Source organism: Pistacia vera, unplaced genomic scaffold (genome assembly GCF_008641045.1).
Source record: "Pistacia vera cultivar Batoury unplaced genomic scaffold, PisVer_v2 Contig468, whole genome shotgun sequence".
Lineage (NCBI taxonomy): Eukaryota > Viridiplantae > Streptophyta > Magnoliopsida > Sapindales > Anacardiaceae > Pistacia > Pistacia vera.
Window position 1 is genome coordinate 251,604 of NW_022196299.1, and position 72,089 is coordinate 323,692.

General features: G+C 34.9%; 5 protein-coding genes across 5 annotated transcripts in view; 2 read left to right on the forward strand and 3 right to left on the reverse strand.

The window, feature by feature from the left end:
* The first annotated feature begins 10,149 nt into the window (after window positions 1-10,149).
* LOC116145832 lies at window positions 10,150-10,975 on the forward strand. The gene has a single exon (XM_031431263.1). The coding sequence runs from the start codon at window positions 10,150-10,152 to the stop codon at window positions 10,774-10,776; it is 627 nt and encodes a 208-aa protein (XP_031287123.1). The 3' UTR covers window positions 10,777-10,975.
* Window positions 10,976-18,340: 7,365 nt separating this feature from the next.
* On the forward strand, window positions 18,341-22,702 carry LOC116145841 (calcium-transporting ATPase 12, plasma membrane-type-like). Its single transcript, XM_031431270.1, has 2 exons — window positions 18,341-21,677; window positions 22,362-22,702. Exon 1 carries the CDS (start codon window positions 18,456-18,458, stop codon window positions 21,621-21,623), a length of 3,168 nt encoding a protein of 1,055 aa, XP_031287130.1. The 5' UTR covers window positions 18,341-18,455; the 3' UTR covers window positions 21,624-21,677; window positions 22,362-22,702.
* A 10,846-nt stretch (window positions 22,703-33,548) lies between these two features.
* On the reverse strand, window positions 33,549-37,072 carry LOC116145853 (pentatricopeptide repeat-containing protein At3g63370, chloroplastic). The gene has a single exon (XM_031431288.1). It carries the CDS (start codon window positions 37,066-37,068, stop codon window positions 34,198-34,200), a length of 2,871 nt encoding a protein of 956 aa, XP_031287148.1. The 5' UTR covers window positions 37,069-37,072; the 3' UTR covers window positions 33,549-34,197.
* A 2,693-nt stretch (window positions 37,073-39,765) lies between these two features.
* LOC116145849 (protein SPIRRIG) lies at window positions 39,766-59,678 on the reverse strand. The gene is made up of 19 exons (XM_031431279.1): window positions 59,506-59,678; window positions 58,198-58,270; window positions 58,003-58,088; window positions 57,361-57,496; window positions 56,328-56,384; window positions 55,931-56,104; window positions 54,422-54,613; window positions 54,186-54,251; window positions 52,755-52,869; window positions 51,019-52,199; window positions 50,056-50,755; window positions 49,867-49,969; window positions 48,649-49,763; window positions 46,870-48,517; window positions 43,714-46,728; window positions 42,636-42,944; window positions 42,168-42,474; window positions 41,891-42,037; window positions 39,766-41,499 (listed from the first exon to the last, which is right to left on the reverse strand). Exons 1-19 carry the CDS (start codon window positions 59,667-59,669, stop codon window positions 40,315-40,317), a joined length of 10,773 nt encoding a protein of 3,590 aa, XP_031287139.1. The 5' UTR covers window positions 59,670-59,678; the 3' UTR covers window positions 39,766-40,314.
* A 10,402-nt stretch (window positions 59,679-70,080) lies between these two features.
* LOC116145833 (transmembrane emp24 domain-containing protein p24beta3-like) overlaps window positions 70,081-72,089 on the reverse strand; it is a 2,664-nt gene continuing 655 nt past the window's right edge. The window contains exon 4 of the mRNA XM_031431264.1: window positions 70,081-70,211. Coding sequence (XP_031287124.1) covers window positions 70,081-70,211 — 131 coding nt within the window. The remainder of the gene's footprint in view (window positions 70,212-72,089) is intronic.

Genomic DNA, 72,089 nt, shown 5'->3' on the forward strand with positions numbered 1-72,089 from the left:
AATAAACTCATTAATAATTGTATTTCATTCAATACAATCATTAATAATATTGACCAATTAATAGATCGATCTTTTGAGGAGAATAGAGAAGCCAAGTGCTCCATTCAAACCCTTATAATCATTGTTAAAAATTATCCCATTCAAGCCACTATAGTCCAATCATCTTTCCCTCAAGCCACTGCAGTCCAATCTTCTTCTCGCCTTATAAGCCACCATTGTCCAATATTATTTTGTTCAAGCCACCGCAACCCAATCTTCCTCAAGCCATTGCAATCCAATCTTCTAAAGTCACTGCGATATGATAAGTATAAGGAATTCATCTGAACTAAGTTTACCAACAACTCATATTAAGTTGTAGTTGCCTGTTGCTTGGAGTTATCTGTTTTACCAAAATAGAATCCTTGAGGACAATTAATGATTGTTTCAACTTTCAACGGGAGATGAATGTTACGGTATTATTTTGATCATGGATAAAAAGATAATTTCAAGATTGTTAGGGATTTATTTCTTATTATTGGGTTTATCTCAATAATTTAAATAAATTATATTCGGTTATTGATAAGTTAAATCTTAGCTAATTTTTATTAGGGTTTATTTAATCTGCGGGTATCTTTGTTTTATCCTTTTAATTATTTTTTTATTATAAATATATGTTTTAAAATAAAAGAAAGGGGTAAATTAATTATCAAAGGAAATGACTATGTTGAAGTGGAAATGATTTCAATATCCTGTAATTGAAATGAAAGAACTCCATTACTAGCTCCGATTGACAACTGCTAGTATTTGCAAACCAGCTGTTTCAGGATCTTTACCTGAATTTTCTGGTAGTCCAAGTGAAAAAGCAATTATTTCCTAGACTATTCTGGAATTCGGTATGAACATGGAAATAGTAAATCCCGAGGGGTTGGCTTAACAGTCAAGAAGGTTTACTCCCTTCTTTGAGTTCCTTCGTTTAAAGTTTGAAGCTACCTACCATAATAATATTGTGGTTTATCTAGTCTTTTGGGTTTGTAAGGTATTCAATAGACTTGAGAATTAGTTAAGATACAAGCAAGTTGGCCCAAAGCCTTGGACACCCCGGTTACCAAAAAAAAAAAAAAAAAAATGGAAATAGCAACATCATCCAGTTTGAAACTTTCAACTCTGAGAAAAAACGAAGTAGGGTTTCATTTAGGAAAAAAAACATGTAACACAATTTATGTACGGAGCTACTGAGTTAATTCTAGCGATGTGTTCTCATTATTATGAGAATAATGGTGTCATTAAGACGACATATGAAGATGAAAGGAGCAAAATGAAGATCACTGGGGACAATATATTTGCACAGAAAAAGCTATATCCACAGAATGTGGATTACTAAGGTGGAATCACCAAGTGAAAAGTGGAGGAATGGTAGAAGGAATAAAATTTCATAACTAGACAGATGAAGATAGAATGGCAAGGTCTTTCCGTTCGACAAACTTTAAGTGTTTGAAACAGAAACGTCGTGTGGTTGTAGTCACTGAAGATGGCATAAATGATGCCCCAGCATTAAAAGAAGCTAATATAGGACTTTCCACGAGCACTGAGGTAGCAAGTTTCAATAGCAGCCTTCACATGGCCAATTGGCGGGTTGGTGGAGCTAATACCTGTTGCAGACCAACCGTTCTTTCTTAACTCTGGATGGTGAAATCGATCCCATATGTTTTAGATCACTCATCCAGTTATTCTGGTCTGTTATAGTTGCTTGGAGCTTGGTGCCTCCTTTATTATATACGTAACATTTCCCAATTTGTAATTGTTTTGAGTTGTTTGGCTATTGTTAGAGTGAAGCACACAAAAACGCTGCCGTTGTACCTTTAGTGCAACACTGTCGTTTTATTCTTGTCATCACAAAGACAAAATCCAAACCATTGAAGGACATTAACATCTGACGGCCAGGATCTACTCTCCCCAAAACTGAATGAAAAAACAACTTCACCTTGCTGCTGCATTTTAGTCTACTCGCTGGAGTTTATTTTTCAGTTCGTGTATTTTGTGTAAAAAAGGTTCTGCTCTGTATCGTTTCTTGCTTGACTGTAATCTTTGTGTGGTTGGTTGTAATCACTTGTAAGGGCTGCGTGTCCCTTTGAGTCTTGAGGATCTGTTTTAGAGTTCTCATAGGAAAGATTCCAGGTTATTGTGAGAGAGAGATACGATGTTTAAGAGTGAGTTTGGGGTGTAGAATCTGTTTGTAATACTTTGTATCAAGTTGTATTAATCTTTAGTGCAGCGAGCTCCTGAGTTTCTTAAGCTCAACGTGGATGTAGTTTATCCTATATAGGATAAGCGAACCACGGTAAAAATCCGTGTCTCTGTTCTTGATTTCTTTACATTTTTCGTTTGTGTGTGTTGAGTATGAAATTGGTGGATGTTTTTTGAGTGTTAGAAGTGCAGATTAACTCTACAATGGTATCAGAGTTATCAATTTAGGGTTCGTCAATTTTAGGGTTTACTGTTGAAATTAGGGTTTGAAAAATTTTGGGGGTTTCTTGATTTCAAGATTCAGTGAGGTCTAGAGTTAGGAAATCTTCGAAACTTAGTCCTTAATTTCTTGTGATAACCACAAATTCGAGTGAAACCCTGTTCTTCAAATCTGTCTGTCAAAATTACCAAAGTTACACATAATGAGTACCACATGGGTTGAAATCACACACTATGAAGGCAAAGTTGATTTCAACACATGGAAGAAGAAAATGAAGGCACTTTTGTCACATAACAAAGTGGTAGTCGCACTGGAGAAGGACCAGACCAAATGGCCCGAGGAAAAACTAAAAAAGAAAGTCGAAATTGACGAGGAGGCGTACAATCTCATCGTCATGAATCTGGCCGACAACGTACTGCGAAAGGTAGATGGTGCTGAGACACCGTTAACTCTCTGGGGTAAGCTAGAATCACTCTATGTAGTTCAATCTGCCCCTAATCTTGCTTATTTGAAAGGTATACTGTTTTCATATAAGATGTATAGTGCTAGGACCATAGAAGAGAACCTAGATGAGTTCTTGGAAATGACCCTTGTACTCAAGGGCACTGATCAAGAACTTAGTTAGTCTAGTTTATCCATGATTCTTTTAAATTCTATTACTGAAGAATATCAGATTGTCAAGAATGCCCTGTTGTACACTGGAACTGTCCCTAGTATAGACCTAATTACATAAGGTTTGAAGGCTAGAGAACTAGAGCTTAGGGTCCAGAAGAAAAATAACAGTAGTTTGTTTGTGAAAGGAAAGGGAGATTCTAGGCAGTCTGGGGGTAATTCTCAGTTTGATAATGGTTCTAGAAATAAAAAGAAAAACAAGAATACTCATAAAGGAAAATGAGAAACAAGGAAATTTTTCTTCTGTAACAAGACTAGTCACTTGAAGAAAAACTGTTATGAGTGGATCAGGAAACAAAAACAGAATAGTACAAAGAGCAATTTGGCCTCTAGTAAAACTGGTATCCAAGAATCTGAAGTCTTGACTGTATCTAGGTCTAAAAATGTAGAAGAATGGGTATTAGACTCTGGGTGTTCATTTCATATGAGCCCCAATAGGGAGTGGTTTCAGGAGTTTGAAGCTGGTGAGTTAGAGACTGTTTACATGGAAAATAATAATGCTTGCAAGGTTCAAGGGATTGGGAGTATAGTTCTAAGTCTTGATAATGGCAAATCTATCAAATTAACTAGGGTGAGATATATACCAGAACTGAAAAGAAACTTGATTTCCCTAGGTACATTAGATGAATTAGGTTGCTGTTATAAGGCTGAAGATGGTTGCTTAAATGTGTATAAAAATAAGAACTTAGTTTTGAAAGGTGTCAAACGAAATGGCCTCTACATCTTGTGTGGTAATTACTGTTCAAATTATGTTAATTCTGCTTTGTTCACTATTAATCTTACTGTTACAGAAAAGTGGCACCTCAAAATGGGCCACATGAGTCAGAAAAGACTTAACATTCTGAGCCAGCAAGGTATGTTTGGTAAGGATTCTATCGATACTTTAAATTTTTGTGAGACTTGCATATTAGGTAAACAACATAGGGTGAGCTTCCAAAAAGGAACTCACCTGGCCACCAATAACCTAGAATATCTTCATGCTGATTTATGGGGGCCTGAAAAAACCAAAACACATGGGGGAAGTAGTTACTTTCAGTCTATGGTTGATGACTATAGCAGAAAAGTTTGGGTTTATCTGCTTAAGACCAAAGATGAGGCTATTGCTAGGTTTAAGAGTTGGAAAGCATTAGTAGAGAACCAAACTGATAAGAGAGTTAGAGCTCTCAGAACTGACAACGGCCTAGAATTCTGTAATAGTGAGTTTGACCAATTCTGTAGTGATCAAGGGATACTTAGACATAGGACTGTGAGGAAGACTCCACAACAGAATGTAGTCGCTGAGAGGATGAACAGGACTCTGTTAGAAAAGATTAGATGTCTACTATTCACTTCAGGTTTACCAAAATCCTTCTGGGGTGAGGCCCTTAATACTGCAGCTTATTTGGTTAATATGAGTCCCTCTAGTGCCATTAATTTCACATGCCCACAAGAAAAATGGACTAATAGGAAGCCCAACCTAGGTCACCTTAGAGCTTTTGGATGTGCTGTTTATGCACACACCAGTGAGGGAAAATTAGAACCTATGTCTTTGAGATGCATATTCTTAGATTACCAAGAGGGGACTAAAGGGTACAGGTTGTGGGAAAGAGAGGCAACAGAGGTAAAAGTTATTATAAGTAGAGATGTTATTTTTAACGAAAATCTTTTTCCTTGTAGAATCTTTAATAATCCTGCAGGTACCTCTACCACTGAGGAAATTAGTCAAGATCAGTATAATGGGACACAAATTGAGGTGGAGTAGGTCAGAGTTCAAACTGAACTGGAAAACCAAGAGCAAACACCTGCAACTTCAGATCTGGAACATGAATTAGAGGATGATCAAACTGAAATTTCAGATCAGCCCCAATAGGAGTCACTGGCATAATACCAACTCACTAGAGACAGAACCAGGAGAGAAATCAGACCTCCTGCAAGATACTCATATGCTGACTTAGTGTTTACAGCGTTGATTGTAGGTGCTGAAATTCAGAGAACTGAACCAGACAGCTATGATGAAGCAATAAGGTCCAAAGACAGGGAGAAATGGCAAGCTGCCATGGAATAGGAGATGCACTCCTTGAAGGTAAATGGAACTTGGTCCTTAGTACCCTATCCTAAAAATCAGAAGCTTATTGACTGCAGATGGCTGTATAAGGTAAAGGAATGTATGATTTCTACTGATCCTCCTAGATTTAAAGCTAGGCTTGTAGCAAAAGGCTACACCCAAAGGGAAGGGATTGATTTCAATGAAATCTTCTCCCCTGTAGTCAAATATAAAACCATTAGGATCATGCTATCTATAGTTGCACATCTAGATCTAGAACTAGAACAGTTAGATGTAAAAACTGCTTTCTTGCATGGTAATCTAGATGAAAAAATCTTCATGAAACAGCCTATGGGTTTTATTGATAAAAACTGTCCTAAACATGTTTGCATGTTACACAAATCCTTGTATGGGCTTAAACAAGCCCCTAGACAGTGGTATAAAAGGTTTGACACCTTTATTACCAGTATAGGATTCAAAAGAAGTGAGTATGACAGTTGTTTTTACTATGATTTAAATTCTGGTATGCCTGTGTATTTACTGCTTTATGTAGATGACATGTTGCTAATTAGTAAATCAAAAACCAGAATAAATGACTTGAAGTCTAGGTTGAATTCTGAGTTTGACATGAAGAACTTAGGTAGTGCTAAAAAGATCCTAGGGATAGTCATTGATAGGAAAAGAGAGGACTGTGAACTAAAACTTCAGTAGTCCTCATACTTACTGAAACTGATATCCAGATTTGGAGTGTCAGATTCAAAGCCAATATCCATGCCTTTAGCTAGCCATTTTACATTGAGTAAGACACAAAGTCCCAAGACTGAATCTGAATTCATTAAGATGGAAAAAATACCTTATGCCAATGTGATAGGATCAATCATGTACGCCATGATTAGCACCAGACCTGACGTATCTTATTCCATTTCACTTCTTAGTCGTTTTATGTCCAATCTAGGTATAGAACACTGGTTAGCATTGAAATGGTTAATGAAATATATTAATAGTACAATATATGTTGGGTTGGAATATTAGAAAAGAGGAAACTCACTTGATCTTGTGGGATATGTAGACTCTGATTTTGCAGGAGACAGGGACACAAGGAAGTCTACCACCTCATACTACTTCACATTGGGAGGAAATTGCATAAGCTGGAAGTCCCAGCTTCAACCCATTGTTACACTCTCCTCCGCTGAAGTAGAATACATTGCTGTAGCAGATGTATTCAAAGAAGGATTATGGCTTAAGGGAATTCTATCTAAGGTGGAGCTGATTGATGAGAAGACAGTAGTGTTTTCGGATAGCCAAAGTGCAATTCACTTGAGTAGAAGTCCAGTCTACCACGAAAGGACGAAGCACATGGATGTTAGATATCATTTCGTGAGGGATTTAGTGGCTAAAGGAATCATAGACCTGAAGAAGATATCAACTGAGGACAATCCAGCTGACATGGGCACAAAGGTAGTAACTGTTACAAAATTCAAACATTGTTTGAACATGTTGTTTATAAAATAAGCAGCAAATAACAGAGTTGAGAAGGATTCTTGGGAGGTAGCTGCACTAGAGAGAATTAGACTTAGCAGTTTGGTTGTGTTTGTGTTTTTTGGAGCTTCAAGGTGGAGAATGTTAGAGTGAAGCACACAAAAACGCTGCCATTGTACCTTTAGTGCAACGCTGTCATTTTATTCTTGTCATCACAAAGACAAAATCCAGACCATTGAAGGACATTAACATCTAACGGCCAGGATCTACTCTTCCCAAAACTGAATGAAAAAACAACTTCACCTTGCTGCTGCGTTTTAGTCTACTCGCTAGAGTTTATTTTTCAGTTCGTGTATTCTGTGTAAAAAAGGTTCTACTCTGTATCATTTCTTGCTTGACTGTAATCTTTGTGTGGTTGGTTGTAATCACTTGTAAGGGCTGCGTTTCCCTTTGAGTCTTGAGGATCTATTTTAGAGTTCTCATAGGAAAGATTCCAGGTTATTGTGAGAGAGAGATACGCTGTTTAAGAGTGAGTTTGGGGTGTAGAATCTGTTTGTATCAGGTTATATTAATCTTTAGTGCAGCGAGCTCCTGAGTTTCTTGAGCTCAATGTGGATGTAGTTTATCCTATATAGGATAAGCGAACCATGGTAAAAATCCGTGTCTCTATTCTTGATTTCTTTACATTTTTCGTTTGTGTGTGTTGAGTGTGAAATTGGTGGATGTTTTTTGAGTGTTAGAAGTGCAGATTAACTCTACAGCTATAATAAGAAATTCGTGGCTCTTGAAATAAGATTGTTTATTGCGGCTCCCAAGTCATTACTGATTTATGGTGGCAACGGCATGAAAGCATTGACGCAGTCTGAAAAATAGTCAAGACTTAAAAAGATTTTCAGAAAGGGAATGCATGAAAGCGATATGGCCTGAGGGAGGCGGTTTCTAAACTTATGACCATTAAATTTGTCTCCGAAAAAAGCCAAAGCCATTTGGTGTTGAATCTGGAATAAATTCTAAGTTATATCATAAATCTTAGCCATTAAGTATCGTAAAGTCACGTCTCAATATAAATATGGGTTTTATATTTCAATTGTTAGAAATTTTGGGTGTTTTTTTTTTTGCGTTTTTTATTATTAAAAATGATTAAAAATATGAAAATAAAACCACTCCTAATATGTGTGTTTAAAAACAATATATATAACTGTTAAATTATTTAAAATCTTGGAGGCAAATTTTATGGAGAATGGTCAAGGCATTTTCTATATAAGCACCAATTTGGAAATAAAAAAGGTCTTTATTCAGGACTTTAATAAATTTTAAAATGAATCTTAATGGGTAAGATAAATGAGAGAGAAATAGATCAATGAGTCAATGACCATGAAGTTGCTTGTAATAGAAGTTTTCAAAATTACGTTGTTTAATCAAATTAGTATCTTATCTTGCATTATCTGTTTTTAAATTTTGATGTCCTTGTTAACAGAATTGTACAACCACTAGCCTTATAGTCAAGGGTATGCAAAAAAATCCGATATCCGATCTGAAAATCTGGATCAAGGTTGCTAAAGAATCGGATATCTGAATCCGATCCGGATTTTACTAAAACGACACCGTTTTAATTTTGTGCACACCTTTAATTAGATGAGTTATCAAGATGTTTTGTGTTCAAATCTCACAAAGTTGATTGACTACCACATATGTGACTGACTTGGACTTTGGGGATTAGTTTATCCAAAAAAAAAAAATTATACAAGCCCCTCTTCTACCATTAGTTTTTCTCTTTAAAAGCTAAAATTTGATTTATGCAATGATCATATAAACCTTTAAAAAAAAGATTTTATAAAATTAAGAAAAAAAACTTTAAGATTTCGATTCTTTTAAATTAACACCAAAAATACAAATAAAACACATATGATATTAAAAAAAAAAAAAATGTAATTTTAATTTTTCTTTTGAATTTGGTAGGTTTTTAGTTAATTTTTTTCTGATATTTGTTATGATTTTTGCTTCTTTAATTTTTTGTAGGAATTTTACCGTAAATTTTTTATATTTTGTTTTTCTTGAAAATGTTTTTTGAAAATTTTGAGCACAATAATTGTCATTTATTGGTGGGGCTAATGACATCAATCCCCTTAAGCATGATAAATTAACAAAAAAACCCCTAAGATTTCAGAAATAATAAAAATTTCCCTGCCATTAAGTTTTAGTTGTAAAAATAAATGGTAAGAGAACAATTTGGTAATATTTACGAACTCTTGACAGCTTAAATTTTAATGACTTGCTAACAGTTCTTTAACCCCCAAAGTCATGTTTGGTTTTTGGATTAGGAATCAAGTGATTAACAAGCATCACACATGACATCTTTGTGACGGTTATCGAAGGCCATAATTTGCCCAGTTGGACAGATCGACAGCCTCGATTCATCATGCGCCAATTGTGACGCCAACAGCGTGGTGGAAATTCATCAATTGGCAATGACAACACCACCAACAACGGTGATGGTAATGGCAATACTACCGGTGTCAACGACAAGGGATAAATAATGAAATTTAATTCTTATCATTTTAATAAAATATTTTAAATATAAATATATTGAATTAGGGGTAAATGGGAAATTACAATTTAAAAAGGGGTAAATTTCCAAATTTGGAAGTAATACGACTACAGCCCTTTTTATGGAACCTCATTTCTATTTTTTAAGCCTTTACTATGAACTAAATGACAGATTGCTAATAAAATTCTCATTCCTTAGTCCATTCATCCTGACTTTATTGGTCAGAAACTTATCTTAACCCAAAGGAACTAACCGAATGAGGAGGTTGGTTATGTAATTTCCATATCATTGGGATTGGATGCAATTTGTAATGATTCCGGGTTAACAAATGGAATAAGCCCTAATTTCCAAAACAGAGTGACATTTTCAATTATGATAAACATCAAGGACTTCACTAAAATTAGCAAAAGAATCAAAATAATAAGAAATAAAAGCGCGGAGATCAAATCTATAGATTCTACTAGAGGTGTGCAAAAGAACCAGTTGGAACCGGAATCGACAGGTGCCTAAGGTTCTGGTTCCTACCCAGAACTAACTCTCACAGAGTAGGTTCCGATTCTAGAAATCAAGAACCAATCAATTCTGATTTTGGTTCCACCCTTGTAGGAACCAGGAATGAAAATCAAAATCGAGATTTGGGTACCTGGATAAGAATCAAGATTGAATTGTAATTTTTGTAAATTATTAAGAATATATTTGTAATTTTTTGAGAGTTTATTTGCATTTTAAAAAAAGTAGAGAATAATTGAAATTAACCTGACCATTGTGAACCAAAACCTATGTTTTAGATTCCAATCCAAGAACCCAAACCAGCTAATTTCGGTTCTGTTTCCGGTTTCAAATCCAAGGAAACGGTTGGCTCTAACTCCGTTAAACTAGGGACCCGCCCACCCCTAAATTCTACGCGGCTAGTGCCACCATGGAAGATTCTATCCATTTTGCTTATTTAAAGCCCAAAAAAATACCCCGATAAGTATCAAATAAATGGCCTCTACATCGCCTCAACCAAACTTAGAGGAGTACTCCGCTTCATCAACGACCGTCAAATTCGATCAACCTATACCCATACTCCGCGGGCCCATCCCCGCCGCCCCACGCGACGATCCTTCTCACGGCCCCTACCTCCTCGCATTCAGGAGTCCCAAATCCTGGGCCGCCGCCTACCGGTCCTGCGAATCCAAAATTCTCTCGCAATGCGAAGAGGGCGCGAGGATCGGGTGCGCCATCAACGCCTCCAACAAGTGCAAGCCTCCGTGGTGGCGGAATCTGATAGGCGGTGCGAAACCCGCGGATTTGAAAGGGAGAGAAGAGTGTGAGGTCCATGAAATGGAGGCTTGTTTGGTTGTTGCTAAGGAGAAGTGTGTGGGGCTTGCTAAGGAGAAGTTGTTGAAGCCGTTTGGGGAGGCGAGAATCGCAGGGAGAGTGAGTGCCAAGGAGGTTGAGAAGTTGGTTTGTTTGGCGTCGTTGCCGGAGAGGTGTACGTGGCGAGAGTTGATTGGGCTAGACCGGTTGGGTTCACGGTTTTTGGGTGATTTTGAATCTGGAGTGACGTGTTACCGGGCAAGTGAGTTACTCGGCTCTGATGCTAATTACGAACGCTTCTTAACGTAATGCTAAGGTATGATTAATTTAACGTGTCAATTTTTGGAGAATTTTATTGTTAGATAATGATGATAGAGCTTATTGAATGAGATTTACATGCGTTTAGAGTAGATAGATGCTTGAATTATGAAATCTTAACGACTAAGAATTGATTATGTAGAGGCTTTTAGTCCCGGGTGAAACTACAGTTCAAGTTTTTTTTAGTGCATAGTGTTCTGCACGTTGATTTTATGTCAGTGTTTGTTTTTCTGTTTTGAGGTTAGCTTGAATGTGCTTGTCTCATAGTTTTTTAGTGGTTTTGTTTTTTGCTGTTCTTGGTTTAATTGAGCTGGTTACAAATTAACAGTGTGTTTTTTAATGATAAGAGAATACTAACAAGGTGCTAGAGTAAAGCACATCGAATTATAGGAATTTGTTTTGCATGATCACGACTTATCTTCTTTATGAAGTGACATCTTACATAATCGCTAGAATCACAATATTTAACACTACTATTCCTTCTAGATTTTTGTTTATTTATTTGTAATTGTTATTATCAGTATTCTTAATTTGATGGTTAATAATAGTTGCAGCTTATGGTAATCAGTATGCTTCTTTAATCTTTCAAACCCATCATGGTTACACATCCTTTTCCGTGGTCATTCTATGAGTACCACCACCATTATCATGGTGATAACCCCCTTCACTCATGATACATGTGCTGCCTATCTCCAACAACTTGTCAATGTTGATTGTGATGGCCTTTCACTAATTTCTTTTAACTTCCATAAGTGTTATAGTATTTTGTTTTACGTGATCCCATATTATCATCTTTATGGAGTGACATCTTACATATATGCTAGAATCACAATGTACTTGCATTTAACACTTTTATTCTTTCTGGATTTTTTGTATTATTGTTATTGTTAATATTCCTAATTTGATAGTTAATAGTAGTTGCAGCTAATAGGAATCAGTATGCTTCTTTAATCTTTCAAACCCATCAAGGTTACACATCCTTTGCCATGGCCATTGTATGAGTACCACAACCATTATCATGGTGATAATTCCTGCTGTCTTCACCTCCAACAACTTGTCAATGTTGATTGTGATGGCCTTTGGCACCAATTTCTTTTAACTGCCATAAGTGTTACTGCCTGCACCCAACACCACAAATTTTGTTGCCAAGACAACACTTCTTCATCATCTTACCAGTGTCCTCTTCATTCATTCTTCAGCATTGCCACTGTACCAAAACTACAATGTGTAGAATTCTCTTCATATCCTTGTTTTGTGCCTTTGGAGAATTTTCTACCAATTGATCAAGGAACCACTTTGTTCTGAGTTCCTTTTTATATAGAGGATTGTGTTATAATATTGTCATTTTATTGACTTGGTATATCTTGTAAGATAATCTTTTGCAATCATGAATTAGAATTATACCTTTACCATGTGAATGACAACTCTAGTTTTTCTTCTCATGTGTCTTTTCTTGCTAAATAATTGCCATATTTAGCAAAACAATACCTTTAATGAGATTGACCATTTATTGAACTGGCAAATGTTTGGACTGTCTATTTATTGGCTGGAAAGTCTAATCATTTTTATTCCTAATATGATAGTTAATAATAGTTGGAGCGTATAGGAATCAGTGTGCTTCTTTTATCTTTCAAACCCATCAAGGTTATACATCCTTTGCCATGGTCATTCTATGAGTACCACCTCCATTATCAAGGCAATGGCCACTGTTGTCTTCATTTATCACAAATGTGCTACCTATCTCCAACTACTTGTCAATGTTTGGCCTCCAGCACTAATTTATTGTGACTGCCATAAATGCCACCACCTGCACCCAACACCAGAAATTATGGTCGAGACAGCACTTCTTATCCTAATGGTATCTTCTTCATTTGATCTTCAGTTTCAGCATGCCAAAACTATGACTTATTGGATTCTCTTCATATTATTGTCCTGAGTCTTTCCAGAAATTTCTACCAATTGATCAAAGAATCACTGTGTTATGAGTTAATTGTGTATTGATATTGTTGTTCTAATTGCTTGGTAAGATAATCAAGTCTACCGATGTGTTTTTTTGGTTTGTCCCTGTCTTTTCTTGCCATAATTGGCATGACAATAACCTTTACTGGGATTGACCATAATTTGGAATTGGCAAATAGTCAAATCATTGGCTGGACAGGGCTCTACTTTGGGCTTCAATAGTATTTCAGTGGGCCTAACCTAAATGCAAGTTCCATAGTGCTTTAGCAGTAGTTTGAATTTGAAAGTTGCCTGCATATGCATAATCTTTTGCTATACATTTTTTTACCTCACTATTATCATAGCAGAAGATATAGAACTGGAAACTAACTCTGTCACTCAGTAATTGCTGTGGCAATTTCATGCTCGCTTAGGTTCAACCATTCAAGTTCACTTAATTCTTTATCCTGGTGAGAGTCATGGTTTTTTGCTCTTGATTTTACTGCTTGCTCTGAAAAGTCTTTATTGGGGTTGACAGTTGACTTCAATTTGTTGTAATTAGCATGGTAAAATCCAGCCTTAAGAGGAACTATCACCTTAGCATAAATTAGTTTTGGTTGTTATTATTTGTTTATTATCATCATCATCATCGACAATATTTGAGGGGTCATTAGGTTGTGTGTTACAGGGGCAAAACGGCCTTCGGATTCTCAAAGGGCTTCAGAATTTTTTAAATTTTTATATATATTAGGATCTCCTCTGTTTGAGGTTGAACTAACAATCTCCATTAGATTATGCTCTGGGCTAGTAAAATTGGGCTTAGGTTCAAGATGAATTCACTTGCTAATTGCATATAATTTTGGGCTGTAATGTAGCCCAATAGAACTATTTACTAAGGAGTTGGTTTTTTTACTCAATTGACACTTGTTAGAATACATTTAATGTTATCTTATAGAATTTATAATTTATTATTGACTAAGAGTATTTTAGGTAAACAATCAATCAAAAATGTTAATCTATTTAATATTGTGAATGGGCCGCACTTGAGCTTGCATGTAATTGGCTATATTAATAGTATCAATAATGCTACAGATACCAACGTTTTGCACCGAAATGTTAAACCGAACAACATGTCACGTGAGTCAAACGAGTCACGTAGCACGTTAAAAAATATTTCGCGAATAAACGGTTGTCCATCAAATATGGACGGCTATCCATTTTTATTGGACGATCATTCATTTGAAATGGACTCTGGTCCATATTATATAGATGAGAGTCAATTTACTATAGACGGGAGTCCACCTATAAGGACGTTCGTCCATAGTTTAAATTAAGAAAATTTAATAACAAAAATGATAGACGCCTGTCCATATATTATGGATGGGCGTCCCTACTTAATGGACAGGTGTCCCTACTAGATGGACGCTCGTTCATTGTTTAAATTAAAAACAAAAGTAATGGACGGGCGTTGCTCTTAGATGGATGCCCGTCCATTTCCGTCCATTAAATAGGGAAACGTTAAGTGGCCAATCATGGACTTTCCAATTTTTGCCTGAAGACCAGCTTTTCAACCATTGAATTCACAAGCACCTATTTCACAAGTTAAGGTGTCAACTTGAGCTGGAGTCTGATGAGACTGCTCATTATTAGCAGTTGATTTCTCAACATAGGTTACAAGACCGTGATCTTCTCCATCAGTTGTCTCATTCTTCTGGCCAAAGTCTGTGGAACTTTCTATGGCAGATTCCTCAGCCATGAAGGCTTGCTCAATCTCTTCACCATCTCTTTCAGCAACTTGCACACAAGATTCTGAGGGGCTCTGGTGTCCATTCTCATCAAAAGGCTCCAAATGTGAAATTGGACTCTTCTCTCCAACAGAATCTCCTTTTTCCCGCAATGTTCTCAATATAAGTGTCTTAAGGAAGTTCATCACTTGAACTGCATTCATCAATGCAGTCAAGTGGTTCGCCATCTGCAATAAAAAATAAAGTAAAGAAACAGGTATCATAGAAGGTTCCACAGACTTTGGCTAGAAAAATGAGATTACTTTGTTTTTAATTTTTTTTAATTTAAACAATGGACATGCGTCTATCTAAAAGGGACGACTGTCCATGATATGGATGGGCGTCCATGATTTTTGTTATCAATTTTTTTTAATTTAAACTATGGACGGGCGTCCTTATAGGTGGATTCCCGTTCATATAATATAGACGAGAGTCTATTTCAAATGAATGGTTGTCCAATAAAAATGGACGGCCATCCATATTTGATGGACAACTGTTCATTCGGGAAATATTTCTTAACGTGTTACGTGATTTGTTTGACTCATATGACACGTCGTTCGGTTTAACATTTCGGTGCAGAGCGTCAATATTCGTAGTATTATTGTAGTAGTATTCCTTAGCACAACATTTGAAAAATAATGCCAAATTTTTTTATTATATTATTTCCATTGCTTTCTAAAATTGAAATCTCATGAACTATTTGCAAATATCTTAAAATTTGTGTACTTTTCGGTTACCTAATTCACAAACTTCATATATATAAACCCAGCCTAGTAATAAAAAAGATTTGTTCATTTTGTTGATTTTCTTAGTTTAAACCACCTGGGATTCATGGTCAGCATGTTAGATCTATATCTGGTATAAAAATTTCGCCGCCATCTAAAGTATTTGTCTGTGTTGTTTCTCATGTAATAATAATATTATTTTAGCGAAATTAGATAGGAATTTGTGCTTTTGCTAGTAATTTTTTAATTTGTATTAAATTTGACCCAACGTCATTTGGTAAGAAAAAAGGGTGAGTTTGAGCTTATCATTTAATTACATTGCCACCATTGAAGTTTGGTGTAAGATAGTTTTATTTCCGCAATTCTAGGAAACTAAGTGGACATTTCTAAATAGGGGTTTTGTCAGTTGAATGTAACTGTGTAAGGGATAGAAAATATATTTAAAATAAACTATTGGTGTTTTTATTCCCTTGAATGACTATTTTTACATTCAAGAATTGTAGAAATATTGCATTGGTCAACCATTTGGTTGAAATATTCATCCATTTATCCAAAACATTTAGTGTTTGGTAAAAAATGTGAGTTGTTAATTCAAAATATTTAAATACCCTTTGAATCGTTACATTTAACTGTTAAAAACATCATTTAAGAGTGGCAGTCAAAATTGGATTTCGTGTCAAATCTTGAAGGCGAACTGTAATAAACCCGAATTCCAACTTCTAGTATCATTTCGAATTTTATATCTTGGGTTGATTTTCCAAGATTGAATTACTTTTACATTAGACATCACGAAACATGTTTATGAATTACAATGTAATATTGTTGATGTTCCACGCTACAAAATACAAGGCAATATTTCTTGAAGAACACGAGGTCCAAGTTGTTAAATGGATTGAAGGATGAGGATGGAATTGAAAATCCAAACCCTTATCACTGACAACTGGAAAGACTTACAAAATTGCTGACGCTTTAGATGGACCTGAGCACACGTTTTTGGAAAAAGAAAATTCGGTGGAGTGTAAACGTGGTCGCCATTGTTTCTCACGTCTGTGTATGTGTCAGCATTGTTTTGGTCTTCGTATTTTTTCTTTAGTCCATAAAACACCCCTTCAATAATGGGCATCTTCAAAGGGCTTATCCAATCGGAAACCAAAATGGTGTCATAGCGTAGAAAGTAATTCCAATAATTAATTCCTCAAAAAGAAGCTGCTTAGAAATTGCAGTGACAGCCACTGAAATGAAACTTTGTGTATTTTTTTTCCCACATCATGCTTTTTTCCATTGAAGAACTTACATGGTTCTTTCCTTTCCTCTTGACTTTCCAACACGAGAAAAACACATTAAAGTTGACATCGATAATGGCGGAAAGAAAATTGATTTTCAATTGCTTTTTCTGGGTTCCTCGAAATTTCCCTCTCTATAATTTAAAAGACGGATTTTTTAATGTCTTTTTTAGTCAAATATAATTAATTCTAGAAAATTGTATATTTTTCCACTCACAAATCACAATTAATGTAGTATGATATATCAATACTTTCATTTACTATCCTGTACTTATATATACTTAGCATTATATTGATATATTTTATTTATAGAAGTAAAGATATGTTTATATAATTTTATAGATTGATGTCATTAATATTTTATATTTATTATGATTTTGATATACTTATATATACCTCTAAAAGATGTGACATTGAATTTATTTTTATTAGAAATTTTCCTTGTTAGGAAGGTAACAACGACCTTAATTCTGTCCTTACACGTAGATATTTTAAGTTAGTTTTGATATTGTTTAATTTGTTATTTTGAAATAAAAAATTTGGGTTCTCACAAATTCTATTGACTAGTTTTCAATACTATTTGAGATTATCAAAATCCTTTTGGACAAAGATTTGTGCGGCTCATGGTTTGGTGCCATATCATGTGCTTTAATTCACCTTTCCCATTTTTGTGTTTTAATACTTTGTCGGGTCAAACTGAAAGAATAAAATTATGTGCACTAATCAATTTGTACTAATCTAAGTATTAACATTGAAAATTTGAAATTCTCTAAATAAAAAGAAAAATTTAAATTTTCAATGTTAGTACTTCGATTAGTACAAATTGATTAATGCACATAGCATTACTCCAAACTGAAATGAGAGAAAATGAATTTTATTTTTTTGTTTATTTTTTCTTACTCAATTTTTTTAATAATTATGGAGGGAGTTTTCTATGATCTTCAAAAAAAACGTTTGAGTTTATTAAAATAAACGATAGTGAGTAAAATATAATATACCCAACAAACAAAATAATATTCTACATAGATGCAATCACCAAGCTGACGCCAGGGAGAAATTTGAATTTTCTGTCTGGCAATTTTCAGGGGAAACTTCATTGAAAGTTTCCCGTACGTATCAACTAGGACAATTGTCCAACTTGTACAAAATGGATTCAAAAAAAAAAAAAAAAAAAAAGGAAAAATTCAAATATTTGTACTTATACTCCATGGATTAACTCTTAAACCTTTACTTATTTGGTTGCTTCTTCTAAGTCATATTTAAATAATAAATGCTTCATGTTGTTGTCAAGTTTCGGCTCCTCCTTTTCCCTTTTTTCCTGTGGCCTCAGTCCGGCCAGGCGGCACAGACACTAGTCTTTGATAAAGTGACCGAATATAAGCAGACAAAACAGTAGTTCGGCCGCCGACCAAACTGTTTCAACATTGTACCAATTAACTTAACAACCGTTGAACTTAATAATTTCAGCAAAGGTGGTTAAGGAAACGATGCATTGTATGAATTTACAAGTAATGTGCGAATTTTGGGTACAGAAATTTTAAAAAATCTTTGCTTGGTGAACATGAGACTGAAAAGGATTATAGAAATTGTGACAACTCGAATGAGAACAGAACAGTCCCCAAATTGTTGGAAGCATAAGTTAAACATTAGTAAAATCTTTGACGGTTTCATGCCGACAGGGCAACAATTATAAAAGTTAGACAACCGTGTTTCTGGCGTTTTAATTCCACTAAGTAAATCAGACGGCTGGCAACTTCAATTATGTTCATTGGATGTTGAAGTTTCTTTTCTTTTTACACGTTTTTTCAGCGCTTAGCTTTGTGTATATATAGACAAGTAGGGTGAGAACCACAGAAAAGTTTTACAAAACAGAAAGCAGCATTTGGCTCCGTGTGCTTCCTATTGCTGATAGTCTCCAGTTTCTTCATTCTAAAGAAATCATGTCTGACAGTAAAATCCCGCACTATGATTGCGGCACATTACTGTTTAACATTACCACCTCCACGCTCAGCAAAGCGCAGAAGCGATGGCGTCTCGCTTACTGGACTATCTATTCTTTCCGGGCTATGCTTTCTCTAATACCCAAAATTCAAAATGATTTGGAGATATTGCAGAATCCTCGTTACATTTCTCTTGATATGCAGCCTAGCAGTTCCCACGATGAGGTTAAGGAAGTTGTGTCCTACTCCATTGACCCCAATGTTGATGACAAGAAGCTGACGGAGATGGTGAAGAATAAAGATTTGCTTTCTCTTCGCCTTCTTGGAGGAGTTGAAGGTGTGGCCACGGCTCTTGGGACAAATCCCGAAAAGGGAATCAACGGTGACAATGAAGATATTAGTAAGAGGTCTCAACTTTTTGGCAGTAATACTTATCATAAGCCACCTCCAAAAGGCTTTATATATTTTGTTATGGATGCTTTTAAAGATACCACCATTCTTATCCTTCTGGTGTGTGCTGCTCTGGCTCTTGGTTTCGGCATTAAAGAGCACGGGGTGGAAGAAGGTTGGTATGAAGGTGGAAGTATATTTGTAGCTGTGTTTCTGGTTGTTGTTGTATCAGCTCTCAGCAACTACAGACAAGAAACTCAATTTGATAAGCTATCAAAAATAAGTAAAAATATCAAAGTTGAAGTTGTTAGAGACGCTCGCCGTCAACAAATCTCCATATTTGAGCTTGTGGTTGGAGATGTTGTGTTCCTGAAGATTGGTGATCAGATTCCTGCAGATGGCTTGTTCTTGGATGGATATTCTTTGCAAGTAGACGAGTCGAGTATGACAGGGGAGAGTGATCATGTTGAAGTTGATTCCGAACATAATCCTTTCTTGTTCTCCGGATCAAAAGTAGCAGATGGATGTGCTCAAATGCTGGTCGTGTCTGTCGGGATGAACACGCAATGGGGTGAAATGATGAGCTCAATATCCGGTGATTCAAATGAAAGAACTCCATTACAAGCTCGGCTTGACAAGCTAACCTCCTCAATTGGAAAGGTAGGCCTCACAGTCGCTTTCCTAGTTCTTGTAGTTCTATTAGCTCGTTATTTCACTGGGAATACAAAAGATGATAATGGGAATAAAGAGTATACTGGCAGTAGTACAGATTTAGATGATGTTTTCAATTCAGTTGTACGTATTGTTGCGGTTGCAGTCACCATTGTTGTTGTGGCAATCCCAGAAGGCCTACCGTTGGCTGTAACTCTCACACTTGCTTATTCAATGAAGAGAATGATGGCGGATCAGGCAATGGTAAGAAAACTTTCGGCTTGCGAAACAATGGGCTCAGCCACTGTTATTTGTACTGACAAAACAGGCACACTGACATTAAATCAGATGAAAGTTACAAAATTTTGGCTTGGCCAAGAACCCATTGAAGAAGAATCTTATAATGTAGTTGCTTCAAATGTTCGCGAACTATTTTACCAAGCAGTTGGTTTGAACACAACCGGTAGTGTTTCCAAACCTGTTTCAGGATCCGTACCTGAATTTTCTGGTAGTCCAACCGAGAAAGCGATTCTTTCATGGGCTGTTCAGGAATTGGGTATGGACATGGAAAAGGTGAAGCAAAGATACACCATTCTCCAGTTTGAAACCTTCAACTCTACGAAGAAACGAAGCGGGGTTTCAATTAAGAAAAAAGCTGATAACACAATTCATGTACACTGGAAAGGAGCTGCTGAGATGATCCTAGCTATGTGTTCACATTATTATGAGAGCAATGGGATCATAAAGACTATGGATGAAGATGAGAGGAGCAAAATGGAAAATATAATCCATGGAATGGCAGCAAGTAGCCTGAGATGCATTGCCTTTGCTCACAAACAAATTTCAGAAGAAGAATTGGAGTACAATGAAGACGGGAAGATCCATCAAAAGCTGAAAGAAGATGGCTTGACCTTCCTGGGAATCATTGGTCTCAAGGATCCATGTCGACCAGGGGTCAAGAAAGCCGTGAATATTTGCAAATCAGCTGGAGTTGACATCAAAATGATCACTGGGGATAATGTCTTCACAGCAAAAGCTATAGCCACGGAATGCGGAATTCTAAATTTGAATCACCAAGTGGAAAGTGGAGAGGTGGTAGAAGGCATAGAATTTCGAAACTACACAAATGAAGAGAGAATGGAGAAGGTCGAAAAGATACGAGTAATGGCAAGGTCTTCTCCGTTTGACAAACTTTTAATGGTACAATGCTTGAAACAGAATGGTCATGTAGTTGCAGTCACTGGAGATGGCACGAACGACGCCCCTGCACTAAAAGAAGCTGATATAGGACTTTCTATGGGCATTCAAGGCACTGAGGTGGCGAAAGAAAGCTCAGATATCGTCATATTAGATGATGACTTCATTTCTGTGGCCACCGTTCTAAGGTGGGGACGATGTGTTTATAACAACATCCAAAAATTCATCCAATTCCAACTGACTGTCAATGTTGCAGCACTAGTGATTAATTTCATTGCAGCTGTTTCTGCTGGTGAAGTTCCTCTAACTGCAGTACAATTGCTGTGGGTGAACCTCATCATGGACACACTAGGAGCTCTGGCGCTGGCTACCGACAGGCCAACTGATGAACTAATGAAGAAGTCCCCCGTGGGTCGTACTGAGCCCCTTATAACAAACATTATGTGGAGGAATCTTCTATTTCAATCCTTATACCAGATAGCAATCCTATTGACTTTACAGTTTAAGGGCGAGTCCATCTTCAATGTGATTGCTGAAGTAAATGATACACTGATTTTCAACACCTTTGTTCTTTGCCAAGTTTTCAATGAGTTCAATGCAAGGAAGTTGGAGAAACAGAATGTATTTGAAGGCATTCACAAGAACCGATTGTTCCTCGGAATCGTGGGAATAACTATAGTTCTTCAGGTTGTGATGGTTGAGTTCCTGAAGAAGTTTGCTGATACAGAGAGGTTGACTTGGAAGCAATGGTTAATTTGTATTGCAATAGCAGCCGCCACATGGCCAATTGGTTGGGTTGTGAAGTTGATACCAGTTACAGAGAAACCATTCTTCAGTTATCTCAACAAGTCAAAACTGGTTTTCATATGGTTAAAGAAGACTCTCTACCACAAAAAGAAGGCATCTTCCTCCATGCTTGCAATGGCATGAAAGATATGGCAATATTTTATTCAACCACAATTTTGTGCTCTGCATTACTTAACGGTACACTCTATTCTAATTGAATTTGATGTAGGCTTCCATGAGAAGATTTTTGTTTTTTTATTTTTTTTTTCTATGATCGAATGTGTCCAAACCAATTTGTGCGCACCTCAATTAATCTCCCGAGACCCTAGAATTACCTATCAGGTAAGAGTTTCAGTAGCCACCTCTATTGGTAGTCATGGGGACTCGAACTCAGAAGATCATGTTAGATCCTCCTCTTGTTTTTTTATCATCAAGGAGACTCGAATTTTGGAGACCTAAAAACTATCAGTTGAATAAGAACTCCAGTTACCACCCTTATTAGCAATCGTGTGGACTCGAACTGAAGAGACCATATTAGATCTTCATCTTGCTCTTTTACCATCAATGAAACTCAAATTTGGAAGATCATGTTAGATCCTCATTTGCTCTTTTACCGATAGGTCACCCAATGGTTGTTCATGAAAAGAATTTCATTCTCAAAGAAAACAAAATGGGCTCCATCCAGAATGGATGAATTAATGCCCAAGTATGCCCTTTTGTTTCAGGACATTGCCATTTCTTTGAGAATGAAATTCTTCTCATGTAAGCCTACATCAAATTTATCAGAATAGAGTGTATCGTTAAGTAATGCAGGGCATAGAATTGTGGTTGAATAACATATATTTGTGTTGAGATTGATAACTTTACTGGTGTTTTATCCAGGATGTCAAACAATCTTGGGCGTTTGGGCTTGAAGAAAGCATATTGAATAATTAGAGGCATAGTAGAGTGAACTATTCTTTCCCAAATCCGATTGTGGATTGGATATTATCTTCTAAAATCGCATACTGTTGTTAACTGTTTGGAATTAGCGTTGTTTTATGTAAATCCTCTTTATATAAAAGAAGTGCTACGTTGTTTGACTGCTGTGGATTTGGTGGTCTGGCTCATGGTTAGGTTACACCCACCTCACCATGGATACTTCCTAGTAAATTTTGGATTGCCTTAATTGAATTTTGTTGTTTGATATGTTTTCTCAATGTTATATAGAAAAGTTTCTCAAAGCTTTTGTAGCCTATACACAAACCTCTCGTCATTTCTGCGATAAATAATACATATACAAATTAATGTGTTTTAATATAATTGAATGGTTTAAAACTAAAAATAATTAGAACAAATTAAAAAGGATGATGTGACAACTGACAAATATATAAAATTATCACATCGGTTTATAAATTAATTGATTATAGAATAATAAGTTATATCAAATAATATTTTTATGTGTAGCATTATTGAAAATATAATACCAATTTAATTATAAGAAAGTGTGTAATATTGTCACCTCAATTTATATATATTGTATTAGTCTTTCATAATCCGGGATAAAATGTAATGCGAAATTACTCATATCATTGGCAAATATAAAATGGGAAGTTGATTTTTAGTTCCGCTATTTTTTTCTTTAACCCACAATTATGGATTAATTTGTTTAAGGAACTAAAATTTTAAAACTCTTACAACCAACTAATCACTTATAAATCCAGTTTAACAGAAAAAAAATCTTGTTTCATTCCCATTGAAAACAAAGCATTCGATATCGCAAATTTCCCAAACATCAAAACACTTACAATCAAAAATCTGGTTTCATGCTCATAATTTTGATAACTGTAATTATAAAGCTTTGAAGCCAAAGTAGTGAAAAATAAGAAGAATTTATTTTTTAGAGTGGAGCCACTTATACCCACTAATAGACTAAAAAGGCCTCATTTTTTTAAATACTTCATTTCAAAGTTTTAAATTTAATTTTTTTTTCTTGAAATAACTACTTATTTAACCCTATTTTAAGAGTTAAATTAAAAAATAACCCATCTCTATTTGTAATTTTTTTTTTTTTTTTTTTTGGGTATTTGAGGATGTCCGGATCAATTTGTGCATATTTCTATTTGTCTTTGTAAGTAAGACCTTAGATGCAAAATTTGGACAATTTTACCCTTCTTTAATTCTCTTCTTTCTTCTCCTTATTGTTTTTAGATTTATGTTTTTTTTGTATTGTTTGTTTATGTTTACGAGTGTAGATTATGTTCACATGTGTTTAATATAAGTGAAATAATGCATATTTAGAAAAAAAAAAAAAAAAAAAAAACCGAATCAGAAGAAATTTCCAAAAAAATTGCAGATTCTAGAGTCGCAAAAGTCTAGTCTTGCATGAGTCTTATCTCGCACGGGTCACGTCTTGCACGAGTAAGATATAATGATATTAATCTTGTTCAAGTGGGGTCTTTTTGACATTTTATAGAGGTTATAATGATATTTTATATAATAGATTATATGTAATATATCAATTTGACCCATATAAAATATTAAAAAAATCTACTCGAGGGAGGCTAATGTCATTATATCAAACTTGTGCATTGCAAGAGTCTAATGGCTGGAAGTTATTCATCAGTTTTCCGAAAATGCCATTTTTTAACCAAGTTTTAGTTTACACTTAACACTAAATAAGTTTTGCATTTTATATACACTAAATATATTCTCGTCATTTATTATATCTATTAACACTATATTCTTTAGAAAAAAATTAGCCAAAAAATTGCAATATCTACATTTCAATCTTAAATAAATAATATATATATATATATATTTTTTTTTTTTTTTTGCCATTTTCATGGAAGCAATGGTATTAATGTAATTAAGTGTAGAAGACAAGGGTGGATATCTCCAAAAATCTTATGAGAGGTCTTCCTTGCAAATTCATCTAAAAGTTGGCTATTTTTTTTTTTTTAAAAAAAAAAAGGTTAACTAAGTTGGTTATTTTTTAATTTGACTTTTTAAAAGAAGGTTAACTAAGTAAAATTTTCTTTTCTTTTTCTTATGGCATCCCATAAATTCCATAAATGCCCTTAATTCCATTTTTTTTTTCTTTTATATTAAAAAGAGTTAACATTTTATTCCCTTGACTTATGCTATATACCCATAGGTTTATTCTAAAAATAAAATTTTAGATAATTAAATTGAAAGTTAAAAAAAAAAATATTAAAGCTAAAAAAATTCTTATAAATAATCTCAAAAACATAAAACTATTAAACAACAAAAAAAAAAAATATAGATTTAAAATAACTACAAAATTTTGAGGGAAAAATAAAAATAAATTATATGTGAAGTAATTAAAAAATTAAAATTTTATATTGCTTGTAACCTAAATCTTCTTCCTCCATTAAACTTTCTTTTTGTTCTAAGAATGATTTGAACAGCGTAAAAAAAAAAAAAAAAAAAAAAATTATGAGATAATAGAAGGGTATCAAAAGTATTTGTAAAGAATATAAAATTAAAGTTAATTTTAATAATGTAATATATAAATTATTAAAAAGTAGGGTTTCTTTTAGTCCATCAGTAAAATGCCAATAAGTCTATTCTTTTTTTTTTTTATTATTATTATAATTATATTTCCATTTAAACTTGAAGATAAGACTAAAGACAAAATAATAGGGACTAAAAAAACATCCCAATAATGGAGAAAATCCGAAAGTGGCATGAAACATTTAGCCCAGCCCATTGAGCAAACACTGATGTTCATGGTTGATGAAGACGTGCATGAAAAATTTCGAAGGGAATGGAATCAATTCAGTTGAGTTATTTTTGTAATATAATACAAATTTGGTAAGTTAGATGCTGAGAGTATCAGAAAAGATAAATGGGTTCTCTTTCTCTACCCAAATTGAGCTTCCCAACAAGGAGGAAAGGTGTCGATTTCTGAGATCCTCAGTAGGAGAATAAAAAGCTTTCTGTCATCAAATTCCATTTCATTTTACAGGAAATTTACTATTTTACAAAGATAAATTTGTACGCCTTCCAATCAGACACTCACAGATTTTGTTCCTCAATCATAAAAATAAAGCACCTGATACTCTAAGAATATTGATCTAGTTGACAAATTAAAGTTTCATTTAAACAATAACAATCTATATTAGCTCATTTTGTGTTGGAATTTTTAGGACACTGATTAATTAGCATGAGACGTCCAGAAGCATAAAATATCATCGAGATAGGTAGAACAGTTTAAGTTGATATTGAGTTTAACATCAAGTATTTGAAAGGACTTTTTCATATTTCTTTTAATTAAACATTGCCAAAGAATTTCTCAAATAGTTTAGTCTTTTAACCTCCTTATGTAATATGATTTATATACAGAAGCCAGCTTGGAGAATTTTTCCGAGAAATGCAGGATAATTAAGCATTTGGAGTACGTTCAAGAACACCTTTTTTTTTTTTCCATTTATGTATCCATAATTAATATAATTATAACATATTTTCAGAGTTATTCGGTTAAAACTCTCAAATAATTGAATTACTCTAAAGTCATTCGTCTCAAAAACGAATCAACTTCACTAAAAAAGTGAAAGTATTTTGGAATTATTCTAAAGTTATATATATATGCAAAGATTTACACTAACCAGAGATACGTGATTGACTATGTTAAAATCACGTATGATGTATGTGTGTGATCGTACAATAAAATAATATAATGATGAATATGCTAGAACAATTAATGTAGAACACAAAGAATAAGAAAAGATTTTTTAAAGTGATTCAACGACTCGTAATGCAAGGCATATATACACTATTATATTATTGAATATATTGAAACAGTAGTTCAATTTTCAAAGAGTTAGCAGTTTTGCTTTCTGCGACTTGTTTTTCATCCGTAGAAGCATATTACAATTAGGTTTATATAGTATTAGTTACATGGTTGAGTTGAGGATAAACTCAAATTCGTTTAAACGGTAAATTACATGATCATCGGCCTTGATTTTGAGATCCATATTACGAGATATTTATACGCCAACTAGGGATGTATCCGCTCCAAATTTCCTGCACAACAATATATATGTGTGTGTGTGCTTGTGTCTCAATCATAAAATTTCTTTATTAAATCCGTTTCATTTCAAAGAGAATCCTTATAAAGAAATAATCAGAAAAAGGAATGAAATTAAAAAAAACATCCAAGACATGTTCCTCTCAACTCAAATATTTAGAATCTTATAGCTCTCCATTATTCTTAACAGCCTCAAAATTTAAAACAAAAAAGTCATATTTAAATTTATGAAATATTTCCCCAATTATTTTTCTCATTTTATTTATTTTTTGCAACAATTCGGCGCTTTTATATTAACTAAGAATTATGAATAAACAAAATTATCCTGAGACTTAATTACAAATAAATCAATATATTAAAAGCTAGGGTTCAAAGATGCAAGTGCTTTTTCCCTTTTCCTTTTCTCCTTTTTCTAGTTTAATATTCGTATATGACAGATGCCATGATTAAATTAATATTCATCATTAAAACCGATATGTCAGATAAAAATACAAATAAACTACAGATTTATATATGATTAATTAGCTAATCAATTTTAGTAAACTATACAAAATTAAATAATTAATTATGTGTAAAGGCTCTGTGCATGAGGGGATAAGATGGGATCTTAAAAGCACCAACCATGTTTAGACTGGGGAAATTTTGTCACTAAAAACCCTGGCAGTAATATCTTCCCACTGTTAAGTTTAAGATTCCCCAGCATAATTCGACATCAAAAAGTCAATTTGTATATATATAAATAGATGTATACGCCAGTTGTTACCATATATTTTTATATATATAATTTGTGTATTGCAAGGCTCAAGAACCTAATTCAAGACGTAATAAAATAAGTGAACCAACTAGAAGAGAGTAGGAAATCCAATAATTAATAAAGAAATTCACCCAAAAAAAAAAAAAAAAAAAATTCAATATCAAATAAACATAACCATAGAGATTCCATCATGATCAAGAAAGAAAGAAATCTTTGCTACCCAGATGAGTAAAAATCTAGACAAAAGAAAGAAAGATAACTTACTCGAAAGGATACGATAATGGAATTTGGTTTCTACAATGAGAAAAAAACAAATAGATGACCAAAAAAGATTGATGAATAAAAAGAGAATTAAGGTTTTTCGTGATCCCAGCAACAGGTGAAGCTACCACATGATCCGATCTATCCTTGACGGAGAAGGAAGTTTAGATCATGCTGGCAGCTTCAACTGCTAGTGGTGCACGATCGACAATGTCTCCAAAGAGGAAGAGATAGAGAGAAGGAGAGAGAGAAAGAGAGAGAGAGAGAGAGAGAGAGAGAGATTAATCATTTAATTGTTCTCTGGGGATGCTATGGAGAAGAGAAGAGAAGAGAGAGATATATATAGAGATTAATTTGTGTTGTTAGTTGGTGATATGAGAAAAAAGTTTAAAGAGTGTAATGGCTAAAAATATAGGGCTGGCGTAGGCTTACATCAGTACGGATCAATCAGAATTCAGGAAGATATTATACCGTCCAAGTACTATCACGTTATCCAAGGACAGGAAGAGTAAGGCTATCATTCGCTTGACAGGTAAAGGCCTGGCAAGTAAGTGGCTGGGAGCCGCTCACTTGCCAAGGACCTACGCGATTTAAGGATATCTTTCATGCAACTGACCAATGAAGAGCAGGATAGGAACTACATGGCATCTGCTTGCTGACAGACCTATAATCATTACCTAAAACCTCTTACTATAAATAGAGAGCTCCCCTATATTTTTCGGGAACCTAATTCTGATAACAAAAATACTATCTCTCCCTGACTGTATTTCTGTTCTCTTATATCGTTGCATGCAACCTAATTGTACTCATTTATAAATAAAAAGACAGTAGACGTAGGATTCGCTTTGAGCATCCGAACCACTTCAAAAATCGTCTCCCTTATAATTGATTCATTTTCCAGCTCACCTGTAAATTCTAAGTCTACTTAACACTTTGTATGTGCGAATAGTTGGTACCAAAATCAAGCATCACCGGAGAGAATAATTAATTAATTAAAATTATGAAGTAAACAAACACAAACAGATGGCAGTGGTCCAAAGCCAAAGACAAATTGAATATTATATTGCCCACGCCACACCATGCAGCCAAAAAACTAGTGAGAAGTTACAAATTTTACATTGATCACCCCTTTATCCAACTTTATGTGGGTCTCTTATTTATCAAATAATTTATTGAAACAAAGGAAAAAACAAAAACAAAAAAGCTTTAGGTTCTTCTCAATCTCTCTCTCTCTCTCTCTTTTTCTTTACATCTCTTTCTTTGTTCACAAATTATAAACCCAGAAAAGAGAATTCTGGGGACCATATCTGCGTTATTTTTTTCCTAATAAGATACAGTAGAAATGACTGTTCATTCTTCATTATTTTACATTACTATATGAGCCATTTGTCAGAAGCCGTGTGCTTTTGCATCTTATTGGTGTCAGTTACTTATCAAAAGTTGGATTATATAAAGACAATACAAATATACAATGGATTAAGTAAACATTAGAGAGTCCAGATATTTATATATTTATATATTCTGATAAAGTTTACTGTGATCTTGACATTATGTTTCTTTCAACTTGTTTTGTTCCCTTTGGTAGGTTTGAGGAATATATATATGGAACCAATGGATGCATGAAAAGTATCAAAAGGTGGGAAACATTAATTATATTCTTATGAAAGATCAAAGTTCCTAACACTTCGGCTGCCATCCAGAAATCTTGATTCATTACCCACCTTAATTTTCATCATAAAATATAATAGAATATTCCTACTTAATCTTTCCAATTAATTTTTATAAATTCCCATTAGTTCATTTGTTAGATTGCCATTGACACTCTAAATAGTTAAAGATTCCACTGGCTGCTGAAGAGGACTTTTCATGGGCTCCATCTGATTTAATGTTTCCTTTGCTTTTTTCTTCTGTTCTATGATTATCAGTTATATAATAATTATATTTAAATTCATGACTTAATCTTCAATCAAGTTTAATAAATTATCTCTAATTCTTTTTATGTCTGCTGTCTTTAAAAACTTAACAGCGTTATAAAATTGTTCTCAACTCAGGTGATTTAAAATGATCATTTCTGTATTATTATTTAATTAAAAACTAACAAGGATATTGGTTTCTATAAAAATGTATTAATTCTTCTGTTGCCATTCTCTTTGTTTATTTTCTCACGGGTTTCCTGTTCTATATACATATATAACTTAATTTTTCAGGATCAGAGAGTACAAGAAACCAGAAAATATTGTATTAATTTTACAGTAACTGAACATTAAATCAGCTGATCGAATAGACAAAAACTTCTCAACCCATCGACACATAAAACCCTAACACTTAAGTCTCAAAGCAATTTGAAATAAACAATCTCGAACTGCAGTTATATATACATACATATTTCACAACTTCTATATATCTTTTTATATATGGGTTCTCCAAATGCATGCAACTGGTATATAACCCTTTTAGAAAACGTCTCAAATTCCTGCAACGTACAAAGGACGCGTAACCGATGACCACAGTTGACATCATATTTATAAAAAGATGACCATAATGATGCATGATGCTGATACATGTATGATAAAAGAGACAAAATGATGATAAACAGATTAACTGGGGGTGTTTTCTTAATCTGGCCCCTTGTGAATTGGTTTTATCAGTTGTGTTGTGTGTAAAAGCTGAGAGATTAGAGGAGTTAGTGGCCGACAGGCGAATTTGATGTCAATTTCTAGCTCTAACTCAAGAACTACAAGCCAACCCCTTTCTTATTCCTTCAAGAATGGCAAATAAATCACATTCCAAACATTAAACAAACTAAATTTAACCAATTAATCTCTCACAACTCACTGATTATATACCATTTTAATCCCTGAGTGGTGATGTTTAATCTTTACCCGTTTCAATTTAAAAGAATGAAACGGACAAGTATCTTGATTACACGCAAGCATTTGCCCGTATGGACGTATGTAATCTTACATCTAATAATAGCAGTCAAAAGTCTTTTCTCAGTCAAGGTTAAGTAATAAGAGAGACGCCATTGTTGTTGCAGCTTGGAGAAATAAAGTTAGCATCACTACTCATGAGAAAAACTGAGAAAGGTAGCTTACTTGAGAATTTCAATTATTAAATGACCATTTCCTTAATTAATGAAGTAATTACAATCGACAGAAAAAATATTGAAACTTTCTATTACTCCTCTGAGAAACCCCCAAGATTCCATCAAGATTTCAATGCATATCACATCTGCTTAAAAATCAAACAAAAGAGATATTATATACATTACATATGATAACTAGTAACTGATACTTTCCCTGCACTGCGACACATGATGCAAAAGTAAACTCGATCAGCAACAAAAAAAACAGAAGCATAAATAATCAATAAAACAAAAAGCAATAAGGCAAAAGAAAAAGCTAGAACGCATGCGGGACATTACGAGAACGAGCAAGGAATATACTTACGGTGATGATAACTTATCCTCTTTTTTGCTTTAGGGGTTCAGATTTGAAGGATAAATGAAACTAAATGGGTCCCCAAATAGGAAGGAGTGAGGCTGTCAGAGCATGACCTAGCTAGGGTTAGTTCAATCTCTACTAGCCAAAGCTAGATCATGCTGGCAGCTTCACTTTTTCCCTTGCAGACTTTCTCATCATAACTTTACGGAAGTAGGAACTCGCCAACTCCATGTACAAATAATTCTAGTGATTCAGGAAAACAAAATGGCAGTGCTTCAAGGGTTTCTATCTCATCACGACTTGGATAACTTATCCAAAAGTGTCTACTCAAGAGATCGAAGAACATGCATGCATTCTCAGTATTTATGGCTGCAAAATATTTTGTCAATCTCTGAAAGAAGAAAATACCAGAAAAAGTCTGCAAAAAAGATGGTGAAACAGAAAAAAAAATGCTACAACTGGTTAAGGTTTGGGAGCTGATAATGCATGAAAGAAGGAGGAAGAAAGGGAAAACAAAAAATTTGAATAATAAATATAAGTAGGAAAAGAAAGAAGAAGAACCCTAAAACCCTGAGACGAAGATGGATGAGAAAAAAGCAGCAAAAACTGAACTTAGAAAAGAAAGAAACAAAGACGTCAAGAACCCTGAAACCTGAGATGAAGAAGGGAATAGAGAAGATAACAAGTTAAAGCAAATATTTATAATGGGGTTTGAGATCAATTGAGAGAGGTGTTAAAGAGGATCACAAAGATGAAACAGCCAATTAAAAAGAAGGAAGGTATATCATCACCATGTGGACAGCTAAGAAAGAGAGAATAGGCCTGGTATTAGGGTCACAGCTGGTGCAAATATAGGACGGCATGAAGAGAGCTGGGTGGGGGCGGCTCTGAGGGACTGAGCTCTCTGCTGCACAACCACTGTTGTAAGTCTAGACTTTTCTACTACAGGAAGATAGGGGGAGTAGCTTAGTTTACCACTGACCACTGTTCCTGTTTCTCCTCTGCAATTATTGTGTTCTAAAATATATTTATATTTAAAATTTCAATGCGGTTTTTTTCTCTTTAGTGTAACTAGCTTTGTTCAATTTTCAGTAGTCAATTCATTTGGTTGGTGATTTTAATGCTACTTCCCATTCCGTCCATCGAGAAAGACTAACCAAGCAAGCAAAGTATCTCTATGTATCTTTTGAAGTCACAGGCAAAATCATGATGGTCAGGTTTTGAGTAAGTAAAAGCAATTAAGTTAATAGATATCAATAACAATTTTTCTTTACATCAATTAGAGGCTGCTGTTACAGCTGTTACATTACAGTATTACACTAAAGCTCGCTCGTGAGAGAGAGAAAGATAACCTAACTGATCAAAAATTGATAAAGAAAGAGAGTATCAGAGTATTCAGGTTGAGAGTGGAGACAAAGAGTAAAAGATAGAGCTTTTGCCATGTGGTAAAATTGCACTGGTTGTTTCTTTCCATTGACCTTGGCATGCTCCAGTCGATTCTTTTTTTTTTTTTTTCTTTCTTTCTTTTATTTAAACACCTAACCTGATACTATTTTCACACTCTTTCTGCATTCAATCGGTAGGCTAATAGCACATGGACACTTCAAATTTTATAATAAATTCTTTCTGATTGATTCACTTTCATATCCCAACGTACAGAAAAACCAAAAGCATAAACTAAGATTTGATCTAATGATAACATAGAAAAGAAAATTTACTACTGCAAAATAAAATATTGGGGTGGATCTGGAGCCACCCTATTGGAGGCAGAATCAGAAACCCAGTTGATTTTAGGTCGTCTAAAAAGGCTAGGGCTATGTTACAGTGCATGCCTGCGAATTTCTCTGAGCAAATATAAGCAATGCAGGATTGATGACAAGTTCAAAATTTAGAGCATGGGCTAATGAATATATGTTCAGATAGTGCAGCCTATTTATATCAAACATGTCTCTCTTTCTCGTTTCTCTCTGTGCCAGTTTATATGCAATATTGCAGGACAGCCGCAGCAGCAACAGGAGGCGGAGGAGTAGACTGAGAATTTGTAGGCTCTAGAGTGGTCCTGGCTTTGTCTACAGCCACATAGAATTAAATAAGATGCAGGAAAAAAACAAGAAAAGGAAAGGTTTTTGTTTTTCTCTTCTGCATATAATATTCTAAACACTAAAATACAATTTAACAGATCTACGCATGCACGAATTAAACTAGCTACTCTTGCAGCACTTGTTGCCTGAGCCTCCAGTCATTAAAGATTTCGCAGAATATTGGTTTGGTTTGGTTTGGTTTTGGTTTCACATGTCTGGGGATTTTCAACTTTGACTTGGCGTGTGAGAGAGAGTGAAGACTGAGGACCCAAAAGGCCAAAACTACAACAAAGAATCAGATCCTTAGTGGTCAAGATCCCGAATTATCTTTATCGTCCTTCTAACAAAAAAGGTCTTGCGTTTACCAAAGAGATAATAAAAATATTAATAAATAAACTACAATATGATAACTGAACAGCACTTAATATTTAAAGCTCCTAACAGAAAACTTGATGCTTATATGCTTGAAATAGAGTTTACTTCAAGGCATTTGGGTTCTTATTACTGGGAAGAATGGGATACAAGAAATATTCACAATCTCTTTTAATTGACTTGTTTTCAGTAATATAGTTCAATTATGATATACAACAGTTTGGATTAGCTAATTGTGGTTCTATGAATGAAATGAGGATTAATTAGTACATTTTCACTTACGTCTGTGGCCTTTTTTCTTCATATCTCCAAGTTTGAAGCACAGAGAACCTCCAATTAGCAAGCCTTGTGCTTGAGAAGAACATCTTCATCAGTAGCTAGAGTGTTGAATTAGATTCCCACATGTGGATAATTACAATTTTCTAGCTCTGTTCTTTCGATTTGGGCAATGTGGCAATAAGGGATTTGAACAATTTCCTCCTCTTCATGACATATGGACGAAAAATTCTTGGATAGGATTAGATACATCATGTCCTTTGTATATCTCGTTTAACCAATATGATGCATGTTCCATTAATTCTGCAATAATGCATTAGATGATGGAGTCTTATCAGATAGACTTACACTGACGTCGTATGTTCATCCACCGAAAACTTTCCTCGATCGTATGGGCTGGTGGTGGCTCTTCCATTTACAAGTGACCCAACCATAATCACTAGCAAGAATGAAACTTAGAACTCTTTCATAATTAAATCATTCAACATAATAGTAAATGTTACCAGAAATCTCCACAAGAGCAAATCCCATCCTTAAAATGATGAAACCTGTTGGCGTCCCTCACAAGAAGTTCTCGTTCGAAGAACCTTGAAACAAGCTTGCAGAAAACATGACAATCAGCACAAACACGAAGGTTCTTTGTAATGCGAATAACGTCTCCCTTTGTAGACTTAAGTAGACCATATGCAATGGCCAGCCTTTCACTATGACCATATAGCATCTGAACCTTCTCTTTGTCCTCCACATTGTGCAAGACAAATTTAGTTTGAGCCACATAGCCTCCTTCACTCTCCAATTTCTTGGTAATTTGAGCCAGCTTTTTGTATATCTCATTGGACTCTGGATGAGACTTGTCTCTTGCAATGAACGTATGAAGCTTATTTCCAATCTCCATCCAACTACATCCGGGTGTTTTCTTCAACCCACTTCCCTTCATTTTCATTCTCACTTGTTCAACATCTTTCCATCTACCACTAGCGGCAAAGACATTAGATACAAGCACATAATTTCCAGGATTCTCTGGGTCCAGTTCTAATAGCTTTCGTGCCGCAATTTCTCCTAGTTCTTTGTTAGAGTGGACCTGACAAGCCCCAAGAAGAGAGCACCAAATTTCAGCATTAGGCTCAATTTGCATACTTATAACAAATTGGTATGCCTCCTCCAACCGATTTGCGCGACCAAGCAGATCAACAAGGCAGGCAGAGTGTTCTGGCCATGGCTCCAAATTATATTCATATCTCATAATATCAATAAATCTTTTGCCCTCGTCGATCAATCCAGAATGGCTGCAAGCATAAAGAAGTGCCAAAAAGGTTATATGATCAGGAGCAATATTTTCACTCTCCATCTTATAGAATAAATCAACGGCAGCTTTGCCACGGCCATGCAGTCCGTTTGCATTGATCATACTTGTCCATAAAACTAGATCTTTATTGTGGACACAATTAAATACCTTATATGCATTCTCTAGAGCTCCGCAACGAGCATACATATCTACCAGAGAGCTGGCTAAAGATCCCTCTAACATGAAGCCTATCCTGACAACAAAACCATGAATTTCTTTTCCTTTCTTTGAGGTAGATAAACTTGCAGCAGCAGAGAGTATACTCACTATTGCTATAGAATCCGGTTCAACATTAGTTTCATTCATTAAGTAGAAAATTTCCAGAGCTTCATTTGCAAGTCCATTATGGACGTAAGTTGACATCATGCTGGTCCAAGACACAATATCTTTAGATTCAATGGACTCAAACATTTTTCTGGCATAAATAATGTTTCCACTCTCTCCGTATACGTCAACAACTGAGTTTTGTAGCACAAGATCAGATAAACCTTTTCTGATAATATAACCATGTATTTCTTTCAATCGAGACATGCATTTTAATCCGCTACAAGCCATTAGCGCACTTCCTATCATCACAATATCCACATCAACCCCTTCTGTCTGAACTTTCCTGAACAATGCTAAGGCCCTTGCATGACAATTGTTCTGAGCATAGCCAGAAATAAGAGTTGTCCAAGAAATGAAATCCTTTACATGCATCTGATCAAAAGCACGGCCCATGTATTTCGCACAAAAACATTTTGCATACATATCCAAAAGAGTATTACCAACCTGCAAATCAGCAACAACACCATGTTTTATTGCAAAAGCATGTAATTCCATTCCATTTAATAAATTACACAATCGCCCAGATGCCGTAAGAGCACTTATAACAGAAACCTGGTCAGGTTGGTGACCAGCTCGTTGCAAATCACGAAAGAATTGCATAGCTTCACCATACATACCATTTTGGACAAAACCAGTGAGCATGGAATTCCACGACACTTCATCCTTGTCCTCCAATGAATTTAATACTCGTTCAGCTTCAGTCATTTTACCACATCTAGCATACAGAGCAATCAAAGCATTTCCCACATAAACCTCAAGTTTGTGACTTGATTTCAAAATAGCAGCATGAATCTCCATACCCAGTTTTTTGAATAAAGAATCCTCACACGCTTGAAGAGCGGCAACAAAAGTATAACTATTTGTAACAAGACCACCTTTTTGCATATTTCTGAAGACATCTAATGCCTCCATGCTGTACCCATTTGCAGAATATGCTGAAATTATAGAATTCCATAGCACAACATCTTCTGTTTTACCCACTTTGTCAAATAATTGCTTCGCTTTAACAAGCTCATGGCACTTTGCATACATAGCAACAAGAGAATTAACAACAAAAGCAATAGAATCATAGCCACATTTAATGACTAAACCATGAATTTCAGCTCCACAATTAAGATCTTTAAGCACACTACAAGCTTTAAGTACGGATGGAAAAGTATAAGCATCAAGAGGAATACCCAAAACCCGCATTTCTCGATATGTTTTAAGAGCTCCCAAAGGTTCCCCATTTGAGACATAAGCGCCTAACAAAGCATTCCATGTAAAAATTGTTCTCTCAGACATTTTATCAAACACCTTTTCCGCGTCAGTAATGCTACCACATTTCCCATACATAAACACAAGCTTAGTATCCAAAAACAACGATTCAGACGTACTATTATAATATTTGATCAAACTGCCATGAGTTTGCCTGCCTTGAAGGAGGGCTTTCTTTTTGGCACAAAGCTCAAGCACTTGTGCATAAGCTTCATCTGGGGAAATCAAAAGTGAGTTATTATCAGTAAACAGATAAGTTAAAGATTGAAACGCTCCCTTCAGATTGCCTTGCTTGCAAATCTCTTTGAGAAACGGGGATTTAATGGGATTTTGGGAAAAACTAGGGATGTTAGGAGGTGGGCTTATATGGGTTGTGTTTAACAAAGGATGGTGAGTCGAAGTGCCACCATTGAAACAAGAGTTTGAGAAAGCAGTTGCCATGAAAGAGTACCTGCATGAGAAACGAAGGTAATGTGCAGGAGAATAGCTAAGGTGCATTTAGCAATTCAATTAAAAAAAGGGTCGTGTAATTGATACTCATTTATAAATTAAAAGAAAATGATCTCAAAAGAATTACTCCGTTCTAAATTTACCCAATTAAATTATTAATATATATTTAAATGTTTTAAAAATTACCCCATTTATATTTATACTTTAAATTGTGAGTTTGGCACATTATTTTTACTCATATTCCCAATCCTATTCCCTAAATATTGTTGGTTTTATTATTTGAGAAATATTAGTATATTTTTTAATTATTTTTAGACCCCTTAAGTTTATTAATCTCAAATACCCCCAAAAAGTTTAAAAATTAACAAAAACACCCTCATCCACCCATATTTGTCAGATTCCGATGGTGGTTGCCGGAATCTATCACAACAGCCTACGAATTACCGAAACTGGCCGGTAATTCACTAATCTGGCATTTTCCAACCAGATTCCGCCGATTGTGGCAGGAATCAGACACTGTGGGTGGTGGGGGTGTTTTTGTCATTTTACAAATTTTTTATATATTAGGATGTTTAGTTAAATTAGCAAACCTAGAGGGTTTTTTTGTAAATTTTTATATTTTATCTCGTAATACTCCCCTATTCAACTACCCAATATTATTCTCAAAATCCTATCCAAAATAATAAAACAAACAAACCAATATTTGAGTTTATTATAATAAAAAATCTGTTTATTCTTTAATAATTATATATTGTGTTATTTTTGTAAAAGATAACAATGGAAATAGAAGAAAAACCTTTAAAAGGTGTTTCAAAAAATAAAAAAGTGGGTGCTAATAATTTCACTCTACAATTAATTACATTGTCATTACTTAGATTTCGTGTAAAAATGTTTTTCCCTTCTAATTTGAGGAAACTAGCGCACAAATATTAAATAGAGGTTTTATTAGTTAAATATAAATTATACAAGAGTTAAAATGATATTTTTAATAACAATAATACTATTCATACAAAGTTTAGATCCCAAAATTGTATCTCAAACTATATAGTTGTTTAAGTGTCAACATAACATTTATTATAGAATTATGGAGTAAGTGAGTAATTTCCTTATAATCCATATAATACTAATACATACATAAATATGACGTTGGGATGTTGTATTAATCACCTACAGAGATTAGTCAAAGTATGCATAAACTGATTAGACACCCTGTTTCAAAAACTTGTGAGAAAGCGTTTTCATGTCAAACTTACGGATGGTCTTTGGTTGGTTTAATCTTGAAAAGTGTAAGGGCAATATGAATGAAAACTTGTTTTTGGTCTTTTAATTCTATTATTTTGTAAAATGTGTAGATTATTTTGGTCTTTTAATGAATTTAGAACTTGTTTTCACAAAATAGAATAAATAAATAATACAAAATGTTCCTCCCATTTTCTTCACATTATGCATAAAATTATAATGTTTGTTTTGTAGCCCTTTAATATGATAAAGCTAATTTCCGATTCAAACCAATGAGCCAATACATGTCTATTATAAAAAGTTTACTTAAACAAATATATCAAACCCCTTTTCATTTTTGTACGTTTAAAATATAGGTTCATTATTCTAAACTTTTTAGAATAATATTTTGAAAAAAAGCAAAATTGGATGGTTATTATGATGTAGGATTTAGAAATTAACAAAAATATACCCTCTAGGTTTGTTTATTTACTAAACACCCCTATAATAAAATATTAAAAATTAACAAAAGCACCCTTACCCACCCATTAAATACCGACCACCACTGTCGGAGTCGCCGTATCGGCGCACGACCGGTTGGATCTGGCCGGTCGTGCGCCACTATGGCTTTTTCCGGCCAGATCTACGACCAGATCTGGCTATTTGGTCGTCAACGACTAGCTACGGCCAAAGATCTGACCGTCAACGGCTAGATCTTTGGCCGTAGATCTGGCCAGAAAATGCTAGATCAACGCACTACTGGCCAAATCTAGCCGATAGTGCGCTATTATACAAGATTCCGGCCAACTTCCGACGGTGGTGGCTAGAATCTGGCAAATGTGGGTTACTACGATGTTTTTGTCAATTTCTAAAAAAAAAAAAATTGAGGGGTGTTTAGTTAAATTAACAAATCTATGAGGTTTAAAGTTAAATACAAATCTAGGGGCTTTAAAAAAATTAAATAATATAGAATAATATTTTGAGAATAAAGAAATAAGTGTAGTATTTTGGATAGAATTGAGAATAGAGTAGCGAAAAATTGTGTACCAAAGGAGCCCACAAATTTTAGAAAAACATTATATTTGAAATACACATAATTGAAATTATTCTTTTTTTAATATTTTCAATATTTAAAAAAAAAATGCGAAATAAACTGATTGCTCATACAAATTGATATGTTTTAATATGATTGGATAACTTTAAGTTATAGACAAATGAAATAAATTATATTAACTAATATAACAAACGACCCAGTAATATGTAACATTAGTCTAATTAAAAGAGGTTTGATGTGGTTTTCCAAAAAGCTTAGATAAGCTTAAAATTAAACAATCCCACTATAAAATAAACAGTTACAACAAACCCCAAATAATCCTTACACCCACTTTCCAACTATGCTAATTACCCAATTTGAACCTGTTCCTCTAGGTTTGATTCTCTTGCACTAATTGGGTCCCCAAAAACCAGTCATGAACAATGAATAAACTATTTATAAACTTTACTGCGTAAAAAGAATTACAGCCAAACTTTTGATCATACTCCTAACGCTCACTCATGGCACATTTTTCCGCTATACAACTTCATCACACACGGTTAGTAATTCCATCTATTTACATCAAAAACCACCACTAACGTAGTAGAGCAACGTTTTCGTTCAAAATCGGAAAACATCCTCCATTTCTATCACCCACAATACAACAAAAATAAGACCTACCTTTTCACCTTCTCAACCGGAACATTGAGACGCCCGTGTAAACACCATGGTCGGTCTCATACTAATCAGACTTTTCAAGAATAATTCATATCTGCAACAGGTTTCATTTCTCCTCGATTTTTTTCTTCTGTATTAATCCCGGGCCAGCTCTGTTGCCTTGGTTTCCCCTTTCCATGTATTATGAATACACAATTGATTTTTCCCCCCGATGAGCTTGGACTCAAAACCGATGAAGTGGTTTTGATAAATAGTCAAATAGCTGCCTGATGAGCTGAAATCATCACAAAATGTTGTTTCTCTGTTCGTCACCCCTGATTAAATGAAATTCTTAAGCTCTCATCTGGCAGCGTCCAAGACACCAAATGCCCAGCAGAATCACCACTCAGTAACTGTTTAAGGTCACTCGGGATGTGAAGGGCAGTAACTGGATGCTTATGAAACTTCAGTACTTTGTGGAGGACCAACCTGTACTCCGGTGAATTACCACCCAAATTTAAACACCCAGTCCCACTGCTACTTGACTTGCTTTGAGCGCGGACACTCTCTTCCTCGGAGCAGTGGATCATTTTCCATACCTTAACAGCTCCACTCTGGTGACCTGTCACATACCAATTTGTGTCCAGCCAATCAGAAAATGTACAACTTGTCACCGAGAGAATGGAATCAGATGGCAGTTGAGATGTGTTAATCACGGCAAGGCAGTCCCCATTGATACTCCAAATAGCAAGCAAAATTCCAGCAGCTGTCACTATTTCCCCAGTCAAGTCATTTACATAAACTGCTGAAACCGGAGCAGGGAACTCAGGGAGCTGCCTCACAAAACACAAAGCACTAAGGTCCCATATAATAACAGTGCAGTCATCAGACCCACTGACAATAAGCATGTAGGGCTGGCTAACATGAAGGCATGTAACCGTGGCTGTATGGGCACAAAGCACCTTCTCCAAATGCAAGCGTTGCAACAAACGCTGCCCAACCTTGCTGATTCTCCAAACAGAAACTAACCCATCATCAGCACCAGTGACCAAAATTTGACCATCATGGCTGACACCAACGCACTGAACCTGGTAGCCCCCATGAAGATTCTCGTGGGTAGAGAGGAGTCTGTCTTGATCATAGCTCAAAATTCTCAAGCTACGATCTGGAAAACCCCATGCTACATACTTGGTATACGTTCTAGGTTTCAGCAAAGTGTTTGACCCTGCCACAAGAACTTTCTCATGGACAGTAACAATCTGAGTGATGGAAGATGAACTCTTGCGTATTTCATGTGGAACAAGGTGGAACGAATGTTTGAGAGGATGAAGAGGAAGCTTTCTGTCAATCCGCCTTTTCACATGAGGCTTGAGGAATAGTTGCTTGGGAGTTTGCCCAAAATGGTTAATTTGTGCTAAAATGGATGCTTTCATCGCAGGATCTGTAACCGAATCTATATCCACACTTCCCTCGTATGTGTAATGATAGAAAACATTCACAGCTTCTTCAGCTTCCTGTCAATTACATAAAGGAATACATTAACCTATCAGCAGAAAAAAAAAAAAAAAAAAAAACCCTGATATATTATGTGTTGCACTGAAATAGAGACAGGGTTAAAGATTTAAACCAAGGATAAACTGAAACTTGAATTAATAAAAACTAATAAAGTAAAAATATAAAGAAAGAAGTTTCCTAGAAAAAAAAAAATATATTATCAGCATGAATGACATTATTTGCTGATATCTGACGATATGTCCATTTATTTGCCAGTGGAACACAAGCAAAGAATTACTAAACAGGAAAGAAATAAGAAAATGGAGGACATGTGACATCACAATACACTTAAACAAGTACAATTTAATCTTTCATCAAAAGCAATGAATTGAAAACAATGTTAAAACCCACCTTCCCTCTCTGTTTATAACCAAAGATGAGATCTATCCAATGATGAAGATTTTCTGAAACATAATCAGATTCCAGTGCTTCTCTATGCTTCCTTATGAACTCTCTCGCACTTCCTTTGGCCCAAGGAGGTAAGATGACATCACCAACCTAAATGACACATATGATTATGATACACTGTTCAGTATGAAATTGTGTATTCCAATTCTTGTATCAGAACATCATCAAACAAATAACAGAAAGTAGTCAACAGCATATGAAGAGTTTAACAAATACAGACCTTCTCCCCTGATTGCTTCTCTCCCAAGTCGAGATTGAACCGGTTTTCCAAAAACTCAGGCATGTAGAAGAATTCTGGAATCAATTCCTTCACATCAGATGTGTTGCCTTTTCCAGATGCGCTTGACCAAGTATCTCTAACGCTATTAAAAAGACGATCAGCATGATCAAACTGACCACCCTGAAGCTTCTGATTCTCTGCACTGAATGGTGGTAGGCGAAGAAGATAAAAGAGGACAATTCCAGCACTGGAATAATGAGAACCATAATGAAATTTGGGGACCTCAGGATCATCCCAGCTCTCATATCTGAGATAAAAGAATTATAACAAAAATGAAAGAGTAAGCAATAAAATGTATTTAATTAACAAAAAGCACTTGTAGATGATAATACATCAAGAAGCTTGGCAATAACCATTTAAAAGATTTATATAGAAATATCTACACGAAAAGAAATCATGACAACTGACCTTTTCTTAAACTCCTCTTCTCCCTCCCGTGTTTGACAACCCATTGGTTTGTCAAGCTTACGAAATGTTTTTGGATCTGACAAGTCAAGATCATCACTCTCATAGTCTTGAAGAACCCAAGGAAAGACTGGATACTGGGTCAGGTCACTGTATCCACGTCCTGCTAAGGTATTGAGATGCATGAGGTACTGGAAATTGCTAATCTCTCCATTTTGCCACCTTTTTGAGAAAGATTTAGCCATTATTTTAAAAAGACGGCTGCCCTCATTGCTTTCCTGTTTGGCTGAACCTGAAATGGTTGTGTCCAGCCTGCAAGCAAGAGAATCATTAAGTAAACAGTCTCATGCTCCAAGATACAGAAGATAAGGAAAAGCAACACCAAAGCACAGGTATGTCAACAATATATATATATATATAAAAGAAAGCCACTAACAAAGATGAGCCATGAAAGTACAAAGCATAGCATTGTTACTTTTCCAACTATACACATCACATATTACGTATGTATTAAAAATAGAGTAAAAAAAAAGCATTAAGCACGACGAGACATACACCACATTTTCACTATGCACTATATTATAATTCAATACAAAAAGTTTTCATGTCTTAGCTAATCAAAACACAAGGCACAAGTTTTAAGACTTCCATTAATCAATCGGTAAAGGTCTTTTCCACCATATGTATATGGTGAAGATGACAAGAATTGTGAGAATAAACATAATTCAATAGTTTTTTCATTTAACTGATAGGCATATTATGTCAAATTTTATTATTATTTTCTACACCAAGCCCATTCATGAGTCTAGGAAATAGCACCTCGAGCAGCAATTAACTAACCAAACCTAAGCTGCTGAAGAACTGGTTGTTAACATCCTAGCACAAACTATTACCAGTAAATATGAAAAAGAAAAAAGAAAAGGCCAATTCACTAGCCAAACCTGAGCTGCTCAAGAACTGGTCATTAACATCCTAGCACAATCTATTACCATTATATATGAAGATTAAAAAAAGGAAAGGGAGGGCAAGCGGGGACACTGCAAAAGAATTATAAAAAGACAATAGGAAGTAGATTTCATACATGCTGTTCCTTGGAAGATTCATGGCGACAAGATTCTTAAACACTTCTTCTCTCTCTTTTTTGTGAAACACCAGGAGATCATTACATCCATCCATGCTAAATATTTCCACGGCAACAGGTCGTAGCTGGTAATCACGCTTTAAAATCTCATGAACACTATTGAGCTTCCACATACGCCAGGGATGAGGTAAAGTACCACTGGTGTACACCTTCTCCTTTCCCCATGCACCGCCACTATAGGCCCATGCCCTTCCCCCAACACATGTCTTTGCTGATGCGCTCCAAGATGAAGTTGACTTGGACTGGAAGTCCGTACTGCAAGAAACATCCTTTTTTACACCTAAAGCCTGATCAATAACAGAAAGTTCATCTTCGAATTCCTTTTCACAAATGCACCCCGAGTCATCAATAAAAAAATTCTCAATTACATACAAAGAAAGTTCCCCTATCAGAAATATACCATCATGTTTATCAAGACCTACAACCCTTTCACAGTTATATCTGAATCTTATTTTCTCAAGAGGTTCCAGATAAGGTCTAATCAAATATTCACCATTATCAAGCAGTTCCTTATCTGATTTATCCTCTGTACTCCTTACTTCATCCAGTTTGACAGATGACGACTGCCTTGGAGACCCTATGTCAGATTTTTCTTGTACACTCTCTGATATTGGAACAGAAACTGAACTTGACTTGCCACCAAACTCAAGTGCTGAGTGAAGACTTGCTTCATTTATACTACTAGCTCTGTCATCATTCCAACCATTCCTAACAGAAGCTACATCTTTCACATCTTCCAGTTCTTTAAAAATTGAGTCACCATATAGCTCAGAGACAACACCTTCATGCTTTCCACTGTCAGTCAAATGATGGAAGAATGATTCAGAATCAGTATCAGATGCATCAGGACCACCTTGATTTTTTGCCTTGGACAGCTCTGCTTCAACCAAATTCAAATGTCCATCAAGGACATTTTGGATGCTATCAATTCTCAATTTGCAGCGCTCAAGCTTTTTGCGCATCCTGTATGGACCTTCAATAGGACAAAGCTGCCACTCAGGGTCTTCAGTCGCAGAAGGTTTATTCATTGGAAATATTCCCCGCTCGTGTACAAGTTGTTGGAGATGTGTTTGCCACTCACTTTCAGCATGGAGAACCCATCCATACTTATCTTGACGAACAACTCTGAGCTCAGTAGACATTGCATCACGGACCAACTCCAGCGCATATCTCCGTTCATTTACCTGCTCCCAGTGCTTCAAATCTAGTTTTGCAGTATCCTTAGATCTTCTCCCCATTTCCTTCTTGCGGCGGCCTTCCATGCCTTTTATCCTCACTCCAGGAAATTTTGCTGATCCAGATATATACTGTACCCACATAATGGCAGCACACTGTTCCAACACTTTATTGACTGTCTGTTCAGAGTTCTGAAGCCAATCAAGGAAAGCAGATAAACTTCCAGTCAATAATTTGTCAAAACCACCATGTAATACATCCTGTTGCTGTCCTTGATTCGGTTTTGAGACAAGCAAGTCTTCGACTGCAGCCCTGCGATGGACCAGCAAATACTTCACTAAATCAACTGCCATGTTCTGTACATTTTGCCTTTGATCATGGAGAAGGGATATTAAATTCACACAAAGACAGCAATTTAGATCAGTATCAAGATTGTTGGGACAGAATATAATTCTTCTGTGAGCAACTAATAACTGTAAAATTGTGTAGATATCAACTGCTGAATCTTCTTGTGAAAAGCTTGACGATGATTTCCGCTTAGGTTCAATAAGTACACCTAAGCTAGCGAGGAGATCATCTTCTCCAATGGTGGCCAAGAATGATGGAAGGAAGCAATACAATATCATTCGATTTGTGTTCTTTAAAATTGAATGTATATAAGCATCAAGTTGCTTGCTTCCTCTTCCAATAGACAAAAGACCTTTTCCGCCAGGAGATGCTTCTTCAATTCGGCCATCTTTATTTGCCAACTGTAACATCGATAGCAAGAACTCTAATGTCTTTAGTACACCAGCTGGCTGAGGAAAAGCACCCATATATACACGATCCACTATCATCCAGCACAAAGCATCTAAGTTTGAAGACCAACGGCTCTTATCTAGCTTTTTCTCATCTTCTTCATCATCACGCAACAGACGCCTTTCAAGAAAGTTAATCAGTCTACTAAGGCACAAACCCTGAAAAACTAACACCGATTCAGCATCAATGTACAAAGGAACCGCCTCCAAAATGCTCTCTGCAACCTGTGCTGCTTTCATTTGCTCAGTCATAAAATCAGAAAGAACTTCTGCCATAAAATCTAACACAGCAGTTGCTCCAGCAGAACAAGGACCACCACCATAGCCTGAATCATCTATTTCAAGGAGAAGGCTTGGACTAACTGCAAAAAATGTATTGGCAGCAGAGGCTCCTTGAGAACTAGACTTCAAGTCTGAAGATGGATCAAACTCGGCAACAGACACAGAAGACTCCATGGAAGGAGTGGCAACTAAGGGCGTTTTAGATTCATTGTGGTTTGAACTTAACCAAGAAGTCAGTGCAATAACTGGAGCAGAAGAGGGTGTAAATGGAACTCTGGAATTAGATTTCTCGGATAAAATGGGAGAATCTAGCAAAGTGAGAGATGCAGAGCTCTGGGAATCTGTTGGTTGAACAGGATCCATAGCACCTTTAATGTTACGGATGCTGGAATCATTGGAGCTTGAGGCGACAGAGTCCTGGTCAACGTTATTGTTTGATTCCTGCTGGGCCATGTTAACCTTGACCTCTACTTTATCATCAGCTATATAATTGGAGTTTGCAAGCATATCTTCAGAACTTGTACTTGCCTGCCCTTGGGGGAAGCTTCCAAGACTAACGGAGGTTTTCAGAGACTGCTCCTGCTCTTGAGGCAAGCTAGAAAATGTATTTTGAGAACTACTGGTATCATCGGAGTCATTAACATTCTTTTCTTCTGTCCTTTCTGAAAGAGCTTTTGCCATTTTCACTGCATATGCAGCCCTGCAAGACACAATAAATTAGTTCATTTAAACAAGCAAGCATAAACCTGAGACAGAGTAACATGATTCATAAAAATTTAAGAAACCAGATTGCAGAGAACTTTCTGGAAAAATACAAATTAGTTGGCACGTCAACACAGACCTAATACAAGAAAAATACAGGTCAACACAGCTTTCAAGAAATTCAGCACGCCTGCAGACAGCAGAGAATGGGGGGCACATCTTTGCCAGGTCAACCATGAACCGCAAGACTGAGGTCGCAGCAGCAGGAGCTGATGCTTCCCCACCCATTAAACGTGCTGCATATGTCTTATGCATCAGGGCTTCACCCTGAAGTTCTCCAGCCATATCCGTATCTCCCTCCACAAGTTCGGCCACAAGACCAGCACCCACCTGGGAAAGATTTCCAGTTTGGTGGGCAAGCATTGACTGAATACTCAACCTATCAAAAGTGGATTTTGCCATAGCAATCACAGACTCTAGCAGTTCTACAAATTTCAACTCCACATAACTTCCATCACTTGGCATCAGGGCATGAAAGTCTAGCATACGCACTTCCGGTAGTCTTGGGTAAACAGGTTTACCAAATATTAGACAGAATAAAATGTAATATATATCCGGGGAATCATAGAAACTTTGAAGTACCCGCACCAAACCTTGATAACCTCCACTAGTGCGGAATTTTAGAGCAAATGTGGGGGAAGAAGCAAGGCACACGCCAAGCAGAGTCATGATCCATCTCATACTCGTAGGATGAACAGCTTCATCAAGAAAATATGTTATTAATTTGGATGAAACAATCTTATGCCACTGCTCAAGCAATTCTTCTGATTTTATGGTTACTTGAAGATCAATAAGCATCTCCAACAGCATATTCCTTACAATTACGTGTTTCCCCATTGACTCTCGCATTATCTGACGCTGTGACTTCAGTTCAGGTGGATCAAATGTCATAATAACAAATCTAACCACATGTTCAAGTTCAGAGACCAAAAAACCATCTTCCAAAATGACACCAAGCAGTACGACCAATTTTTCCAAAACAGGAACTTCAACATCACCCCGCTGTAGAGTCACAAGTAGGTGTTGAACAAGGTTAATCCGGCGAAGAACTGTGAGGTTATGATTTCTGTACCAGTGCATGGACACAAGATGCTCAAGAAAACCAAGCAATGCAATTTGAATGGAAACTGGGGCTGTAACCCACAATGTCCAGTCCAACAAGACATGCTCAACCATATCTGCATTAGACAAGACAATGCAATTTGAAGTTTCAACTGGCATATCAATATTTTCAAGCTCAGAAATATGACTAAATGAATCTTTTTGTGCAGAAAAGTTATCCATATCTCCAAAAGATCCAAGTGCCGAAATTTCGTCCCGAAATTTTGACAAACTAAGTTCCTCAAAGCTAGCTTCTGGAGTACTTGCCGGAGGTGACAATGTACGATTAACTACAAGCTTCTTTGGTTCCAAAAATGAGGCTTCACATGCAGCAATCTGGAAAAAGATCTCAAGAGATTGCATATCAAATAATGACATTCTACGACGTAGAAAGAGAGAGAGTAAATGGTAGCCCCTGCATGTTTGCATGTCTCTCACATTCTGAGGATTTTGCTGAAGTGCACAAGCAAGCAACGACAGGGCCATGTGAAGCATATCCCTGGTTTCAGCTGCTTCAACAAGAGTGAGGATAACAGTTACCCCGCCAACAGGACGAATGGTATCACCAATCAAGCTCTGCCTACAGATGTAGATATCCCCATGAAGACGTCCAAAGCGTGGTATACCTACCACAACAAAGAGACAAAATTATAAGAGAGATACAAAGGATTAAAGAACAATTCTTCACACAAAATCAGATTCCAATAGCTTTGAGTAAAGTTTTTAAATGCATTAATGAAATAAAGTGGTTGCATACCCCCTATAGGAGAAGCGGCAGCAGACATAGGATCAACCAGATTAAGCATGGAAAAAGAACCAGATGCTCGAATAGCTTCTGTACATGTTCCATCAAATGCAAATATAAGTTTCTTCCCAGATAGCTGTAATGAAAGGTTTCCTAGTCTCTCCAAATCCCAAACAATCCCACTACCATCTGCCTTGGAATCCCCCTGCTTGCTGGCAGTGTCAATCTTCTGTGTGTTAGAAGCCAAACTCAATTCAGCATCTAAGGAATCTAGGATGGCCATACTACCACCACCACAAGCTTGGTTAGGCACAAAACGCAGAAGATCTGAATCTTGGAAGAGCCCTCTGTATCCTCTACCAAGAATGTACATGAAACAAATGCATCCTGATGTGAGAACCTCCTCGAAAAGATAGCAAGAGCGAAGTTTCCACGTAAGGTCACTAACTCTTGCACAAGTAACCGGAGTCCCAATTGTTACCTGCAAAGGTTTTCCAATTGGTGACGGAGAATAACCTAATTTTCCTGTGTGCCTAAGCTTTCCATTGAGATACACATAAGCAACACTAGCTTGAAAAAGTCCAGCTAGAGCATTTGGCTTACTATGAACAACAGCAAGGTGATGCCACCTGCCTTCTTCCAATTCTAATCCAGAAAATGACAAAGAGGAAGAGTTGCTAGTTGAAAGGGTTAGTACACCATCCTCCTGCAGAAAAAGTTCTGCATAGAAAGTGTTTCCATTATTAGCAGCACCTACAGAAAATAAACGGATCATCTGCCGTTCGGACTGCTGCCCACTAGAGCCACTTCGCCGCTTAGAACTCCCAACTTTGGACAGTTCCATTTCCTTTGATTGTGATTTCAACAAATTTCGAAACTGAAACCAACATACAAAGGAATATCCAGCAGCAGGAGGCCAAGATCTTTCTCCCAGAGACACCTGAATAGAAGCGTGTCCAATCTTGCTCATATCCATCTCTACAAATGGTGCTAGAGAAACATCTTCTGAGGCCATATCTTCCATAAGAATTAATCTCTCCATCATATCCACAATAATATGGCCTGAGTTCATCAGTCTCATTTGTAGAACATATCTTACTAGCATCCGGAGTTCTGATGCAGACAACCTATCACAAAAGTTATAATATGTTTAAATATAACAGAGATCAAAGAAATTAGTGAAATGGATTAGGCAGATATTATAATCACTGAATACAGCCAAAATCCTACCGATATGCCCCAAGAACTTCCACAATCTTCAAAGCATAAGAAAGTATTGGAGATGAACCCAAAAGAAACGGGTGAACTGTCTCTAGTAGAAGTTCCACACATCCTAAATAGATCCAGAGAAAGCAATAGTAAGAAAACAAACCACAATTTGGTAAAATTTAGAGAGAGGCTAGGAGATGAATTTCTCACCTACAGAGGTAAGGCTTTCCTGATTGAAAGGACCAGCACGAGCTAGCCTATCGATGAGGTTAAGCACTTCTAACTGCACCTTCGGAGTAAAAAGCAACAATGAACGGATTAAAACTTTGAGAGCACCAGCATTGTACACTCGTTCCTTCTCGGGATTACATAAACCAGAAGGGGTAGTTAACAGAAAACAAGACGACTCAGATTCAACCACATCAGATGATGTACCATTCTCAGATGTCAAGAAAGGTGGAAGCACAATTTCAAGAGCAAGTTCCAACAACAACTGTATAACTTGCTTTTCACACTCAACAGATAACAGACCAGATTCGGATAAAAGATCATAAAAAGTTTGGGATGATATGATAGAATGTAACTTCATTCTATTAACAGTATTATCAAGCACTCCAACCGTCATCAAGCGCAATAAATATGTAAACTCCTTGATATAAACCATTAAAAAAGATTCATCTGGATGTCCTTCTTCACCTTGAAAACTTTGAAGCATGGTTAGCAGAAGAGAAAACCCAGTGAATTCGCCAAAAACCCTTTGGGCGGAATTGTTAACTCCCAATATACGCCACAATGCTCCCATTGTATCACATTTGGCATCACTTTGAAGCCTGTACTGATGTCCTAAAGCACTAGTAACCATTCCACCTTTTAGAACTTCAACAAGTGCACCTAATTCTTCTGGATGGGCCTGGTAAAAGAAACAATCCAATGATATTTTGTGACACTGAGTGTAGACAATAAAGCTATAGACAAGTATCGGTATATGATTATCTATCCGTAAGCATGAAAAGATCAATTACTTTCAAAGTTACACCACTAAAAGTTATGGTTGAGATTGCTTAGTACTAAAATAATTATATTTCAAAAAGAATTAAGGAGAAAAGACAAAATTCTTAGAGCTGAGCTCCATCAAAATATGAAACTGTAAGGCAAATGTAAATAACCCAATACCTGGTTGACATCTTCAGTGATCAAACATGACAATATACGAAGAACACCAGTACGATGGATATTAGACACCAAAAAAGGAAGAAGAGTGGTCACACCGTTGGCTGATCTAAATGTTGTTTGATTAGCTTCAGCTTTCTTCACCAAAGAGACCATACAATCCCATGCAACAGCAATTGTACCCTCAACTTCAAAAATAGGAAACTTCTCTGAAACAGAATCTAAAAGCTTGGGCGAAGAAATAATAGTATCCTTACTATCCATGTGTTTCTTGAAGCTACTTGAGCTGGATTTTCTCTCCAACTGACCAGGGTTACCATTATGTTGGTCTGGACCCAGAAGAAACTTGTGCTGCTTCAGTTCATCTATCAGAACTTCCAGCACACCAACCTCCCGGAGGACTTTCTTGTACTGTTGATCAAAGGATAGGAGCTTTACAAAGAAGGAAAGTATAGTCTGCTTTAGCTCAGATGTTATTGGTTGTTGAAGCAAGCAACAAAGTGAGAGCAATTCTTGCTCAGGAACACAATTCACAACAGTCACAGCATATTCAAGAATTTTCAAGATTATCTCTTGCAATGATGGAGGAAAATTAGCCATGTTTAGGATAAAAAGAGGAACTGTCCGTACTTGCTGGCACAACTTATAGTTTTCAATGTGACTAGAGAATATTTTAAACATTCTATTTAACACTTCTGCCTGCACTTCTCTTTTGCCTGCCTTGAGAAGAATGTCCTGCAACATTTGGATTGCCTCGAGGTCTTTCACTTTACCATTTCCCTGTTCCCACATTTCTTCACCAAACCGGTCAGCAGAAGCTGTACGACTTCTGCTATGACCACTACCCTTGGATTGAGAAGACTTAGATCCTTTGCCTCCAGAAGATCCTGTAGGTTCCGTAGGACCAGTTTGAGCTAAATTCACGAGGACATCAAGCAGCCTAGACAGTGTGGGTGAAAGATGTTGCAGTGAAGGATCCTCTTCCTCTCCTATAAAGTCCTGTCTCTCATCATGCAATGCTTGAGAACCTTCTGATACAAATTTTTTACTGGAAGGAGACTTAGAATAAGTAGACTCAATCGCCTGCTTTTGTGGCAAGGAAGCCAGAATTAGTGCAAATTGAACAAGGAACTGATAACCATGGGCATTATGTATATCCTCTCTGAGCCTCACACCACCAGCCTCTACAAGCAAAATTGTATAAAATTAGCAGAGTAAAACAAAATTTTAAACAAAGCTACAAGCTGTAAGAAAAGAAAAAATCTACAATCAGCAGGGAAAGAAGAATATTTATATTGAAGAAATTACGAAAAAAAATTAAAAAAAAAAAAAAAACCATGATTTGGGAGGACTTTTGAAAATAACTCATCTTGACATTTTCTGCACATCTGGCTAAATTTTGAAACATTAAACAAAAATACCCCTGGAATTGAAAGCGATTTTGCCATGCTCTCATTGAGTATGTCAAGCGACATGGTAAAATAAGATGCAAGTAGGAGCACCTCAACACACTCAATAGCAGTCGGCATACTTGACACACTTAATAGCCATGTCGTTGAGCATGTAAAGCACCCCACTCAGTTGTTTTCAAAAAAATTTGAAGGTGTTACCTTTGACAAAAGCCCTCATATTATAGTTATGTGTGCTACTATCCCTTATTTATTTCAAGAGGAAATAAGATTACTCCTCTTAATGATTCTTCTTAGACAACCTAACAGGGAAAGATAAGAGCCAATTACCAGGTCTGTATGACAATTCCACACATTCAAGTAACAAGTCCACAATGCCCATAGTGTAGGCAGAGTCGCCACAATCTGGATTAAAATCTTTAACAGCCATTAACAGAACTTTTATCTGCATGTGGAGACAACATTCACTGGGTAAGATATTTTCAATAAATGATGAACAGATCATAAACCAAGCCAATAATCACAATGAAGGAACTTAAAGAAGCACATTAAAGAAACCCTGAAAGATAATTTTGATAAAAAGAAAAATGTCTGACGTCTTTAACATGGCTAGCATTAGAGCTCCACATATCAAATAAAAGGGGGCTGGAGAAGTGAGCATTATTAACAGTCAAATGTTGAAAAGCAGGCCATAAGAACATTAGCCTAATAGCTGCGCCTCAAAGAACTAATCTTGTGTTTGCCTTAAAATAAGAGACATAAACCCGATACAGAATTTACATGTTATACCTTAGGCCTCTCACTGATTAAGGAATATAAGTGACTATCATAAATGTTATTCCTCAAACACAGGTTATAATGGCATACAAACACCAACAAGTATGCAGTTTGCAGCACTTCTCACGATGCATCAGAAGCCAGGCAGGCTTTCATTAATCACCTCATCAGAGGGAGAGGGGGTGATTTAGATACAGATATACTACTTCTACTGTTTAATACAAGACATTCAGTACACCTAAACTGTGAATGAGCAAGATAATCCTACTAGCATTGCCTTCCATCATGTCTTTTGACTCTTTTCTACATCTATGCCCTAACTATCTACATCCCAATAGTTTTTTAAAAGTACTCACAAGATTACCAAATAAAATACAAAATAAAGAATGAAGTACGAAATCATTGCAGGAGATGCCATCATTTCTGTATCCAAACACCAGTTTATAATTTTTCAAAATCAGGGATACAATCATAAAAGACACAGAGAACCAATATACCAAGTCCAGTTTAAAGAATCAAATTAGTGAACTTGATTTCAAGAAATGGTATTATAAGAACTAAGAAAATTTTCTAAGAAATATTAGGCAAGATAATTACTCTGGTTAACAGCAATGAATGCCACTTCAAATAAAATACAAATTCAAAACTAAGTTTAAGGTTTACATGGTCGATCTCCACCAACTGTTTACTTGTAAATATGAAAGAACAACTATTAAAAGCAAAGCTACACAAATTATAAACCTAAATGTACTCAGACTCAAAACTTAATCATCATGAAAAAAACAGTTTAGATCCTAGTAATCAATTATATAGGATATACGGAATACCACAAAGTGAACCAATGATTCTAGACCCTCTACTATATTAGTCTCCCACAATAGTTTATCAAGAGCAACCCAATTTCAGACATGCTTCTAAACATTTATGTTATGGCATACCAGATGATTAATTTTTTCCTTTTGATAAGAAACAAGAAAAGATTACCAAATGATGTTTGCGTATATATTTGGCAGTGCTTCCATTGTCATTGACCAAAAGAAGACCCAGTATCTGAAAAACAACCGAAAAGTAACAAAAATTCAACTATCAGACCATGAACCTTATTTACATTTTATCATGTGGCATATAAAGAATAAAGCATTTTCCTAATCAAAAATATATTAATTAAGAATAAAGCATTTAAATTGAGTGCATTGTGTAAGAATGTACAATAAACTCACCTGCATTGCATGTCTATGAAGCTGTAAGCTGTGCAGTGGAACATGACCTTCCTTATAACGAGAGAATACAGTTAAAGAACCATTGGTAACCATCTGAAACAGCAACTGAAGTGAATCATCCTCGATCAAACTCTGTGCCGCTGAAGGGTGGCTTGCCAATGCTTTCATAATATGGACAACACTGCCCTCTACCTGCATGACCAAAATGTAAAATAAATTAAAACCAAAAGGCATGGTTCCAGTTAATGGCAATCAGTAGTTACAATTGCTGAATTATTCAAACATCTATATTGGCAATGGCCAATTTCAAGTTATACAGGGATTTGGAAGTCGATACCCATAATAAAAGAACAATTACTAGATAAACGTATAAAAATTACCCAGCTAGAAGCTAGCAAATTAAGTTCTTGAATAATTAAGGTAATACATGACTTTTCTTATGCAGAAAGGAGAACAAAAAAAGACAATTATGCCCATAATAAAAGAACTATTACTAGAGAAACTCATAAAAAATATCCAACAAGAAGCAAGCAAATTAGGTTCTTGAATAAGTAAGAAGTTACATGACTCTTCTTATCAGAGAACTGATTACACATAACTCTTAGCGCAAAGAGATACTTTCTTAACTACCTCTTAACTCCGAAAAACAGTTACAAATTATCTAATTATAAAGAAACAGACTATACATATAATTTGATAAGCCTGACTTGCAGGCAATGCAAGTGGTTAAAGTCAAATAAACTTCCAAGTAACTGAACTTAGGCAGTAGTAGTTCAACGCTTTCTCTGAGCAAATTATAGATTTTTTCATATATAAGAGAAACTAACATCATTGTTAATTTGCTATAGAGGAACATATTGTTGACACTTCCAACAATTAACATTAAGGTTGAGTTGAGGCTGCACCTAAAGCCCAAACTCACGAGAGACCAGGTCATTGGCTTCTAAAAGAGTAATTGGTGTGCAGTTTGCTGACTTAAGGAACATCTATGTCTAAGAACAACCCAATTAAGGAGCATTATTCAACACACCAGATGATTAAAAATAAGCCAGAACTCAGGAGTACAATCATATGCAATATGCCTTAATTCAAAATCTGCACGAGATATATCTCATTTTTCATTCGGGAACCATTCTGTCTTCCTCATTTCATAAAAATATAGTTAAGACACAGCAGCTTACAACACATTACTCCTGAGGATTAAAGAGAGCCTTTAGTTCCGTATTATTGCACTCTAAATGATAGAAAAGCTTCAGCTTAAAAAGATACCCTAAAGAATTGAGGCGAAAATTATTGTGAAGATGTCCCAAAGGAAACAAATACGTTTAAACAGACAATTTGTACTTTTTTAAGAAAGCTTAAAAGTATCAAAAATATCACAGATTATGCAAAATAACAACAATGAATCCACAAAAAACATTGCTCCAGATAAAGTTTGCAGTTTATACATTGGCATAAACTTGTTTAGGGTACATGGCATTAATCAGAAGGGCATGAAATGAACACTACCTCAAGCCGGCGAGCTTGCCCATCATCATTGCAATTCTTTTCAGCTAGCAATGACTCTTCAAAATCAGTAGTCTTTTGCTTTTGATCATCTTCATCAGGAGTCAAAAGGGCATTGAGAATATGTATGAGACAGCAAAATATCCCAGAATCAAGAAGAGATTGTTTATCAATAGGCTGTGAACAAAAAATAATAAAATAATCATATTTCTATATGGTCACAACATCAAATAAAATAGAGGAATGACATCATGTGCACTTATATCTATAATTCTTTCTGGTTTATGCTACACCAACTAGGAAAAATCTGCAACTACATCGGCCAAATAACTTCATTGTTACTCAAATTTGCATTACTTAGATAATTCAAACTAGGAAATATAATGATATGAAAACATACCCCAGATACAAGAACTTCTACTGCAGTTAACAAATTTGAACCAGGAGTGATGCCCTCCTGTAGAAGAATACACATGAATAAAATTTCAAATAACAAATCATCTGCAAAGATATGGAAAAGGGCAATATTAAGATCCAATAGGCTTTTACCAAACCCAAGAATTGGGCTTAGTGGTAAACGCCCTTGGTTTTAGCAAAAAAATATAAATCCCCTTGGAAGCACCTACTAAGTTATTCCCTCTGTTTGTTTCATTATTTTCCCACTATCCTAACCAATCCTATCAAAATACATCTTTGTCTTAATATTCAAAATTCTCTTAAAAATTCAATCATATTCTATTCAACTCAAAACATTAACAATTACCTTTCTCAATAAAAGTTTTAATATTAACAAAAACACCTCCACCCACCCAAGCCACTATCACCCGCTAGCAGCCGCCACCGCCACGGTTGTAACGACGCACGACTGACTAGATTTGGCCCATCGTGCACCAATCTATCCATTTCCAACCAGATCTACGACCAAACGACGGCCAGATATCTTGGCTATCGTTTGGCCATCAACGGCCAAATCTATAGTCGTAGATCTGGTCGTTTCCAGCCAGATTTGGCCTTTTCCAACCAGATCCAGCCAGTCGTGCACCATCGCACTACTTCCGGCCACCGCTCGGCGATGATAGTCGGTAGCCAACAATAGTTGAGTGGGTGGGGGTGTTTTTGTCAATTTATAAACTTTTATTGTGAGGGGTGTGTAGTTAAATTAACAAACCTAGGAGGTTAAAAAATAGTCTAAATATTTTCCAAAAATCTACTAAAAACATTCTCAGAATCCTATCTTATTTTCCAAAAATCCTATACATAATAGAATACTATTCTAAAAAACTAAACAAACAAAGCCATTATATCCTAGAAGTTTCCTAGCCACCAAGGTTGAAAGTTCTGGAAGTAGACCATAGTTTAGAACTTGATTAACATGTAGAGAAGGTTGCGAGATTTCTGGGTATTACAAAATTAAAAGGATCAAACACACTTACCTTTGTGACCTCCGAAAAAAATCTTAAAACTTTTGTTACATCCAGTGATCTTGTTTTGCTGCTGATTTTTAACTTCTCAATATCAGTTACAAATGCTCTTCCCACAACAAAAGAGAATATATGTGTTTCAACTAACCTGTAATTCATCAAAGTTGGTCAAAGTCTTCACAATTAGGGAAAATACAGAGCACAGCAACCTCATCTAAAAAAACAAATGCCAGCTAACAAATTTCTAACATGCACTGGATGCAGCAGGAATGACATTCAATAAAGAAGTGAAAAAACTGATTCTATCAAAGTGGAACCAAGCAAATACTATATAGCAGTTGGACACGAGGAGTTTTCTGAGTGTAATCCTACACAATAAGTTAATATAAGACTTAAAGAACAAATAATATACCAAGTTTAAGTCCACGTAACTTGAAGAAATATTAAGAAGAACACCGACTACATAAAAAACTTGAATTGTAAATGCACAATATTATTGCTATTTTTGTCTTGAAGAATAAATAACTCCTCAAAACTATTAAAAAAATCTCAAAATCAACAGTACACTACAACCATGAGAATCTGATATCACACCACATGATTGGACCAAAAAGTTCAAAGGAGCATGTCAAACATGGAAAATGATGTTCTTACATGGTAACTAATTGAGCTACATTAGAATGCTGCTTTACTAATCTACAAAAAGCATCCACAGTCAAATTCAAGGCGGCTTCTTTCTCCTGCATGCACAAAGAAAGACATTAGGGCTAAGAAATGTCTAGAAGCAATGAGTAATAGCATCCTAAGTACTAAACGTAATAAAACAATTTAGTACGGGAAGGCATCAACCTTTTCCGAGCTGGATGAACGGAATTCTTCCCAAAATCTCTTGAAGTCCAATTCCAATTCATGTTTGTCTCTGCTATCAGAGGAAAAAAGAAATGAGGAAAATGAGGAGAGAAAGGTCACAGAAGAGTGTTAAGGCATGACTGAATATGACTATCAATCAAATTACAAGAAGCAGTCATATTATCCCCACTTTTCTTTGGCATTTCCTGTAAAATGTGAAGAACAAGAAGCACAAATTGGAGCAAATTGCTCATAGCAGTAAGCCCTAATATTAAGTTTAGACAGAAATAAGCTGACCAGAAGATACAAATAAAAGGTGACGAAACAAAAACCTTATAAACAAGAAAAAACAAATAACTACATCAATATCAAAATTCAAGTACAAAAAATCTGAATGCTAACCCTTATTAGAAGCCTAATACAACTAATTATCACTTCTCAACCTGCAGTATCTCAAATTTTTCCACCATCCTACCACTTCATCTTCTTCAAGTCTTTCATCCATCAAAAACCATAATGTATATCTCATCCTTCTTCCCAAATGCAATATAGCTGGAGATACAACGTGATTGGTTTTCAAAGAAAAAAAAGGGCAACAGATTCATAATCCATGTATCATTACCAGACATGACTTTTGGTTGACTTTCAAACTTGAGCCACATGGGAATCTTCATTAAAGAAACAGGTCCAAAAGTTGATCCCTGTCAATAAACTAATTACTAAAGTAGGCCCAACCATTGCACAAGATTTTGTCAAATGCAATTTAAGTAGCATCCAACAAATTGCTGCAACTATCTTACCCTCAAAGAAAAGACCATTAACACTTTGTACAAAGATCACCGGGACATCTTGAAAAACTTCCATGTGAATACCCCATATGATACAACAGAAAACAAGTACCAAAGAGCTATTAGATACTCATTTAACAATCCTACCACTTAGTAGACCCAGAAAAAAGTTTTAAAACCTCAGAAACAAGGAACCATCTCTAGCTAAATTCTACTTCAGATGTTCTCATGAAGCTCATCTACTCAAAAATTACAAAAAACCTAACCCTTCTCAATCCAAAACTATATCCATAATCTCCAAACTATTATCAATAGTAATCGAGCAATTAAAAACAACCAAAAAAACTAAATTCAGAACAGATTAATAATAAGCGCGGTCAACGCACTTAAAATTTGAAAATAACAATATATTAAAGAAAAAAACAAATGTACTACTGAAAAACGTACGAGTTGCACAAATTTAATCATATAGTGCAAGAAAAAACATAAAGGAATAAAAAATTAAAGAAACGGAACGGACCTTGCAGGAGACGAAGCGTAGTCTTGAAGAACAGCGCAGGCATTGTTTTCGCGATTGGACAAAGGAGGAGAAGAAGCAGTGGCTGTTGTAGTAGCAGCAGTTGACGGAGATTGAGCTAAACCGACCTTTTCCTTTATGTCCTTAAGCAATGATACCCATTTCATCGTTTATCCTTCCGATTTGCTCATCCGACGATCAATGAAACACCTCTATCACCAGATCCCTACCTTCTAGAACCAATCTAGAAGGATCTCATCTCATTCCGACCGCGGTTCCTCCTAATTTACGTTCCCAAACACACCCCGAAAATTCGATATTAAATAAAATTTGATACAGCTGAAAAATGTATACCAAGAATTGATCCAAAGTTAGAGAAGAGCAAGATCTAGCAAATTGATTTAAATTCTTGGTGTCCGATCTGTGTCTGCTGCTCTTCTCTGTTAATTTTCTTTTTTTTTTTCTGTATAATTTTTTTTTTTTAAATTTGAAGTATTATGTTTTTTGTCAGAGATTTTTTATTTTTTTTTTGGCAGAACCCTAAAAAAGAGGAGATTTAACACGCTGAAACGCGACTTCGGTTGAGAAAGAAAGGCGAAATAATTACGAAGAGAAACGAAAAGCAAAAATCTTTCTCTTTCTCTCTCTATCTTCTTTCTTTCTTTCTTTCTCCTCTTCTATTTTTCTCTGTTGTTGTTTTTGGACGGCCTCTCCGCGCCTTGTTTCTCGTTCTATATCTTACAATCTTAGAGATTATTTTCTCTCTCCTGGAAAAAATAAATAAATAAATAAAACCACTTTGTTTACACTGTCCTAGGCCACGTCAGCGTGGGATCGACGACCCCTACGCCTTCCACGTGGATCCTCCAGATTGACGGTCAAGACGTGATTGCCTCCCCTCAGCCTCACTTCTATGCAAGTGAAGTTTGATTTTGAACAATAAGCCGGTTTAGCCGGTTTTTTTTAAGACACTTTTTTGTGTCTTGGTCTTTGACTCTTTGTAGCCTACTAGCCTTTATCTCCTTTTTCTTTTTATTTTTTATATTTTTTTTAATTTAAACGGTTACTTGCTTAAACATTTGGGTTTATTAGGTTAGTTCCCCATACACCCCTACAACTTTATAAACTAACAGTTCTCCCAATCAACTTGGAATTAGTTACTAACACCTGCTACAATCAGTTNCCTACGCCTTCCACGTGGATCCTCCAGATTGACGGTCAAGACGTGATTGCCTCCCCTCAGCCTCACTTCTATGCAAGTGAAGTTTGATTTTGAACAATAAGCCGGTTTAGCCGGTTTTTTTTAAGACACTTTTTTGTGTCTTGGTCTTTGACTCTTTGTAGCCTACTAGCCTTTATCTCCTTTTTCTTTTTATTTTTTATATTTTTTTTAATTTAAACGGTTACTTGCTTAAACATTTGGGTTTATTAGGTTAGTTCCCCATACACCCCTACAACTTTATAAACTAACAGTTCTCCCAATCAACTTGGAATTAGTTACTAACACCTGCTACAATCAGTTTCTAATATTGAAATGTGTAAGAGCATTAAATCTAGGTTTATTCAAAAGAGTAATGCTATATTTATACCATTTTTTTATATATCTTTTATTACATCATGATGTGGCATATGCTACAATCACACAAATTCTATTATAATATTAAAAATTCAAAACCTATTTAAAACGTCTTTCTTGTCCTTGAATTGTATCATTTAAGTGACAAAACCTCTATTTTGAGGTGTTAGTGTTAGTTTTTCAAAATCAGAGAGGGACAATTTTTACACGAAACCTGAGGGATGAGAAAGTAATTAACTGTCAACATTTAAAACACTGATGTGACCCACTGTAATGCCTTAATGACAAAGGCAAATCCAGTAGCTATGAATAATAAAATTTGTCACAACAGTTAGATAATAAATCACATTATAAAACGACTCTAATTTCACTTAATTTGTGTCGTTTAAATTGGATGTTAGAGATATAAATAGGGATTTGAAATTGTATTAAGCTTTCTTAATAAATGACTATTATAGTTAAAAAGTACATTAAGAAAATTACACCTCACTAAACTCAATCTAGATGAATTGTTGACCATCCCATTTTAATAATAATAATAATAATATATCCACAGTGATAAAATAATAAATCTCTTACTAAAATTACAACAAATTTATTTGAGGTTATTTTATGGAATTATTAAATTACCACGTTTATTGCGCATTAAAGTGAATTTATGATACATTTTGATAATGATTTCGCGTATTAAAACACTATAATAAATTACCTCAACTGCATGAATTCCATTTTCGTAATCAAATAACAAATAATAATATGGTAAAGTTTATTTAATTTAGAAAGATTATCAATTAGGTATATAAGGTTTCCGAAAACTAATTAATCAGTTATAGAAGTTTATTTAATCAGTTATATTTTCATAATTTTTAAAATATTATTTTCAATATTTAAAAAAAAAATTATAAATGATGTACCAAACATGCCCTTATTCATAATCTCCGTTTGATTTATTTCCTCCAAAATTAACCAAAACATCTAGAGAAAACTTAAGTAGGTAAATTGGCGTTTGACACAAGACCTAATGAGATAAACCCATGTAGAAGTAATTACCTTTATTACTTGAATGCAAAATGGAATGGATTATATATTATACAAGTATAAATAAATAGAAGGCTAAAAGTCAATTTAGGGGAGGACCGAGGAGAAATCAAATTTGACCGTATGAAAGAAAGAGTGCCAAATCGCCTAACTCAACCCAAATTAGGGATGGAATTAATGTCTTTTTCATGGAGTTTTTTATCTTATAAACAAAGCATTAACCATAGTCAAATTTACATGTATTTATGGGTGTTTTTTTTTTTTTTGTTTTTCTTCAGAAGTAATTAATAGTACTCCTTGGATAATGACATTATTATATTTATACTTCTTGTGATGTTAACCATTGGAGAGTGATTGAGTTAATACGAAACGTTGGTAGTTGTGATCTTAATTAATTATGGGTTTTTTTTTTTCTTGATAATAATAGCTTTGTTTTTTGTTGCACTATATATTAAACAGAGAGTAAACGGCATGTTTCCACCCAAGGTTTGGTGGAAAGGCAAGTTTTGACCAGTAATTTCATAAATTTCAGATTACCACCTTTAAACTAACACCGTTAACAACTTTTAAATTATGACATAGGTGCAAAGGGTGTTATAATCATATTGCTCTTGACAAAAAAAATTAATAAATTACTTAGTAGGAGGCAGCACATTCCCGTTAGTAAATGTCACCACTTGCTTTTTTTGTTGGTTTTTCAACGATGGCAGCTTTCCTCATCACCACCAAACTTCTCCTCGAGCCGCACACACCAAAACCCCCTTACCCTTTCCTCATTGACCTTGCCAATCGTCGAATTTCGACCAATTTGTGATTCGTGCATCCATCCCTCTCCTTCTGACCACCCTCTCACCAACTATAGACTCTCCGATTTCTCCTCTTCAAAAGACCCCCAACAACCAAAATCATGTTAGCTCTATGATCGTTGGCGACCTCCTCTAGTGTTTCTTGCGAGTTTTTGTGAATTTGGGTTTAAATTTTAATTTTTATAGAGCTGATTGGGGGAATTGGTTGTGTCTTTTAGAGAGGGTGATCATTTTGAAGTGTTTTGTGTTGTTTGGGTTTTTTTTTTTTTCTGACCAATTTCCTCCCGTCGACGACTCACTATCTCTCTCCCTTTTTGTGCACACTAGGTTTTTGAGGGTTATTTTGAAATTTTTATTTTCATTTCAGATTTAATGCAGTGCAAACGACTACTTTATCATTTAATCGTTATATTAACCAATTTTTTTGTTAATTTAAAAGGTGGGAATCTATAATTTATGAAACAAGTGATGAAAACTTATCATTTTGCCAAACCTTAGGTGAGAACATGACGTTTACTCTTAAATTAAAAAGGAGGATTGATGGGCAAATGTTGGTCCATAAACACCAAAACAAATTAACTTTTAATTTTGATTCTTTGAATAATGAGGGAAATTAGGCCTATAAATTGATTGCATGGTTTGCCAATAAGGTGCCATAACTCAGCCTCACCAATTTTCGTGGATATTTAATTAATTTGTAATCTCCCGCCACTCCCGTGATCTTGTCTTACCTGAAATTGCACTGTTCTACTTACTTGCATTTAGAGTGTGTGAGCCACACGCACACCCCTAGCGTTTTAGTTTTTTTTTTTTTTTTTTTTATTTGGGCAGGTTACCTGGATTGATTTAATTAGTCCCCAATTAATACATTATGCAAAATAATAAAATAATAAAAAATGGGTTTAACTCAAAACTTTGCCTAGAAATTATTTATTCAAAATGCTTTAGTGTGTTTTGTCAATTTTTCTTATCTTTTTTACTTAACGGTAAAATTATTTGATTGGAAAGTTTAAGTTTCTAGATATAATAGATTGACATGAATTATAGTAACTAATTAAATGAGAATAATAAAGTTTAAAAATAATAAGAAGGGAGACATTTAACTCTAATACTTTATTAAATAATCGCTTGATTCAAAAGTTTAAGCTTTTAAGCTTCAAATATGATATTTAGCCTTCACTTTTTCATTTCAATAATCCTCGTTACTAAATATATGTCATTTCAATTTTAAAATATATTTTTAGACCTCATTAAATTGTATAATTTCTTTTTTTTCTTTTGGATAGTTTATTTTTAACTTATCTCGTCAGGTTATATCGTGATTTAACTGAATAATTGTATTTAGTAGTCATATTTTATTTACAATGATAATTTTTTCTTTTTCTTTTTCTGCACAAATCCATTGGTTTTGGTATATTTCTTAAGCAAAGTCAATAAAAATATTTGGACTAACTTTAAACTTTTTAGTAAGCATGAATTGAACATATAATTAGTGTTCAAGAAACCTCATCCGAACATTATTAAAATGTTCAATGGAGACATATTGTACATAATTAACTTGCTCATTTCGGATGCAATGATCATATCACAATTTATTTTTATTTTTTTTGAGAAAAATTATTATTAAAATTACTTAAAGGTAATGTATATATACCAAACTGAGGTTTATAATAAGATAAGACAAAGTTAGGTTTTGGGTTATACAATAAATTCGCTTATGATCAATAAAATTAAATATTAGTGAAATTAAAAAACAAAATTTTATCAAGAAATTTAAAATCATGCCACCAAAATATATTGGAGTTCTTAATAAGTGAATAATCAAAATATTTCGTATTATTTGTTAAATTTTTCTTAAATACCATATATTAAGAGATTTTTTTTCCTTTTAGGACTAAACTCAAATACAATCTATTAATAAACATGCTTTAACAGGTAATGAATTCTTATCATTTTAATGAATATTGTGGATGTGGAATTTATATGATCTAATCAAACTACATTAATAGGTGAATAATTATGCAGTATTTAATTATATATAGTTTACTAAAAACTCCCTCCTTAGATAATCCTCCCACTATACGATGAACAATTCAATTTCAATACAATAGGGGCTGGAGTGGATAGTGCTAGATTCCGGCCACCATCGGCGGAATGTGGCCAGAAATTGGCATTACGACGTACACCAGTTGGATCTGGCCGGTCATGCGTCGACATGACATTTTTCGGCCAGATCCACCATAGATCTGGCTAGAAAAGGTCAGATCTACGGCTAGATCTGGTCGTCAACGGTCGTAAAAGGTCAGACTGATGGCCAAAGATATGATCGTCATTGTCGGTCAACGATGGCCAAGATTTGGCCGTTAGCAGATCGACAAATTATCAGTCAGTTATGGTTGTTTATACGCCGTTGTGACAAATTCCGGCAACCACCGTCGATGGTTGCTAGAATCTGGCAACTATGAGTGGATGAAGGTGTTTTTGTTAATTTAAAAAAAAAAATTGGGGTGTTTAATTAAATTAATAAACTTAAAGGGTCTAAAAGTAATTTAAAAAAAGAAAAAGTATTTCCCAAATAATTAAACAAACAGGTATTTTGAGAATATGATAGGGAATAGGATATGAAAAAATAAAACAAACGCACCAATAATTTTACTTAAGGGATAGATTTATTGAAACTAAAAATAAATAAAAAAATTGGGATTTAAGTATGAAAACTCAAACTCATTCGTTATCGTAACATTTAATGTAAACACAATTTATCAAAGAAATTTAACCAAATAATAGAATTAAATATTAGTGAAATTTAAAAACAACTCTTTATCAAGAAATTTAAAATCATACCACCAAAATATACTGGAGTTCTTAATAAGTGAATAATCAAAATATTTCGTATTATTTATTAAATTTTTCTTAAATACCATATATTAAGAGATTTTTTTTTTCCTTTTAGGACTAAACTCAAATACAATCTACCTAATAAACATGCTTTAACAGGTAATGAATTCTCATCGTTTTAATGAATATTGTGGATGTGGAATTTATAAGATCTAATCAAACTACATTAATAGGTGAATAATTATGGAATATTTAATTATATATATTTTACTAAAAACGCCCTCCTTAGATAATCCTCCCACCATACGATGAACAATTCAATTTCAATACAATAGGGGCTGGAGTGGAAAGTGTTTTAGTTAAAGCTCGCATACCATTAACATTTAAATATCTACGTGGCAACCCCTAAAATAATATTAAAAAAACGGTGAGCCCCACCATTTTACAAAACGCGTAAAAGTGGCCCTACGGACTAAAAAGAATACCGGGCCTTCCATGTTAGCTTTTTCCCATTTTCTCTTTTATTATTATTATTTAAAATAAATTAATATTTCTTCAAGTGGCTGCCGTTGATTTGATCGTTTCAATTTCAAATTTGAATTTGTTTCAAAATTCCAATTATCTTCCTTGGCGGTGCTTTGTATCTTCACGCAATCCATTCAATTTAGTGTACAATTTTCCAATTGGAATGTTTCCAAAACGGTTGCGTGTTGATGGTATTGATTTCTTTCTTCCTTCATCCCTAAAATAATGTGTAATGAATGACGAAACTAGTAGTAGTATAATCATAGTGGAAATGGAATGATGATGATAATAATTTGAAATTGGGTTGGTATGAACATTGACCACACCAAAGATTGAAATGGCCTTCGCGTGGGAATTAGTTGATGGAAACAATCAAACAAGGCAATCCAATTGTTGTGATTTTCTTATTCTAGCACCCAAATTTGTACTTTTTAAGTTTGAAAGTATTGAGCCCTAATTGACTTATTTTTATGTACCAATTGTTGATTAACAAAGGGCTTATATGTAGGGGAAAAATCATAAAATTATTTTCAGGAAAGTTTGAAAATTTTAAAGATACATACGAAAAAACTTATTAATGTTATGAGAGACTCCTGATTTTTTTTTTTTTATGTTCGAGGGTATTCAAACTAATTTACACATACCTTAATTAATCTCTCGGAACCTTAGAACTACCACTTTTGACCCTACAAAGTATAAATATAACTTCTAACTACTGTATGGCCCCTCTATTCATTAAATATTACATTTTGGCCCCTCGGAATAAATTTTCTGGCTCCACCCCCGAATGTTGTTCATATAAGAGGATAATATATAATGGAAAATAAATGAATAAAAATTATTTTAAAATAAAGGAAGAGTACGTGGAACTAAGAGAAACGAGAGTATATGCTGAATTTTGTATAAGAAATGGGAAAAAAATTAGAGCATTATTTATTACTATTAATTTTTTTTTTTTTTTAATATAACTAAACCAAGAAGATGAAATACATTATAAATTCATATAAATATATTTTTAATGTTTATTGCTTAATTGGATAAATATGTTGAGATTTATTGAATATTTTGTAATCTCTTATTTTTGTCACGATATTATTGATACTGTGTAATCTTCAAATTAGGTTAGTATATTGTATAATCTATAACTGACATAATTAAGAAATTCAATGGATTGTACTCTCCCTAATAATTATGTCATTATATTGTATAATCTATAACTAACATAATTATGAGATTTAATGGATTGTACTCTCCCTAATAATTATGTCAGTATATTGTATAATCTATAAGAGACATAATTAAGAGATTTAGTTGATTGTATTCTCCCTATATAATGCATGTAACTCCGTAGTAGAAATCAATGAATTGAAAATACAATTCTTCGAACAAACAAAATATACATACATACATGTTACTAAAAACTTTACAAAGTAGATATCACATATTATAAGTTGATTTACTGTAGAGCACCCCCTATAGATCAAGAGTGCGAAAGTTTTTAACACCCAAATAGAGATGGCAATGGGCCCGATATTTTCGGGTATCCGGCCCGTCCCGTCCCGAAAAGGTCAGGCTACAGCCGATGTTCGCGGGCTTGGGCTTGGGTTTGGACTTGATTTTAAGGTCCGACCTCAGGTACGGGCCAGGCCTGTGCATATCTTCAGACTCGACCCAGCTTGGCCCGACAATTTTAGTATTAATTATGCTAAATTACCCTTATATTATATATTTAATTACAAGATTATCCTACACATATATACTTATTTTTTCCAAAACCCTACATGGATTGATGGATGTACTTTGTGGAAAGTTATTTATATATTTGGTGAGTATTAAAAAAAAAAATTAATATTTAAAAATTATTTATAGAGTTAAAAATATAAAAAAAAATTAAAATTTAAAAATTCACATTATGAAAATGGGTGGGCTTGAACCAGGCTTGAGGTTACAAAAAGTCCGTTGAGCTAAGCTTGGGTTTTACTTGTTATACTTGTGACGGGTCCGGACTGGGCTTGGGCCTTTGTCATGAGGTCAGGCTTGGACCTAGGCCAAGGGGTATCCGGTCTCGGCCCGACCCATTGCCATCACTACACCCAAATGGATTCAGAGTTCTTCAATATAATTTTCCTTTTAAGAAATTGCTTTTGAATTGTTTTAAACATTTTTATTGGAAATCAATTTACAATCACTTGAATACTCTTAAGCCTTAACCTTGTTCTACTTAATCTACAACACGATATTAAATACGAGAGAATGAAACATCGAAGAGAGAAAAATTTACTGTAAAATAAATATATATACATTTATCCAATAAGTATAGATCATATTAATACATGTGACATGTACGCACTATTTATACATAGGTTTGTTCCATTATAATTTTTCTAAAACAAAATTCTAAATTAAAAAAAAAAAAAAAAATTCTAATTACTAAAAATAGAGAGAGTTGATTTTTGTTTATTAATATAGTCCACCAACTAAACAAGCATTTAACGAGGGGACAACTTTAATGGGTAGCCATAAATAAAAATAAATTAAAATCCAAAGACATTATTGAATTACATATAACAATTAATAATTAGAAAGAAAAAGCATCATTTTGTCACAACAGACATTCATTTCTATGCCAAATTAATAGAAACAACTACAAATCAATCATAACGGGCATAATAATTTTTGGTCTTTAAAGTTTGGTTTAAGCAACATTTTAGTCCATGAGTTTGTTATTTTCAAGGACCAAAATGTAATTAACAGGGATCAAATAATTACTGAACAGTCTTGCAAGACTAAAGTGTGATTTATGTTGGAGTCTCACACTGACTAGACACGCTCAAGCCTATTGGTTAATAAGAGGGGCTAATCCTCTCATTCAATAAGACTTTATTGGGTAAGGAGTCAGACCCATCTCAAATTTAATCATGGTATCAAAACACATGTTCAGTTGAGCTGAGTGCTTGACCAGCGGGTGAGGAGTTTAAGCTAACAGCTATCTCCATCAACAAACATGAACCAACATATGAGCTTGACCGTAAGGGGGAGTGTTGGAGTCCCACACCGACTAAATACACTCAAACCTACTGGTTTATAAAATGGGCTAATTCTCTCATTCAATAAGACATTATTGGGTAAAAGGTCAGACCCACCTTAAATTTTATCAATTAAATCTCAAAGATGAAATTGTTATTATCCTATCATAATAAATTAATAATGTCATTTTCTTTGTGTCCTTTCTGGTAGTTGTTGGAATATTGCACCATCTTCTACAAACTTTGTTATTTCTTACTCATTTTAAAGGTGGTTAATTACTTTGTTGTCGCTTGAGGTTTGGTGTAACAACTATCCAAAGGTAATTCTCTCGTTATGAAATATCAAACACTATATATATTTATGATTAGATCTTTATATATAAAATACTATTTCAATCCGATGGGTTTATGAATCATTGTTTAGATCTTTATATATCAAGACCATACATTTTTACTGTTGCATTCATGATCCATCTATTAGACTGAAATAATATTTTATATATAAAGATCTAACAATGAATATGTATGATCTTGATATAATCATATCAAGATGGTCATAACTAGAAAAATACTATATACATATTTAGATATAAAATATTGATTAAGATAAAATCATAGTTTTTGATAAAATTTTAAAATGTTAGGGGAAAAGATAGAATAAAATTACTACAAGATTATTAATTTAACAAAGAAAAAAAAAATCCCTGAATTAAAATATTATCAAAATTAGTAACATTTTCATTACCCTAACTTAAAGTAGATCAAATATTCAAACTCTTCCATTAGCTGAGTTGCTGAACAAACGACGAATGTACATCACTTGAAGCGTACTTGCACCAGCCAATAAGAAATACTCCCAGATTGTGTAGAAAATAACGCGTTTCCGGATGCTTAAATTGGCTGCCAATAATAATAAAATTGTTGAGCTTTTACATAAGGGTTTATTAATTTTCACTCACGAGGTTTGGCGCGAAAAATATTATTCCTAAATTTTGAGAAATTAATGCTCTTGCTTTCGATTGATGTTTCTACGAGTTTAATATATCAAAACTTCACTTGTGAGATTTTGGCACAAAAATTTTATTCCTCAATTCCTTATTAGGTAGTTGTTGCAGGTTTAATTAACCGTTAACTTCAATGTCTCAGAAAACAATTAATGCTCGTACAAGTTGGTCCGGACACCCCCATATACAAAAAAATAAAAAATAAAATAATTATTCCTCAATTAAGAGGAACAAACGAGGTTATCTTTTTTTCTTTTTAATGGTCGGGAGTATCTAGGTTAGCTTACAAATACCTCAACTAATCCTTGTGTTCTTGGAACTACTTGTTAAGTAAAAGCTCTAGTTGCTATCCTTATTAGCAATTGAGATTTTGGCACGAAAATTTTATTCCTCAATTCAGAGGAATTAGCGAGGTTACCTTTTTTTTATGATCGTGAGCATTCGAGCTAGTTTACGCATACCTCAATTAATCTTTAGGACCTTTGAACTACCAGTTAGGTAAAAGCTTCAGTTGCTACTTGCTACCCCTATTAGCAATTGATGAGAGATTAAAACTCATGACTTCTTGAGTAATATACCCAAGAGTCTTTATTGAACTGCTCGTCCGCCCAAAAGTAATTAATGCTATTACTTTTGATTGATATAAGGGGGCGTTTGGTTGGGGGTTATGTGCGATTACTAGGATTATGTCATCTTATATTACCTGATTACCATGTTTGGTTGTCAAGTAATATAAGATGGCATAATCCTAGTAATCGCACATAACCTCCAACCATATGCCCCCTTATATCAGTCAAAAGTAATAGCATTAATTACTTTTGGGCGGACGAGCAGTTCAATAAAGACTCTTGGGTATATTACTCAAGAAGTCGTGAGTTTTCGGTAATCTTCAAATACTAATAGTAGTTACTGTTGGTAATATTAGAAGTAATATAATTACCTCCATTTTTTTAGGTATTGTAAGATTACCATATTTCACCTAAATTAGTTGACTTTTTAGACAAAATTACCTTTGAATTCAAAACAAATTACAATCCACCCAAGCCACCACCCCCACCCACCTGTTGCCGCCGGCAACAACCGTCGTTGTCAGAACAGCGCACGGAAGGCCGAAACTGGCCATTGTGCGCCGATATGACCATTTCCGCCTAGATCCGTCGATTTGGCCGTTAACGGCCATCGATCTGGCCATTCCCGACTAGATCTCTAGCCGGAAATGGCCATACGGTGCACGGAGGCCATTTCCTACCTTTTGTGCGCCGTTAGGTTGCGGGCTGCCCGCCACTGGTGGTGGTTGCTGGCGGCCGACAGTGGCTGGGTTGGTGGAGGTGCATTGATGATTTTCTAAACTTTTATTATGAGGTTGTTTTTGCTATTTTTTAAATGTAGGGGGTTATAATAATCCAAATAATAATATAAATAACAAAATAATATAATAATAATATTTAATTAGAGAACCATTTAGTAATTTAAATAACATACTCACCAATTTATTATTCTTAACCAAACATATTGATATAACATACCCATCAACTAGTCAAACATATTTTTCTAAAGACTTCTAGTAATCTTTAAGTTAATCTAACTTTTCAGTAATCTAATATTCACAATAATCCAACATCAAAATGTAAATACATTTTTAATAAATTACTGGCATCAACTCAGTAATACATTGGATGTGGGGCGGCAGCATACACCAAATCTCATGTGCAAGTAATTAACTGGTTACCTAATTAAAATTTCAAAGAGAAGAGGTATAGATTTAGTTAGAGAC

Excerpts from the sequence above, each read along its gene's own strand:
- LOC116145832 (XM_031431263.1), top strand. The coding sequence starts at position 10,150 with ATGGCCTCTACATCGCCTCAACCAAACTTAGAGGAGTACTCCGCTTCA.
- LOC116145853 (XM_031431288.1), bottom strand. The coding sequence starts at position 37,068 with ATGGCAACTGCTTTCTCAAACTCTTGTTTCAATGGTGGCACTTCGACT.
- LOC116145841 (XM_031431270.1), top strand. The coding sequence starts at position 18,456 with ATGTCTGACAGTAAAATCCCGCACTATGATTGCGGCACATTACTGTTT.
- LOC116145849 (XM_031431279.1), bottom strand. The coding sequence starts at position 59,669 with ATGAAATGGGTATCATTGCTTAAGGACATAAAGGAAAAGGTCGGTTTA. Across the intron at positions 42,038-42,167 it reads AGAAGCAATCAGGGGAGAAG|GTTGGTGATGTCATCTTACC; the intron begins GTCTGTATTTGT and ends TGTGTCATTTAG. Across the intron at positions 41,500-41,890 it reads GTTATAAACAGAGAGGGAAG|GAAGCTGAAGAAGCTGTGAA; the intron begins GTGGGTTTTAAC and ends TGTAATTGACAG.